The 72,089-nt window shown below is 37.6% G+C and overlaps 3 protein-coding genes across 4 annotated transcripts in view; all 3 read right to left on the reverse strand.

Moving 5' to 3' along the window:
* Positions 1 to 8,782: 8,782 nt before the first annotated feature.
* On the reverse strand, positions 8,783 to 18,068 carry LOC135770508 (P2Y purinoceptor 14-like). Its single transcript, XM_065280184.1, has 3 exons — positions 17,979 to 18,068; positions 14,623 to 15,023; positions 8,783 to 9,538 (listed from the first exon to the last, which is right to left on the reverse strand). Exons 2-3 carry the CDS (start codon positions 15,021 to 15,023, stop codon positions 8,926 to 8,928), a joined length of 1,014 nt encoding a protein of 337 aa, XP_065136256.1. The 5' UTR covers positions 17,979 to 18,068; the 3' UTR covers positions 8,783 to 8,925.
* A 12,661-nt stretch (positions 18,069 to 30,729) lies between these two features.
* Positions 30,730 to 35,316, reverse strand: LOC135770509 (P2Y purinoceptor 14-like). Its single transcript, XM_065280185.2, has 2 exons — positions 34,960 to 35,316; positions 30,730 to 32,219 (listed from the first exon to the last, which is right to left on the reverse strand). The coding sequence occupies exons 1-2, from the start codon at positions 35,187 to 35,189 to the stop codon at positions 31,604 to 31,606; spliced, it is 846 nt and encodes a 281-aa protein (XP_065136257.1). The 5' UTR covers positions 35,190 to 35,316; the 3' UTR covers positions 30,730 to 31,603.
* Positions 35,317 to 69,163: 33,847 nt separating this feature from the next.
* The window catches only part of LOC135771431 (P2Y purinoceptor 14), an 8,880-nt gene continuing 5,954 nt past the window's right edge, over positions 69,164 to 72,089 (reverse strand). For both annotated transcript variants that reach the window (XM_065281671.1, XM_065281670.1), the window contains exon 2: positions 69,164 to 72,089. This exon is cut by the window's right edge and continues 1,429 nt beyond it. The gene's annotated coding sequence lies outside the window, so the exon portion shown is untranslated.

Consider the following 72,089-nt stretch of genomic DNA (forward strand, 5'->3'; position numbering starts at 1 on the left):
TAAACAAAGCTGAGTGGCGTGATAAGCTGTTAGCAAGCTCTAGCATCTCCCGCTGACTGACGGCTGGGCGGGGTTTTCCGGGGGAAGTTTTCCGGCGGAAGCCCATATAAAGAAGTGATACGTATCGAAAACCCCTGAAACGTCAGTTAGAACCGTAATCGAAAAAAATTAGCCAAAACCTACGAACCCTGGCGAAGTGCGTTCGGCACAGAAATACTCTGAAACACGCCCAACTGCATTTTTGACACTTTGCCTACGTTTAGCATGAGGAAACAACTCTATAACTGTGTTAATAAGTCAGAATGCTTGAAATACCATTAAACCCCCCCTTTAAATAGAAGTATTAAAATACAAATGTGTTGTTCCATTGAGTTGGTATATTCTATATGTTAATACAGCTGGAAAAATACATGTAACATTCTGTAGTTTTGTGTCATATTCATCTTTTAATCTTTAGACATTTCTTGACTCCACATCGAACAGAGAAATTTGGCCTGTATTGTCCCATTACTCATAAAGGGCACGTATACAATATTCTATGGTATGTGTAAAATTGCAACATACACAAACAATACAGATTAACCCTCTGGGGTCCAAAAACGCAACACCGTGTTTTGACGTGTTTTCTCCTTATCATAGCATAATCAACTTACTCCATCATTAATAATCATACACTTACGTGTTTGACATCATTTGAAACTGTGAATGATCTTCTTTAATTTGTGTACAATTACAATAACAACATATCTTTGTGGGGGTTTTTTTCAAATAAAGAAAATAACAGGGTGCGCATTCAGACATTTCTGTCTCCGTCAGCTGTCTCGCAAAACACATTACAAAAATCAATTGAAACTCACACAAACATGATACACATATCTAAAGAAAGCCTGAAATGTTTATTTTTAAACAAGCTAATTATAATCGAAAACAAATATTGCCTCTGCATTGAAGTAAATAGAGTACAGTTTTTCCTCGCTGACTTCATTATCTTTAATGCGGTCACACCCACAGGCGGTACACACTGTTGACATGGTAATGAACGGATGAACAGTTCAAACAATGACAAACAAAGCGTAGAGTTTTATCAGATTTAAAGACTTACCGCATGTTTGGATGATAAACTTTATACACACACGTGAGGAAGATCTTCATTTAAGTCTTTAGACAAACACATAATAGACAAGCATTTCTATGAAATTAACTCAAGTCTCAATGTTGATGTATACAACTTATCTGAAATATTAGACAAATAAACTGACAGAGTTTTGCATTCACTAGTATGCATATTAAACTTAACAAAACTCAGAGAATCTCCTAAGATGGTCTGAAGACATTGACAGTGTACAGTTAAATGAAATACAAACTGATTTTAGACAAAACTCATGTATTCTCATGTTGTGAATCTCATGTCACATATGTGTTGTAAGAAGCACTTAGATCATACAGTACAGTATACAACAGCAGATGTCAATCATCAGTGGCTTTTCTTCATCTGTGCTACACGTTTAGGAGCTGATCACAGCAAATGCGTTTATGGTAGTTGCAGGCACCTTTTTTGAATGATATTCTATGGGCTGGGAGCGTATGCGCACTAAAGCCACCAGCCGCAGCAAGCACATTTGAAGGAGCGCTGAGAGTGAAAAAGTGCCTGACCTCATTCGTTTCTTTCCATTGTCCAATCGAATGAAGGGAGAGGCGGGCCTTTCATTGTGGTGACGGAGGTTTGCAGTTGTTTGGATCAACCGGACTCCACCCACTCACTCTCTCCTGCATGTTTGTGCACCTCTCACCCTCAAACAAGGTCAGAGCAAGCATCGTCTTTTTAAAGTTTGCCTAGAAGCAATATAAAAAGCTGCAACTTTTTAAAAAAAAGAAGTGCGTCGCACCCTGCGATTCTAAGCGTTTAATACACGCTTTACTGTGTCTGACGACGAAGAAGCAGCACGAATATTATGGCGGGTTTTTGTAAATAGAGATTCATAATATCCACGTCATACAGCACTGTTTATGTTCTGCCATTTAGCATACATTATCCTACGTACATTGGTAATAAATTTAACTTTAAGTTAAACGTGTGTTTAAACTAAACCTGGGGAAACTCACTTGACTCGGTCGCTCCAGTCGGCCACCGCTGCACTGCAGCAGACTCGCTGTGTGTGAGCTAGACTCGATGTGAATGCCGCTGGCACGTTTGAATCAGGGGCGTATGTGAAGGGATGGGGGCTAAGAATACATTTAAAATAAAAAATTGAATTGTTCACTTTTCGTAAATGTTTTGAGAAGTTTCTGGACATAGTGGCAGTTTGTTTGTTTTTACAAGTACAGTTCCGCCTCTGGTTCCAAAACTTTTGGCAATTAAGTGTATATACCAAAAAAACATAAACCTAGTGTTCAAACACATGTGAGCAACATAAATTGATCAATTTAAACCAGAAAGTGATGCCTAATTTTAACCCTTAATCACTGGACAACACAAAAGTGTTACCTTCATCTCAGAGGAATGAAACTCTGTGACTTTTGCTAAATCATCTATCTAAACATGCACAAAAAATTGGGCTTGATTTGGTTGTTCTAAAGGTGTGTAAAAAATACATGATATGATTTTTGTTTTTCATTTTGTTTGTCAAAAAAAAAGTAAATCTGTTATAAATCTGACAATTTCTACATTTAAACCAAGGTCCGGTCCTGGAGCATAAATAAAAAGTGGAACGAACTGGCACAAACTGCAAGATGAACTTCTGCATGGCTCATACTGTCAACATATGCCAGATGTGCATTGAATTTAGTTAAATTTAGTTTTGTTAAAGTGTTTCATAATATATTATGAAGAAGAGTTTCCTAAAAATAACGCATATTATCATTCAGGAAATTAAAAATGGAACACATAGATACGCAATATGAATGGTTTTAAACAAGCATTAAGTTGTGATTCATTCCGATGTATGAATAACAAACTAAAAATCTCTATTTGTCAGAGGTAATCTAGACTTAGTTAACACAATTTTCACATTAGCATACAAGTTATTTAAAAAGCAGTTTATAAAAGAGGGAACCAACATACATCACACATGCACAAATGTATTGACAGACAAGATCTGAAAGAGTTTGTCATATGGTCTCAAAGACATTCTCTGCAGGGCTATTCACACCTTATCACCTCTCTGTTGAGCTTCAAAGGGGTGTCGTAAAATGTCTCATTGAGATGATTGTGGCTGACTCTAGCCTCTTTGATGTAGAAATCCAGAAACTAGACAGAGAATGGGGGTTAACACATAATACCATATTTATAAGCTATTCTGCAATCCAAGTATCAGATATGATCCGGTTCTGGCAATCCAGCCAGATGCTACAGTACCCTTTACTCATGTTCATTACAGTTCTGCTACCTTAGATTTTCAATAAACATCATTCTGTTTGATTTATAATATGCACCATATCTATATGCACCAAGTTGAAGTTGAAGTGAAAATTAAATGAGTCCCTATGGACCTCTATTGGATATATGTGGTCATTGCACTTTCTTTCTTTTAAGGGGACATATTATGAAAATCTGACTTATTCCATGTTTAACTGCTATAATTGTGTCCCCAGTGCTTCTATCAACCTAGAAAATGTGGAAAAGATCAACCCAGTAACTTAGTTTTGGTAAACAATTTTCTGCAAGCATGTGAAAAAATAGGTCATTGTAATTTGGCTCCTATTGTGATGTCAGAATAAGGTAATACCGCCCCCTTTATCTGCACTATCCAACCACAGCACAACCATTTAGTACGGAGAGAAAGAGAGAGAGAAAAAACAAGTCACAGCACAATTGAGTTTCAATTGCTACAAATCACCATCATTGTGATCAGTGTTTGCACTTCATCCGCTCATTTGCATTTTAAATGACACACCCAAAACGGCACACTTTTGCTCAGACCTAGATTAAGACTTAGTTTACATCTTAAAAAAAATCTCATAATATGTCCCCTTTAATTATAATTTCTAAAGTTTTTCCACAAACCAGCAGATCTCGGTGTTCTATCCCTAACACATGGAGCAATGTCTAAAAACGATTTAGATTTAATTAAGATTGACATTTAAGTGATTTTTCATAAGACAATTTATGGCTTAGTTAAGTAATTGTCCAGTAAATAGGTAAAAAAAGTCTCAAATTTCCACAAAAACACAGCATAAATGTATAGTTGAGAAGTAAATAAAAAAATATATATATTTCCATATAAAAAAATTATATTTCCTTATGCAATCGCTCTTTATAAGTTTGGGGTCTGTCAGACCAGTTTGAAAACAAAGGAATATTTGCAGATTGATAAAGCCTCTATTTTAAGGGGTTTTGCAAACCACCCAACAAAATTAAAGCCCTGGGCCTGATAAAGTGAGTGGGAGAGTTCTGAGGAGTTGTGCTTATCAGCTCTGTGATATTAGTCATTTGATTTTTCAGACCACATTGAAATTACAGAAAGTACCCTCACTGTGGAAAAATCCATTATTGTACCCATTCCTAAAAAGACCAATGCAAGACAAATGAAAAACTTTAGACCAATTTCTTTAACATCGTTATTAATGAAGTGTTTTGAGAGAACTTATAGACCAATTTAGAGTAGATGTCACAGTTACGTCACTGCAAGCTGCGCGCGCAATGTGGTTGCAGAAAAACAGTGGAAATGAATTAGACACGAGTGAAAAGAGCAAGATAACTCACTAGAAAATGTCCGGTTGTGCTGTTAAGTGTCAGAATAAGAATGCCAAAAAAGATGGCTTTCATTTTTATAGAATACCATCGTCGAAGACATCATTTGAAGATAAACGTAGGTGTTTATGATAACAATAAGCCCTTAAACGGACAGAATGGAGCGAGGAAATCATCTGGAAATCTTTTAATAATTAGAATAGAAAATAAGTAGAGAAGATGTCCGGTGTTCTGTCGAAGTCTGTTCCCTCCATATGTTTCTTATAGCGTTTTTATCACGTTACAATTTATTAAGGAAGAAATAATAGAAAACAGGAAAATTATGAAATATTTAATAAACACTATTATATATAATACATGATAGTATTGCTTTTACATGTACTTTAGCGATTCAGACTGTAAAAATATTTGATTTAGCAAAAAAGAACAATACATATACATTATATACATGCATATAGCCAAGCCATTTAAACTTTTTATCTATCTAAAAAAATAAACGTAACGTGATTAAAACGCTATAAGAAACATTGCACTTAAGGGAAACATATAGGAATCAGACTTCGACAGAACACCGGATCCATAAAAATCACGGTTTAATGCTAAAACACTTCACAACCCTACTGCGGAGCAGTCACTTTCTGCAACCAGTTTGGCTCCGCCCACAAAAAACGTCATCTCTGTTTGCAAACACGAAATTGGTCTATTAAAACTTGGATTGTAGAACATACTAATCAGTTGATTGATCCTCTACAATTTACTTATAGGAGAAATAGAAGTGTGGAGGATGCAACCCTGACACTTTTAATTTTTCATTAGCGTTCACCACTATTCAACCACTTCTTTTAGCTGAACTTTGCTGTCCGAATTTGATGTTCCTAAGTGTTTGGTGGCCTGGATTTGAACATTCCCGGGAACTTTATTCCTCAGTGGGCTGCCCCCAAGGCTGTATTCTTTCACCTCTATTATTTATTTTATATACAGATATAGAAGTGCAGAAGCCACTTTTCAGACAGACATATTATTAAATATGCCGATGACACAGTGGTGCTAAATCTGTTAAAACAGGGTGACACAGAGCGGGCGCATCTTGAATTATGCAAACATTCATGGGTTTGAACCCAGGGAATGCACACTGATAAAAAATGTATACCTTGATATGCACTGCAAGTCGCTTTGGATAAAAGCATACATGTAAATGTAGTTCAGTGGTAGAGCATTGCACTGGCAGTGCCAAAAGACCATGGGGTTGAATTCAGGGAACACACATGATAAAAATGTATACCTTATAATGCATTGTAATTTTCTTTGGATAAAAGCATCTGTAAATGTAAAATTATTTCATTAAAAAGATATAAGATATAAGATTATAGTTTGCAGAAAAAAAAAAGATTTTCTAGAAGGCCTCAAGGTTAAGTGCATACATACACATACATATAATATAAAAATATTAACACTTAACACGGTAACACTTTACAATAAGGTTGTATTAGTAAACATAATTAAATGCATTAGCTAACATGAAAAAACAATGAAAAATTTAGTTTCACAGCATTTATTAATTCTTGTTAATGTCTATACAGTTATTCATGATAGTTCATGGTGCATGGTTATGTTACCAGATACAATGCTTGATTTTATAAACGTATTAGTTAATGCAGAAATGTACATGAATTAAGATAAATGTTGTAGAAGTATTCATGTTAGCTTATGCATTAACTTATTGTTAACAAATACAACCTTATTGTAAAGTGTTACAAAATATACTAAACTTCAATGCAACAATATTCATTGTAAAAAATACTATACAATAAAATTTGAATTGAACTGCTAGGGTCTCCAGTGAATGACACTGTCTCTTCTGTGGGCTTTGATGTTTGTACTGTTGATTTCTGACTTGTCTAGTTGTTGTTTTTCTTTCTGTCCCCATTGCCTTAAAATTGGGTCTGATTTTTTATGTCCCTTGGTCTTGAAGTAAAAGAAGTAAAATTTTATAATGAAATAATAAGAAGAACTATATTCATTTGGGCACCTTAAGCTTAATGTAGGGGATGTCATAACAACAATATATTCAAATAAGAAGTTTCTAATTTGTGGTTTAAATAACATAACTAAATTTCATATGAATTGAATAAAAAAAATAAACACATTCACATTTGTGCTTTGGCAGACACTTTTATCTAAAGTGACTTACAGTGTGTTTAAGCTATATTTTATGGAAATCAAACCTACAACCTGTTGGGCTGTTCACTTTAAAACAATGCTCTAGCACGTAAGCTACATGAACACTTTACCCCTTTATTATTTATCTAAAATAGCAAAATCTTATTAAAACAGCCAGAACTGCCACTGTTTCTGGTTCAAAAGTGGCTTGACCTGGGGAATGCGGCACTTGTAGCCCATTTCCTGCACATGCCTGTGCACGGTGGCTCTGGATGTTTCTACTCCAGACTCAGTCCACTGCTTCCGCAGGTCCCCCAAGGTCTGGAATCGGTCCTTCTCCACAATCTTCCTCAGTGTCCGGTCACCCCTTCTCGTTGTGCAGCGTTTTTTGCCACACTTTTTCCTTCCCACAGACTTCCCACTGAGGTGCCTTGATACAGCACTCTGGGAACAGCCTATTCGTGCAGAAATTTCTTTCTGTGTCTTACCCTCTTGCTTGAGGGTGCCAATGATGGCCTTCGGGACAGTAGTCAGGTCAGTAGTCTTACCCATAATTGGTTTTGAGTAATGAACCAAGCTGGGAAGTTTTAAAAGCCTCAGGAATCTTTTGCAGGTGTTTAGAGTTAATTAGTTGATTCAGATGATTAGGTTAATAGCTCGTTTAGAGAACCTTTTTATGATATGCTAATTTTTTGAGACAGGAATTTTGGGTTTTCATGAGCTGTATGCCAAAATCATCAGTATTAAAACATTAAAAGACCTGAAATATTTCAGTTGGTGTGCAATGAATCTAAAATATATGAAAGTTTAATTCTTATCATTACATTATGGAAAATAATGAACTGTATCACAATATGCTAATTTTTTGAGACGAACCTGTAGTAAATTGTAGTAAAATTCATAGATACATAGATTTATGTTGTTTGTTTTTTTACTTTACCATAGTGAATGTTAAAGTATCCTACAGGGTTTATTACAGATTATCAATTTCATTTTAGTTAATATACTACAGAACACTGCATTAAACATGAACAAATTGCAATATACTACAATATATTACAATTTACTAGTATTTACTGTAGTAAATAGTATAGTAAACGAAAGTATTTTTAATGTGAGATAGTGAACATACTTTTGAAAAATACTTCTGTTATTGTTTTTAAAATTGCATGAAATCATGATTATCTGCTGCTTTTATTTTGAAATGCCCTCTTCCTGACTGATGTCATCATCATGTGTTTTTTGATAGTGCTTAGTGATGATTTTTGATTTATCAGTCTTAGCTGATCACCGATACAGGCTGCCAATTTTCTTGAGCCGATATTTGAAGCCAATACTGCTTTTGCTCACTCAATTTACATCATAAAAATGAGACAATGATGATGTCAAATGTTACACTTCTCAATTTAAAAAAAGTAACATTTATTGAACTAAAAAAAACTATATTTAACAAATAGTAAAAACAGGTGAGGGTGCTATGGTTTCCAGGACAGGAATTATCTTAAACTAGGACTAGAGCTTAGATTAATTAGGAAATACAACTAGTTTTAACAAACATGCCTTACTAAAAACATAACTTGTCCATTTAGAGGCAAAACACAGGGCACTGATGTATTTAAAGATATGTTAAAAAGAGATGTTATTGGTTTGGACAGTTCTTACATTTATTTTAGTCTAGGACTAGTCTAATCCCTGTCTGGGAAACCGCCCCATAGAGATGAGAAATAAAAACCCGCTTTGTCCAGCTATGCGTTAGGGGTGCACCCCAGACACATAAACATGACACACACACAACAAACTCAGTTTTGATTTTTATTCATTTTTAATAAATGATAACATGACTAACAGTGAAATAGAACAACGAAACAATTTTATTTTATATTAATTTGCATTATATATTTTACTTTTTTGTAACATGTTAAAGTAGCTTTCTTCTCTGGACAACTTTAGGGGGGTGGCGCCCCAGTGCCCTCTATTGATGAGCTGCCACTGGTCAGGACAGAACTTAGAATTTATGTACAGCTAAGCAGGCATGATTACATGACGAAGATTTAATATTTGTGAATAGCACTGAATTAAGGTGTCAAATTGACAGCCCTTGACAATTCGTTCTTCTTTCCAAGGCCAAGCTGGGCTCTGAAGGTCTTGCAGAAAATAAAGTATATAAGTGGATCAAAACAGACATTTAGCACTGAAAGCAGAACAGTCAGCTCTTTTAGGATGCTAAATGCCTGAACCATTGTACAGTCACTGATGAAAACGTAAGGCAGCCTCACCAGATGATAGGGCACAAAACACACACAGAAAATCACCACTAGAATTAGCATGTTACGCTTAGACTTGTTAAAGGTTTGTATGTTTGATGTGGCCTGTGTAGAGAATTTAGCTTCTCTGATCTTTTGCAAAGTTTTACAATACAGAAAAACCAGAGAAAACAGCACAAACATGAAGAGCGCAATGGACGCACAATGGATGATTTTGTAGGCCAAGCTATGTTGAGCACTATGTAGAGACTGACAACTAATATCTTCAGAGCTTTGATAGTGATCCCAGGAAATCTGAAGGAATGGGATCAAGTAGATGGACCCCATGGTTACCAAGAAGAACCATGTTGCTGTGGATATCAGGTGGGCAGTACGAACCGTCTGAAAGGCATTTGTTTCCAGAGACCGGACAATTTTGAGGTACCTGTAGTAAAGTAAGCAAATGTTTTAATGCTTTTTTAACTTTTGGTGAGCATGTTATTTTTAAAGATTACAATGTTATTAGACTTTAAAAAAATCGTTATTCACAAAGGATGAGAAAGCTCTGTCCAATTCATTAATAAATCAGTTGTTTGAGTAAGATCTTAAAAAAAAACATTGAAATGTTTTAAACAATTTGACCTTCCAACTCCTCCAATAAAAGTTGATTTGGATGGGTGTCAAGTTTTTAACTTTAAAACAACACATTATTTCTGTCCTGCCTGTTTCTTGCACACTTTTGTAGGGGGAGAGCAGCGGTGAAATAACAATTTCTCAGAAAAACCTAATTATACAAGATAATGTTTTAGACAGAGATATATTTTTGCTATGGTCTATAACTTACAAGCAGTGTTCGAATTGAAGGGGGTCTGGGGGGGTCCCGGACCTCCTATAAGCCTTAAGGGACCCCCCATAAAGCACAAAAATATAAATTAGGGGGGTCCCCTGGTTTTTATTAAAATTAAAATACTACATAAATTTAAAATCCTCATTTTGCGTGTCACAAAGCGATACTGTCCATTATTTGTCCTAATTTCGCAATAAAATAATTCAAATGACTTCTGTCCGAAATAAAGAAACTCGCAAGTGCGCCTCATGCTGTTTTCTGGAGGAATTGACAGACGAGTTAATGTCTCTATCTGCGTGTGGAGTATTTTTTACCTCAGTTGCGGTAAGAATCTTTAGTAATCTTTAGGTTTAAGGTTTTTTTTAAAAATCTTCTCAAACAATTATTTCATAACAGTGGCAAAGCTATCCACTCAGACTGACGGCTGGTCAACCCAGTCACACAAAATATTTTATTAGGAAAGCAGAAGAAATCACGCTTAAATGATAATAAATGATAGTCTCTTTAATACTTAGCCTATCGCTCAACTATGCATCTTTCAGAAATAAATAATTATTTGTTGAAAGTATCTTTTGCATGTGTTTTTTTAAACCTTGGAAAAATGTAACATGCAGGGCCGAAGTGGGACTCATTTTCAGCCCTGGAGTTTCATGTCTTAGACCGGCCCACTTTAGTTCACCACTGACTATATTAAAATAATATAATTAAATCCTCAGTGCACTATTCTTTGCAGCCTTGCAATTAATATATTTTCCAAAAATATCGTTTCCAATTCAATGCAAATAGTCTAAAACAGTTACGATTTTGCCATAATCATGCAGCCCTACCATAAGGTATTTTAATATTATTCAATTAAACTTATTCAAAAACTGCTGAAAAGGATCAAATGTTTTCCCCTATATTTTTCCCCCTAGCGTTTTGCATGAAATAGATGAAGAATAACTATTAATATATTAATCATTGTTACATATAACTTACCGGTAGATATAAAAAATACGACATGTACCTTTTATCAAGTTATCAACTCCTGAAAAGGATCAAATGTTTTCCCCTATATTTTTCCCCTAGCGTTTGCATGAAATAGATGAAGAATAACTATTAATAGATTAATCATTGTTACATAACTTACTGGTAGATTTTTACCTTTTTTTTACATTTACATTTACCTTTTATCAAGGTATCAAGTTGCGCTCAAGTTTATTTTAAATCTAAACATGCAGCAAGTGCACTCAAATAGACGCGTCTAAAACAAATCTCGTGTTCACAGGCGACCGCTTTGAAAAGCAGAATTACGCGAATGGGGCTGCTGTGAGTGCTGGGGACAGCAACCTTCAACCTGGTGGCATGATAACTATCTTTAAAATTATGTATCTTTAAAAAGATTAATTATATGTAATTTATACAGTGAAGAAGACAGTGTTATTATTCATTTGATTCTATTTATGTACCTAAATACTACTGTTAGATCTTGCTTTATTTGTAACTTTGTTCTTTTCTATTTTTATATGCTCATCATTTCCAGTTTTGCTGATCCGAAAATTATTCAATCTATGACTCAAAAAACGCAATGTAATCATCCATTTAATCACTACTATATAGTAAAATTATGTAATTTAAGAATGAGTCCACCCTATTTCACCCCTATTCTGTTTAAAAGTTCTGCCCTTGCCAGTGTTTCACACTAATTTGAGGGGTAAACTTTTTTTAGAGTTTGAGTTAAGGGTAATTTGGGGTTTCTTTGATTAAAACCAGGATCAGATGATTGTTGATCAAGGACGATCACATCTTACATTGTGAAATCACAGCGACCCTATAATCAGGGGGGTGGAGCTTGGCCGGGGTGTGGGGCTTAGCTAGGGGACCCCCCATAAGCTTTGACATAATTCGAACACTGCTTACAAGTGTGGTCTATCAATACCAGGTGGAATTTAAAAAAAATTTAAAACGACTTCAGTATAATTTCACTTTAAAAATATAGCGCATTGATACTTTCGACTGGGATGAAAGTAACACACAGGTGGGTCAAAAGTAACACAACAGAACAAGATAGATTTTTGTGTTACACTTGTTTTTAGTAAATATACATGACTATGGCCTTGTTAATTTGTAATATTTTGTCGTTATCTTTGCAAAAAATCTAATTTTCCAAAGCAACCCAACAGTACACTCTTAAAACGAATGTGTTAAAACGACACATGTTGTGTCTAGTTTAGAGGTCAACCGATATGTGTTTTCAGAGACGATGCCGATACCGATTATTACTGATCAAGTAGACTGATAACTGATATTTTGAACCGATATGTCTGGTGTAAAAATGAAACTTAATGTCAAAATTAATACTATAATTCTGACTCTAAGAACTTTTAATTATAACAATCATATTAATAATAACAAAAAAGAGCAGGAAGCACCAATAAACTATATATGCATAAAAATGTATTGAATTAAATATATTAATTATTTTGTGATGATTTTATTATAGGCACAATTAGTTGGTTCAATAGCCTATTCCTTAAGTATATACATCACCAAGACAGGCATTTAAGCATACCCGTGTGTATATGAACATTTATGTGTAATAAATAAGTTGCAAAAAATAACTTAATCTGTTTATTGTTACTTGAGCAGCTTGAGACGAAGCGGCTGTGTTCGCTTTCATGAGAGCGCACCGACTGAAGACCGAAGTGCTCAAGTTCTTTATGGTTTAAAATGGCTTGTATTTTTAAAATGACATGACTTACAATGACGTGCAAATGCCAGCTCGGACAACTGCCTGAAACGTGTGTTAAACTCTTGTATTGCAGAGTCAACTTGCAGAGCGAAATCATTGCAAAGCAGCTCGAGTTAGCAAGTGCTCTCCCAACAAATCAGATAGGCGGTAGGCGGGCATTGCTGTAGGCAACTGAATAGAGTTCCGTGTTCCGAAGACTCAAACTAAATCCATGGCTGCGTCAGAGCCAAAATAGCACATTTCAAAATTACATAACTTTATTGGCAAATCAGCTTTTAAAATGGCCGATGTCGATGATGGGCAAAATGCTTAATATCGACGTCGATTATTTTATTTGAACACAAAATCAACATGAAATGACACATAATGTGTTAAATAGGATAACACAAAAAATGTGTTAAAAATTAGCACATCCTTTACAAACGTTTGAATTGTTGAGAATAAAACATTTTTTCAACAGTGTAAACAATAGGAAAATGAAATGTTGTTCCGACATTTAAATCCGATTTACTTTTATTTTGAAAAACTTTGAGAAGGCAAACATCAGGATGTGTTACAGCACTAAATAACCTGTAGATTGATCAGTAACGCGTTATAAGTAAAAAATTACCGCTTCAGGAATTTACTTATCATGCTCGAAAACAGCTTTCTGGACCTACACGCATGAAACAATGACGAAATAATGTTATATTTGTCAGCTCTGTCAAGGGTTGTGTGATAAAGATGCTGTCATAGTTTGGAATGCAAATGTAGTTAGGGCTCTGAGAAAATCACTTTAGCCCTTTTCACACAGACATTCCTTAAGATATACGGGAAAGGCATCCTGTATTTTTCCGGAATCGTTCGATTTTTTTGTTCATTCACACTGACATGATTAGCCGGCATCTGATGGTCCCGGGAAGACACGTGACCTGTTGAAAGTCCTGCCCTCTCTTCTACACAGTGTCTGAAGTTTGCATATTATTTATTATTTCTCTCTCCAGAAACAACTCGTGTGCATTTTTGTTTATGATAAGACTATAAAGGAGCGCGTGAACGCACAGTTCTATGCTGGTGAATGATCTCCAGTTCGGAATGGATATTTGACGAGCTCCCTGATCTCTGCTTTAATACAGTTTTCAGACATTTCTCATCGTGATTGTTTATATGCATTTAAAACCCGCATTTTGAGGAGCTGAATGATATATCTTGTTGGGATGACGTGCAGGCATCTTCGTTTATTATAAGCTGAAATGAGCACGTGACGCGATATTCGTTTATATTAATTTCACTTTACGACTTCAAATAGTCTAGAACCTTTCTTAGAAAAATATAAGACACATTTACGAGTTAACAGTTCAGATGTGATGTTTTTAAGTGGATTAATATTTTGGTGGGGCACCAACCCACCTGCAACCACATTAATTCCATGGTTCCAGGTAAGGATGGGGACGAGACCACCTATGCCAAGTCTGAGTTGAGACAGAGTCCGTTGGTTTTCAAATAGAGTCGAGACCGAATAAAGACCAAGACCATAAAAACATGTCAGTTTTCATATTCATGATTCAATATCACCCCATAATCAACAGTTATTCAACAGTTAGGATGTCATTTTCAAATAATGCCCGTCAACATTGCATTTTATTATTATTGTTGTTATGTGTTGTGTGGTTTTTTTTACTGTATGAACATAAAAAAATTTCGTTGGTCTCGAGGACTGAAATTACGAGTCCTTCTCCTCCCACTCTGGTCCGAGGCTGAGTCAAGACAGAGTCTTTGAAGGAACAAGACCGAGACGAGTCCGAGAAAGCAGAAATCGGTCTTGAGACCGGACTCGAGTACTACATCACTAGTTCCAGGTTTACATTTCAAGTCACATAAATAACAAAGCAGTAAAATATAAATTATAACAGGAAATTAATTGATTTTATAAATAGAAAAAGCAAATATTTAGTTAACATTAGATGGTTACCTGTTTGCAGCAATAAAGTCCATGAAGAGAATACTTGCATACATGTTTAAATAGAAGGCCGTTGCTCCAAAGCTGCAGTATATGATCCGCAGGGTCATTGAAAAGTTGAAATTGTTGGCGATCCGCAAAGGTAAGGAAAGGCAAAGGAAGAAGTCAGCCGCAGCTAGGTTCTTCAGGTAGATGGTGACACTGGACTGGACACGCTGTTTGGTGCAGAAATAAACTTTCATTGTGATGCAGTTCAGCACCAGACTGATAAGAAACACCAATGAGTATGCAAATATGAAAGCAGGGTGGTTTGAGACCAAAACCTCTCTAAATTCACACATGATAGTTATGTTAATCTTGTTGGGATTAATGGTGTTGTTTAGAGAAGTGGTTGAAGGGACTGTTGATTCCATCTAGATAAGAAAGAGAGAAACATTTAATTCAGATATTTTTGGACCCCAGGAATTAACCGTATCCAAATGCTGCCAAAGAACTCAATCCAGCAGTTCTGATGCAAGACTCATTCAAACTCTTTTTAGAGTTAACCAATTAACAGGTTATTACCATGGCATTTATTAAATGTTCTGTTAAAATTATAAACATGTTTTGCCAACTGCTTTGCGAAGCACATCAACCAGCCATCAACACCTCATCCCACACACATCACACATTTATGCATCACAAAAAAACCTACACAAAAATCTCAGACGTTTTTTATAGACCCTTTTTAACAGTTTGTAAGCATTGTGACTTGTTTTGTGGGTGGAGTTTAGGTGGAGGCAGAAAGACAGCTAAGCGCTTCACTAACAGTAGCTAGAAAAGTTTTGTTAGTTTGTTTGGTGACACTTACAATAAGGTTGTATTTGTTAACTTTAGGAAATGCATTAGCTAACATGAAATAACAATAATCAATATAGTTTTTCATCAGTTATAAATTTTTGTAAATTTTTGTTAATGCCAATACAGTTATTGATGTTAGTTCATGGTGAATTAACTAATGTTAACATATAGGGCCCTATCTTGCACCCAGCGCAATTGACTTTGTCAGTGACGCATGTATCATTCGTATTTTGCACTGGTGCACAGCGGGTTTTTCCCTCCACAAACGCACGTCGGGAAACTAGGGAATGAACTTGCGCTCCCTGGGCGGTTCAGCGCAAAAAATGAGGCATGTTCCGGCGCAAACCATCCCTGATGCTATTTTGCAGTTTCAAAAAACAATTGCGCCACTGACCAAAAAAAACTAGTCTAAAGTCAGTTGCGTGTTGCGTGTTGTTCATTATGCTATTTTAAGGGCGCATGCTTGACCATAATGTATAGTGTGCACAACGCGCACACACTTTTCTCATCTAATCTACACAGATGCAAGAGTTATTTTTGCAAATCATAAATTGTTACAATAAAAAATATTAACAATTGAGATAAGGGGAATCATAGTGGTGAGCATTGTGGTGATAGTTTTTATTTATTGTGTGGCTGCGTTAAAAAATTCTCATGCAAATAATGATTAAAATATTTTCTGTTTTATGTGTGGCTGTACTTAGTTACATTGTGTTTGTCTATTGTTTTGACCTAGATGAGGATCAGATCACATTTAATGGCAAATCACTATAGAAAAACAAATGCTGATATTAACATAAAATAAGATTAATAAATGCTGTGGAAGTATTGTTCATTGTTACTTAATGTTAACTAATGCTTTAACTTATGTGAACAAATACCAGTCTTCTGCAAATACAACCTTACTGTAAAGTCATGGCCATAGCCAGCATCTGTAATTTTTTTCTCTGAATTAGTAATTTAAAGTGACTCATATTGGCATCTAATTAAGTTTGGACAATGATGGAGATTGACAGATTTAAAGCTGGTGGCTGCAGCATTCGCAGTGTTGCCAAATCCCATTGTGAAAAATCCTCTTTAGCCATAGTGTTATTGTTTTAGCAATTAATGTGACACTTTGGGAAATTTTTAAGAATGTGCAGATTAGTGTTTGCGATGTAACTGAAATACCCCAAATACATTTTTAATTTTGAATAACTTAATTTTATGGTCTATTTTGTTTGTTTTTGTACTTATAACTGGCAACACGGGTGACCAGCACCTAAATCTTAATCAAATGGCACATCATTCAGCGTGGGCAGGTTATTGCTGACATAATCAGTAAGACACACGCAATGATCATCATGATTATGTATATAAGAAACATTTAAAACTAAAAATCTGTAGAAAATAGCACATGTACAGAGATGTAGAACAATTTGGTTTAAATTAAATATGTAAATTTTGGGTATAAAGAAAGCTTTATTTCATTCAGTTTAGGAGCATTTAATAAAGTCATGCTAAAAACATTCATAAGAGCACTAAACAAAGTTCTTGTTTACCGTATATTGCCTAACATTGCTTATAATAACAATTATTATAAAGAAATAATAAGCATTGTTGCATGAAAATTTATAAAATATCCAAGTCGACAGTTAATATTAACAAATTGCGATCTAATAAATATAATTTAACAATGTCCACCCCCAAAACGTACAAACAGAGTGTGTATCCAAAGTGTAAAAAGGTTACGACAGAATACATTAGATCCAATGTAAAAAAAAAAGTACACTTTAATGTACTAAAAGTTATGCACTACAAATAGTAAAAAAGCATAAAAGACTGGCGGGAATGAGTTAATGTTTTTTACATATTGTAGACATTTAGCAATGTTTCTTTTTGAATTGTAGGACTATTGTCATGTACCAACTAATTCAAGATATGAATTACTTTGGTTTATTTGTATAAAATGTATCTTTTAATGTTCAGAAAATTATTTGATAGAAATCTTTAAAAAACTGTTGGCCTATTACCTCAGCATGTTTGATTACAGTAAAAGTGCACTATATGTAAAAAAAGAAAAAAAATATCTATACCACGTTTTTTACTGGCAGCATAAATTTCTCACCTTAACATTAACCAGACACTAGTAACCAGGTTTCAGACAGAAATATTATTAGCAGCATTAATTTGAAGTAATAATGCATCAAAAGTTAATGTTTTGGTACTATCACAGTATGTTGTGTAATGCTTTACTTTTAATAGCAAGAGAGCCAATACAAATAACAAGAAATGTATAAAGACGGCATAATTGCCATTTGTGGTTTTACAGATATTAGAGGCCCCTCTTACAAGGACACTAAGATTAACAGATTAAAGTTCACTCCTACTTCAAAGGTTTAAAAAAACTTTCATAGACATTTAGGAGGATATGTCAATATTTTAATAATTGTTTTAAAATATTATTAAAATGTATTTATTAGAATATATTTATATATTTATTATTATTTATTATGATTCAAACAATATGGCTATTTATATTTACTTACTTGAAATTGTCTGGTAACCAAGCTGCCCTTGGCGCTTTGATCTAGCTGCTGGTCCTTTTTATTCACCACTTCCTTTTGTATACTCACGCAAAGAGGAAATTGTGTTTCTTATGTGACTGTCAGAGGTAAGACATATAAAAGTATGAGAAGGAAATGTAAGTGGTGGTGTTATTGGTGGGCTGAGGCTTGACAACTGTTAATGTTTTTTAAAAAAAAACAGGTTGATTCTTTAAGCTTTACTAAGATGCATTTTCTGGGGTGGGGTATTCTTGCCACACATTTAACTACAAAACACAATCTGAGTGAGCAAATGTAACCTTAAAAATTTAAATAAATAATTGCTGAAACAAGAGTCTAATGTAGAAGTAAATGATGACCACTAACACCTACACTGTAAAAAATTGTTGTAATTATGCAGCTGGTTGCCAGTAACTAACTGTAGAAGATAAAGAGTGAAAATGTTTCATGTTCATTTAACTTTGAAAAACTGTTGCCAGTACATTACATAAATGTAAAATCTACAGTAAGTTACTGGCAGCTAGTTGCCAGTAATACTGTAATTTCTACAGAAGTTTTTTACAGTGTAGCCCTGTGTCTGACAGTGGCGCCCCCAGGAAATTTTAATTGGGGTGGCCAGAGGAGGCCATAGAAAATCATGGAGTGGCACCAAAAATTAATTCAGTGAAATATGTGTTGTATTTATTTACTTTTGTTTCTGGTTAATGTTACATTACACTTTTAATGAGCAATTTATTGCTCTCTTAATGGTGTAGTCCTTTGCAAATTGACAAAGGTGGGTATGTCAGCTGCCTTTCTCTTTATTTAGATTTTTATAACCCTACATTTGAGTTTAAATATAGTGTCAGTGTTTAATCCACATGCTCTATACACGGCAAGTTACTTCCCTAACTGTTCTACATATGTGACTTTAAAAAACAATGTGGCCACATAAAATCACAACGCGGGGTCAGGCAATGCAAAGCCAGACAGTGCGCAGAAGTCAATCAATTACTAAAGTCAAATTATACAGACCTCCAAACTTCATGTTGCCTTCAGATTAGCTCAAGAACAGTGAGTAGAGAGCTTCATGGAATTTGTTTCTATAGCCGAGCAGCTGCATCCAAGCCTTACATAACCAAGTTCAATGCAAAGCGCCGGATGCAGTGGTGTAAAACACTGGACTCTAGAGCAATGGAGATGTGTTCTCTAGAGGGACGAATCTCGTTTCTCTGGCAATTTGATGGACAAGTCTGGGCTTGGCGGTTGCCAGGAGAACAGTACTTGCCTGACTGCATTGTGCCAAGTGTAAAATTTGGTGGAGGGGGGTTTATAATGTGGGGTTGTTTTTCAGGGGTTTGGCTTGGCCCCTTAGTTTCAGTGAAATGAACTTTTAATGCTTCATCATACCAAGATATTTTGGACAATTTCATGCTCTCAACTCTTTGGGGACAGCTCCTTCCTGTTCCAACATGACAAAGCAAGGTCCATAAAGACATAGATGAGCGAGTTTGGTTTGAAGGAACTTGACTGGCCTGCACAGAGTCCTGACCTTAACCCAATGAAACATCTTTAGGAAGAAATAAAGCGGAGACTACGAGCGAGGCTTTCTCGTCCAACATCAGTGCCAACTCCATATTAAACCCTATGGATTATGAATGAAATGTCATTCAGGTTCATGTGCATATTCAGGTTCATGTGCATATAAAGGAAGTTGTCCCAAAACCTTTGGCAATATTGTGTATATATATATAAAAAAAAAACATAAACCTAGTGTTCTATCCACATGTGAGCAACAGAAATAGTTCAATTTAAACCAGAAAGTGATGTCTAATCTTAAACATAAATTTAAAAGCCAAACAGTTGTGTATTATGTGAGTGTGATACAAAAACAATGTTTTATATAACATACGAAAAACTAACTTTGCAGGGCTCCACAATAACCATGGCCGATGCTCGGGCCAGCTGACAGAACTGATCAAAGACACGAAACAGTTCTTTCCTCACATGTTTTATAAGGCTTGTGTGCACCTCCAAGCAATGTGCGCAAACGGTAGAGACAGCGCCCAAAATGATCTCAAAATGCTGTAATTATTCTAAATCTTACTCTTAAGCAGTGTCGGCCGGTGACTTTTCTTACTAGGAATGTGAATTCAAAATAGGTGTCATGAGTAGCGTTGCCACCCGTCCTGGTTTTCCCAGGATTGTTCTCTTTTTTGAGTCACTGTCCCGGAAAATGTATATTCTTTCCCAGGACACGAATTGTCCCGTTTTTTTGTGAAAATGATCTTTTAAAGCAGAATTTCCTGGTTTCAAATTAAAGCGTTTCCTTCCACTGTTTCTGTGTTCATCCAATCCTGTGTCTGTAACCGGGTAAAATAGAACAGGTAACACAGTGGATTGGCCAGGCGTTTACTTTTATTTGATTGGAAGCTCAATTTATCGCCTAGCAACTACCTATGCTGTCGGTTGGTCGCACTGCGTCGCATCCATAGATATGTATATAAAGGCTAGATGGCTCGTCCGCGCTGATGGCCAATTGAGTGGAACGTCCGCATTTTGGCGGCCATCTTAGGACAGGGCGCTCGCTCACTCGTAGCATTGAGTTTTAATGATGCAGGTACTTTTAAATGACCATAACTTGCTTAATTTTTTACCGATTTTCAAACGGATTGGTTTGTTATAAACGTCAAAGATGTACCTATGACACTGAATACGTATACTAAAAATAAATAAAAAATTCATGAAACATGTTAAAGCATCCAGAATTATAGCCACGTTAATAACGTTTGTAAAAAAACAAACCGTTTGTAAATCCGTCAAGAATTCAGCAAGTTACGAGCATTTTAGTTGGCGTATGTCACTCACCTTCCGTCCACAGCAGCAGGGAGCAGCACTATGGCAGCACTGACCTAAGATGGCCGCCAAGTGACGACACAGCTGACTCCGCCTTGAGCCATCTAGCCTTTATATACATATCTATGGTCGCATCCACAGATTCCACACACACATCCTGGATGAAATAGTTTGAGTTAAGTTGCTAGTCAGCTTTTAAAACGATCAATGGGGTTGGTCAAAGCTGAACTTCAAGTTAGATTAAACTTAAAGGGGCGGTTTCCCGGACAGGGATTAGCTTAATCCAGGACTAGGCTTTAGTTTAATTAGGAAATATAATTAGTTTTAACAAACATGCCTTACTAAAAACATTACCTGTGTGCAAAACAAAGGGAACTGGTGTATTTTAAGATGTGTCAGTTCAAGTTGTTTTCAGTTTGGACAGCTCTTAAAAATGTTTTAGTCTAGGACTAGTCTAATCCCTGTCCTGGAAACCGCCCCTAAATGATCATGCTTGGAGTTTAAAGCATTCATTGAGGGACAGCCAAGACTTTTGCAGGCAGCAAAAAGGGATGAGAAATACACATGGAAAAAGAGGTGAGAAATGTCAGTTTTAGGTTGCCCAAATTTACTAAGTTAACAAAAACAAAAAGTTGTTTATAATCTATTATAATACATGTAATCATGTTTTAATTGCTAAAGAATATATATATATATATATATATCCTATATTTGTACAAATGATTATATTTTATAATAGAATATAATTATGCAGTATATGTTTACACAATATTTATACAAAAATGTATTTAATGTATGTATTTAAAGTCGGAGTCCACGATGTTTGAAAAAAGCTTTGGAAAAGGAGTTGGGCCGACTACCAAAACACACTTATAGCCAATCAGCAGTAAGGAGCGTGTCTACTAACCGACGTACTTGCCGGGTTGCGTATGTGTGGGGCGGGTCTATCAACAGAAGGTCCAGATTCTATTGGGGTAGGGGCGTGTTTGTTTATGTAATTTCAAATATCAACATTGGCTTTCAAACATCATGGACTTCGCCTTTAATGTAGAAAGGAGTCCAGAGTAAGTGCATCTACATCAGGGAGTGCATCTACTTCAGGGAAAGCATCTACGTCAGGACAAATATAGGTTAGAGAGGGAATAGAGTCCTACAACTGTTAACATAGTATATTTGCAAATATTAGTTGATCCCCCCCCCTCCAAAAAACAAAACAAAAATAAATTTCATCTGAGTGTCCCGGTTTTTCACAAATCAAAGGTGGCAACCCTAGTCATGAGCATGTGTTGCTCGTCATGTCAAATATGTGTACATGTGAACCATGTGCATTATATGTCTGGTCAAAGTATGTGCCTGCTGCACACCCGTAAAAGGGTTTAAAAACATGAAACCCACTGTTTATTTACTTTTCACATTTTTTTATTGTATGATTTTGTGCTATTGCTCATACCCTTATGAAAATTAACCATGGTTTTTTTTTGTGGTAAAAGTAAAGTAACTACTATCAGCAAAACCATGGTTTTCCTACAGTAACCATGGTGTAACTATGGTTTTTGAAAACCATGGTTGTCAAAACCGTGGTTATTTTGTGGTAACCATGGTTTTACTACACCATGTTTTTTGGTTTTAACTGTAGTAAAACCATGGTTAATTTTTGTAAAGGTAAAATCTTTAGCACTGAGCCAGCTGCTTAGTAAGTATTCCGCTTTGCTTCCCTCATACTTGACTATGTGGGGCTGCTTGTGTGTGCTGTGCACGTAGACACAGCAACGTGGGTCAAGAGATGGAGGGTTTTCCGAGCATATTCTACAGTACACATCATGCAAGTTTATTACATTTATTTTTAATATAATCTTTTGTCCATCTCCATGTAAATGTAAAAACTAAAGTTGTTTTTTCAAGTCACTCTTTCTGGTTGGGAGCGCCACTGGCATTGATCAGTATTTAAATGTTCAGATATAAAGCACTGGACTGTTTAGTAGCTTTATTTTAATATTACTTTATTTGTCAATTTACACTCTAAAAAAAAGATGTGTTAATTTAAACACATTGTTTTGTGTTATCCTATTTAACACATTATGTGTTATTATAACACATTATTTGTCATTTCTTGATGATTTTGTGTTCAAATAAATAACAGGGACAACACAAGATCTGTTAAAACAACACAAAGTGTGTTGTTCCAAAAATAAAACAGATGTGTTAAGTCAAAGATAACACATTAGATGTGTTGTCCTTAACAGTCACAAGATGTGTTATTTTAACACATTCGTTTTAAGAATGTACAACTACCACAGTGATTGTCACTATTGTCACTAAAATACTGAAAGACTTGTCAAAAGTGTATTTTTTTAGTTTGTTATTGTAAATTTTCCAATTGGGACAAATATTCTGCCATTTTCAAAGAGTAATTGCTTTCGAAGAAGTATTGGATGTATTGGTTTGATGTATTGGTATGGGCGATATGATATTGCATCGTAATGAACTGTCCAATTTACACCCCTAGTTGCTAAATCGTGTCTTGTTATTAATTTGTCGACCATGTGGTTGTGTTTTGACGGCTTGCCACATGCTCGGTTGTCCCCGTGTTCCCGCCCCTCCCTCATTGTTTCCCCATTAATTCTTTTTTGGGGGTTCTCACCTGTTCTTCCTTATCTACTTTTTTAAGTGCTTTCTCTTGTTCTTTGTCAGTTAATTGTATGTTGTTACACATTTTGATCACAGATTCATAGTCACATCTTGCCAAGTAAATTGCCATAGTTAACTTTAGAAATATTAATTATTTAAAGCCCTACCTGTCACAGCATCTTGTCTTTTCAGGCTCCAGCTTTGCTGCACTGCTTCGTGGCTCAGTTGTTTTCTCAGTTGTTGTCATTGTCAATAAACTGTGATTAATTTGCATTCCCTGCATCTTAGTCCGTTCTTGTTGTCATGACAGAAGGAATCAGCCAACACAGAACCTAGCAGACTGATATGGACACTTCTCTGTCCACCTGGTGGGCCCATGTCCTATTAAGGACTTTGTTATAGACTTTCTGAAGGCAGAAATGAGCTGTGGCTTTGATGAAGCAGAGCTGAATCTCATATTTAACAGCTTCCTTGATAAGCCCCTCAACACCCTCCAAACAGAGGATGCTGAGGCATCTGGGCTTCACTGACATGGTAAACTACCTAATGAACTGTGAGCCAGAGGTTCCAACTGGAGTTAACTGGTCCGCTCAGCTTCACCCCATCCCAGAGGGCCAGGTTGTGGAGGTTGTCATGTGGAAGAATTGGGCTGTCTCACCACCTTCATCCCCGAGAGCCCCGCCCCACCTACCAACCTCCAAGGGAAGCATGGGCTGTCTCGGCTCCATTGGCAGCTGCAGCGCTGCTTCCCTTTTGTTCCCCTGCCACTTCTGTCTCAGCCTTTCCTCAGTTTACTCCCCCACAGAACTGTCCATCATGTGTCCTCACCCAAGCCTGTTATCTTGAAGACCCTTACTAAACCTGCACGGACCTCTTGCCCCTTTGACTCTCCATCACCACTCAGCTTAAAGATTCCTTTCCCACCGAGTTCTACCCCGTCGGGACCTCCTCCTGTGAACTCTGTTGTTCCCCCCTTCCATATTTGTTTTCTTTATTGTGTTTCCCCAACCTTGTTGTACTGTATTTTGTCTGCCTTTGTTATTATTTGTCTTGTTTCATTGGATGCTGTCAATGTTACAGTTTGGCAGGAATATGACAGGCCCACGTGTTTTGTGTGGAAGCACATGGCCTTAGTTTGCTTTCACCAGGCCATGTGCTTCCCTGTCTTGTCTCCTGTCACCGCCTCCTCGTTTCCTTGTTACTCACCTTGTTATTGTTTCATTCATGTCAGTGAAGTCCTTCAGAAACGCATCACAAAAATAACTGTAACTTAACAAATACTTAGACAGACAAAATATAAAATGTCTACATAATGCTTGGAATGCCTACTTTTTAAATGATAAATTGACTTTCTCCTGATACTTCATTATCTGAAATGAGCTAAGATCGCCACAGGTGTGATCAGCCCCTAATGGCGTCTGTAAACAAAAATGAAGTATTGATAAGTTGACCACGCTATCCCTTGTTGTGTTTGTACTATAGGCCTAATGATTACAAAAACACAAATAAGAGTCAGGAGTCAGGACAACAATGGGCAGTTATTTTGTGCTTTTCACTACAAAAAAGTAAAACTTTGTAACACTGTTACTTGTTTCTCTTAGATAATGAACTGGCCAACCAAACTCTAACTCTGTGATCATTTTCACAATGGCCAAACAGTACTTTTATCAGAGTTCAATAACAACTCAATACATTACACCCCTTACTAAATTTACAATGATTTACTATAGTATTTGTAGCCAAAAACATGGTTGCACTTTTTTGTAGTATATTTCAATAGAATGGATAATATTCTACAGGAAAATGCCACTGGATATTGAGGGCATAGCAAAGGGTTCCTGAATTAGTTTTCACCACGAGCCAAATTTAGCTAACAATACAAAGCCAAGGGCCACTGACCAAAATGATTGCTCTGCTATTCTTGTTGTTGTTGTTTGTGATGCTGGAAATTCTGGTTGTGTTATTTGGTCTGTGTCTTCTTGTTTAAGGTAGTGATGGTGAAATGAAGCTTTGTGAAGCACCAATGCTTTCCCTTCAAGGGTATTGTAAAAGGTTCATAACTTGAAGCTTTTCAACACGGTGCACACTATCGACATCTTGTGGGAAAAAGGTGGAAAAGCTGCCTTGTGAAAGGTGAAAGTGCTTGTGTGTACTAAAGAAGTGACATTTTATTTTGTGGGCAAAAAAGCACTTTAAAGATTTTTACTTTCTTTTCAGTGGCATTCTTCACGTATTGGTTACTCAACTGTTTTGTCCTATTTTCTTACCATTGTCGCTTCGGTATAGGGTTAGATTTACATAAAATGACATCCCAACCCCAAACCAACTCTAACCTCAATGCCAGGCGACAATTGTTTAAAGTTTAGAAAATATAAAAGAATACATTAGAAAAAAAGTATAAACCAATACTTAAAGTGACATACTAACGCAAACACCAAATCTAAACCGAAGCGTCAATGGTTTGAAAATAGGTATTTTGAGGGTATTTGAGAGGATGTGTATGGGGTGTTTTGTGAATCTCATATTATTGAAGCACATTCTGCTGTAAGGTTTCTCACAGTCATCTGTGCATTTGACTGGCTGCAAAAGCCTATAGTTTTAAACCGAGGGTCAAAAAGAGTTGCCAAAGTCATAATGCTCATAGTTTCATATGCAGACATCCTCTCAGAAAGTAGTCGTAGGAGGTTGTTACACAATATCAAAGCAATCTCATCATGAACCTGTGAGCTTATTGAGGTGATTGCATGCCTCAGCTTTTGTATAAGAGGAATCACCTTTGACCCTGACACTCTCTTCTCCTCTGACATTCATTTATCGTGTGGTATTCTTCAGAAGTTAAAGGAGTGATTTGGGCTTGAGAGAGACCAAAGCAGCACCTACTTGCTCCCTCTGAACAAAGACGCGCTCTATCATGGCATACATGTATGGACAAGAATGATGAGTTCTAATGAGTATCCTTCTCCTGAATCAATTTGTGATTTGGTTTGCCCATCTGATTTTGTGGCACCAATCTTTCTTTTACTGTTGTGACTTAAAATAAGCCACAATCTTTCATTCTTTTCCTCTAATGTCCTCAAGTCCTGTTTTTTGTTTAATGGCTTTTTTAACCACAAAGTTTAAGGCACGTGCTATGCAGTTTGTGTGGCAGAGTTTCAGGATGCTGGCACATGCTACCATATTGGCTGCAACATCAGTTACAAGGCATGTTGTTTTGAATGCCCCACTGCTCCATCAAAGCTGTTCTCAATTCTGAGTTTTTGAAAAATGTTCTACCCCCAGTAACAATATGGACAGGCGATCATTTTCATTTACAAAATAACATGTTTCTGCAAGATATGTCTCCATATGGAGAGATGTCCACATGTCAGATGTGAAGCTTACAGCTCTGGCCTTTTTCACCTCTTTCTTGGCCTCCTTGTATTTTTCCTCAACCAAGTTTTTTAATGCCTGGCGGGATGGATGGAAGAATGTATGTTTGGTCTAACACCCCTACGAATTTCCTAAAGCCAGCATCTTCAACTACTGAAAATGGCTGACAATCTTTTACTATCATGTTGACCAAGGCCCCATCAATCAGTTGGTTTCTGATTCCTGCAATACATAATGTATTTTTTTAATACCACTAAAGTAATACACTCTTTAGCTATGCACTGTTTAAAATACCTTATTATAAAGACAGAAGTCACATACCTTGGTTGCTAGTAGCTGCTGCTCCACTTCCAGATGTTTTCTCATGTTTAGCTCTAAAATGTTTCAACATTGATGATGTGTTGTTATTATAAGAAAGGAGTTGAGAATCTATCTATCTATCTATCTATCTATCTATCTATCTATCTAATACCTTATTATAAAGACAGAAGTCACATACCTTGGTTGCTAGTAGCTGCTGCTCCACTTCCAGATGTTTTCTCATGTTTAGCTCTAAAATGTTTCAACATTGATGATGTGTTGTTATTATAAGAAAGGAGTTGAGAATCTATCTATCTATCTATCTATCTATCTATCTATCTATCTATCTATCTATCTATCTATCTATCTATCTATCTATCTATAATAATAATAATAATGAGCTATCTATCTATCTATCTATCTATAAGCTAACTTTATTTGCCGCCACAAGCTGAAAATGCTGCCAGATCTCTGAACGGCCTCTTTTTTAGCTGGTTCAATGCTTACAATTCATAAGAGTTGACCCTCTGATTCAGTCTTAAAACATAAATGACATCGAAATCTGCGCAAGAGGTTGGTGCTTTTTTTTAATCTGCCAACAAAGCAGTCACGTGATTGTTTTAGGTTTGCTTCATTTCCACATACAATCTAAAAAGTCCAATATGTCCATAACTTAAGATACAAGGTAATGGAGACTTTTAAAAATTTTCGTGTTTCTTTAGAAATAATAATGGACAAATGGAGAATAATGGACAAACGCCTCAGATGTAAAGTTATTCATTGTCAAAGTGACACCAAAATGAATGGGAGTCAATGGAATGCTAACAGCAGGTGGGGGTCCGCTAATCAATGGCGGCGCCCAGGGAAGCTTCAATAAAATATGAAAACCTGCCCCCCTGGTTTTTTTACAGTGTGCTCAGGGGACAGGCAGCTAGCAGATAGTGAGTGAATGTTTGCTGTTTGTAAAAAAAAAATGTTATGGCCTAAAACACGTAAATTCACTTAGAGCGGGCTTAGGGCGCCTTTAAATAAAATAAATTAAAAAAGGAATAAAAATGAATTTAATTTAAATAATTGTAATTATAATGTACACCTGCTTATGAATTTAAAAAATATATATATTTTATTTCATCTTGCCCAGCTGAAAATGAGAGAAAATAAGAAATGTCAGAAAGTTCATCAGTTTGTTAAGTAAACGTTTCAAACATTCTGGAAGGAGCCTGATTAGTGGAATTAGGTGTTTCAGTTAAGGCATTGATTCTCAACTCCAGTCCTCAGCCCCCCTCCCAGAAAGTTTTAGATGTCTCCATATATGAAACACCTGAATCCACTCATAAGGCTCCTGCCAGAATGTTTGAAACATTTCCTTAATTAACACACTAACCAGCTGATGAACTGAATCAGGTGTTTTATGGATATCTAAAATGTGACCAGTCACTGAAAGTAGGGACACAAGTCGGATCTGGCCCATTTTGAGTTATTCACAGATTCTGAAAGTGCAGTTTCTAAGCTTTCTAATCTGATAAGATTTGGAGAAGTTGTGGCCATTTGAACATAGGAACTCAAAAACACTCAAACCGAGAAAATCAAGATGAAAGGGACTATTTTTTCCAGCTGGGGGAGACAATTGGGCTCATTAACATCTCATTTACAGATGTGGCCTTTAAAAATGCGCGTCTCTGAGAGCAGAATGCCGCGAGCACTTCAGAAATTCTGCGAGATCCTGCAGAAGGGGGGTTCGGTGGGGGACGCAGGAAATACAAAAACCTGTAGAGGGCAGTCGTGTTTCATGTAGGCCATACAGACGACAATGTGTGTGCTCGACTTCATGCTGAGATACTGTATGATATTGGAGTAACATGACATGGATAATCGATGTTTAGGCGATAGACTTTGATGTCATACAAATGCATGCTTTTTGGCAAACATTTCGTTGGCGAAGTTTTCTTTTGCCAGTTACATAAACAGTCACGTATTCTTCATAAAAATCCAACTCAAACGCGCATCATTTGTCTTATTTTTTTCCGTGTACTTACAGTAGAAGAGACGTGATGTATGATGTAATATCATTAACTAGTTTAGCTAATTTTACATTTAGTTCATTTTTGCATCTGAACGTTTTAATAGCTTTAACATGGTTGTGTTGCACTTTTCTGCATTACTGAACAGTAGGCTACTTTTTATACATAAATCGCCTACTTGTTTAACCAATGCTTGCGCAAGTCCGCCTGTTCAAGAAGGAAGGACTGCACAGTGCCTTCAGGACCTTGGATAGATCCCAAGACGGGATTGTGTGCGGCTACATCCGGTTCAGTCTGCGGGCGCAACTGAGAAACGTAATGACAAGTTTGTGTTTCACAATGGCAGGCTATATGAGTGTGGTTCGCTGTTATCGCCACCATATAGACTTTATTTGTAGAGGGTGTGCAGCCGCCGACTATCAGCTCTTTTAAGAAGGAGAGAATGTGCTCCACACCGCAGTTCATGGGGATCTAGGCTCTTCACCATAAACCAATCAGCGATAGACCATTTCTGTGCGTAAAAGCACCTCATGGAAGGGGCCCTGGGCATTGTTAAGTTTTAACACTCGTCATGTGATAGATATGTAACTGAGACAGATGAGCGTTCCACAAATCGAAGCCTGGTTGCCGTCACAATACATGTCTACCCCGTCGTAGATGCATTCTTTGGTCACCACTTTCCCTATGCACAACGAGCCGAGCTCCGTGCCTGAGAGGAAAAGGCAAGGAGATAATCATATCGATAGCACTTTCATGGAGCTATGTGTAAGCATTAAGCATCGCGACCGCCAGCTTGGGGTGGGACTCTCGCTACCAGCCAAAACCAAAGCGGTCTCATGAACAGCATGCATGCCCAGAGGAATTAGTGGGGATGCCACTGCCACGAGATTCATCATTCTTTGAATTCGTTTGGGGGGTGCGTGAGCTCGCTTCTAATGAGATCACCACGCGTCTGATTGAACGCTCTGGTGTTAATCACGCTAACGTCCTTGAGCGTCCTGAGTAAAAAACAAAAGCCGTTGCGTCGGGGTAAGCAAACTCCTTTGGAGTTCTAAGAGTGCACTGAATTTGTTCCAATTACTTTCATGGTGGATAAATGTACTTTTTGGTGCTTTTGAGTTTTAATATATTTTATAATTTATGATTTAAATAAATCCTAATATACTTTAAAGGTCAAGTTCATTTTTCAAACTTTAGTTAGTGTGTAATGTTGCTGTTAGAACATAAATAATAATGCAAAATGATAAAGCTCAAAGTTCACTGCCAGGCGTGTTCTTTAACAGAATTCCCCTTTCAAAGCCTACAGCGAACGGACGATTTGGACTACAGCATTATTTATATGTGAAAAAAGAACACATGTTATATTGCACACTGTAAACGCAATCAAAGCTTCAAAAACATAGAAAGAACAGGACCTTTAAGGTTTAAACGAAAGTGTACTTTGACAAGGCTTATAATACTAACCAGCTGCAAACTAACTTATAAAATTAAACTTACAAAACTAAACACAAAACTAAAACATCATGTTATTCAAACATCAAAGTAGTTCAATGAGTAGCAGACCTTTTATAGTGCACAGTCATTTTTATTTCTACAATGGTATTAACAAAACATGTTTTATATTACCAACACAGAACATTATGTTTTAATTTTATAATAAAGCCCCAAAAGGGGGAGCCATCTTCCTAGGATTATGAGATACAGTATGTGAAAATGACAAAAGTTGTCTAGCTATAACAGTACAGTATGTTTATTTCTGTATTTCTATAGCGCTTTTTAAAATGTAGATTGTTGTAAAGCTGCTTTAATGTAAATATTTTAGCACAGAATCAGGTAAATCAATGAGGACAACACACAAATATCATCAAACAAACAAAGACGTAACTAAAACTGAAATAATAAACATTATAAGAATGATGTGTTCATGCATATTCTGCTTTCATGAATACATATAAGAAACTGACTTTGAGCTCAAATGTTATTCTTGTCACCAGATTAAACCACTGTAGTCACATTAACTATTTTAACAATGTCTTCACTTCCTCTTCTGGGCATATGGGGCTCAGAAAGATAAACAAAGCTCTTACGGGTGTATATGAGGGTTAAATGAGTAATTAATGCAAAATTTTCATTCTTGAGTGAATTAACACTTTAAGTGTCTATGTTAAAAACAGTTCTTTATTAATGCAATTTACCAGTAGTACTAGTAATGCCTTGATAAATTTATCTCTGTCAATATATATTATTCAAGTGGTGCACACTTCATCCATTTTGTTTGATGTGTGGCGATGAGGTTCAGGTTAATAATATTTAGTTAGTAAACACTTGAGTTGTATAACACATAAACTTTCCTTCTGGTCAGGACAGAACTTATGTACTTAGAATTTATGTACAACTAAGCAGGAATGATTACATTACAAAGATTTAACTTTTTTTGTGATAAATAGCACTGAATTAAGGTGTCAAACTGACAGTCCTTGGCAATAATTTCTTCTTCTTTCCAAAGCCAAGCTGGGCTCTGAAGGTCTTGCAGAAAATAAAGTATATAAGTGGATCAAAACAGACATTTAGCACTGAAAGCAGAACAGTCAGCTCCTTTAGGATGCTAAATGCCTGAACCATTGTACAGTCGCTGATGAAAACGTAAGGGAGCCTCACCAGATGATAGGGCACAAAACACACACAGAAAATCACCACTAGAATGAGCATGTTACGCTTAGACTTGTTAAAGGTTTGGCTGTTTGATGTGGCCTGTGTAGAGAATTGAGCTTTTCTGATCTTTCGCAAAGTTTTCCAATACAGAAAAACCAGAGAAAACAGCACAAACATGAAGAGCGCAATGGACGCACAATGGATGATTTTGTAGGCCAAGCTATGTTGAGTACTATGTAGGGACTCACAACTAATATCTTCAGAGCTTTGGTTGTGATCCCAGGAAATCTGAAGGAATGGGATCAAGTAGATGGACCCGATGGTTACCAAGGAGGACCATGTAGCTATGGATATCAGGTGGGCAGTACGAACCGTCTGAAGGGCATTTGTTTCCAATGGCCGGACAATTTTGAGGTACCTGTAGTAAAGTAAGCAAATGTTTTAATGCTTTTATAACTTTTGTTGAGCTGAAATTTTAAAGATTACGATGTTATTAGACTGAAGCTTTAAAAAAACATTATTCACATTACTGTATAAGAAGTAGCTCTGGCCAATTCATTAATAAATCAGTTGTTTGAGTCAGATCTTTAAAAAAACATTGACTGAAATGGTTTAAACAATTTGACTTCCTACTTCTTACACAACTCCTCCAATAAAAGTTGATTTGGATGGGTGTCAAGATTTTAAATTTAAAACATATATTTCTGTCCTACCTGTTTCTGTTACCTGTTTGGAGCAAGGGTGAAAGTACAGTACCATTTCTCAGAAAAACGTGAGGTAACTTTACTTGAAGGGGTTTTCATAAGACTGACATGACACCTTCATAATCATGTCATGACACGTGTCATGAACATGAAGGAGATGTTATGACAACTGTTATTAAGTGTTATTCGTTCATGTCATTTTTAATGCAAAGATGACATTGTTTGAGATGTCTTTGTTATGACAATTTGACATTAACCAATACACTATAACTTGTCATGACAAATTGACATTACCAAGACAACATAACTGACTACTTTCTACCAGTGATACAAATTGAATTTGTCATTAAGTGTTAATACTCTGTCATATAGTTTTATAACAACGTCATGAATATTATTCTTGACCTCAACTACAGTGGTACAAATATAATTTAAATCACTAGTCACTTTTTGCAAGGGTTCTGTATGTCTTGTGGTACTGAATTAATCTCTTTTATTTTAAGTTGTGTTTTGAGTTCATTTGAATTGGAGATTGTAGTATTGTCTTGTTTCCCTACCCTAATTGTCTCCAGGTGTTACTTGTTACTAGGGATGTTCTAATCGATCTGCCGTAGATCAGTATAGTTTGAACACTGCATTAAATGACTTGATCGGTACTCGCTAAATTTGCAGATCTCATGGACCTATATTTTATTTACTTTTGTCGCCAATTTTTCGCAGTGAAAGCATTTTACAACCTGTTGCTCATGTGTTCAAATTTTGCATCCCAATTTAGGAGTTGGATCCTTCTAAGAATGCAGACTTTGAAGGCGAGGCTCGGTCATTGAAGGCAGCAGCCTCTGAAGTCCATGAAGCAAACTGAAATGAAACCGTAGATTCTACAGGGAGAGTTGCATAACTTGTTTCAGACTTTTAAAAATAACCCTAACCCTAACCCTAGACCTTACAAACATCACATCATGCAACAGCTTTATTTAATTTCAAAACTCAACAATGGCACGAAAGAAGAAGAAAGTCAGAAACAATGGATATAGTTTATTATCCGGGGTGGCAGCAGAGTTTTGCGTGTGTGTTTGATGCGCTGGATTTCATTGAAAAGTCCCAACCGGGTCATGAGTTGCATGCGGTAAGTTAGACTTCTGTCCTATGTTGGAAATAGGTGTGTGCATATTATATAAATGACACAAACATGTAGTGAATCATAAGTTAAACAGTGTTGTATAGTGTTGCATGACTCGTACTCGCTCCTTCCGCGGTAGTAGCTCCTCCTTCTTAATTTTTCCTACGTTATCGGAAAGAATCTGTAAAGCTAATCTTTCTTTTATAAATCTGATTAAACTAAAGACTCTTTGGAGATATGAAGGATGTAATACTACTCTATAGACCGTTTCATCGGGCGCATGTGCGGTGATGCGATAAGCGTCTGGTCCGAACTTTACTTTCGGTTTCTGTTTGTTTAATGGTCTGAATAGTTGGTGAAACTGAACTTTTTAACGAATACCTTGTCGAAAAATAACAAATGTTTTGGGTTCCTATGTAATACGTGTTGTTAATTTTGCTTGTTATATAAATAAACTACTTTTAAAGGACTTTGTTGTTATATATTCTTCACAGAGTTTACCGGAAGTTACGTGATGACCACGAAAGCTGCGTGTTTATGTTGTTACTGCTGAAACTGTCTATAGGTTTTCCTGATTAACATCAGAAATGCAGAAACAGCTTGTGTTATGTTAGCTTTAACAGACATAAACCTTTTTAAAGGCATATTAAATTATTCTTTTTATAATGAATATTGTTGTCCAGGAATCGCACCAAGGACTTTGTTAGCCTTGCACCCTACACTGACTACCCACACAATTTGCTTATGATATTCTATTGTCTCAGCCTTAGTGAACCCCTCAGAACTCAACTATTTACTTTTGTTGTTCGGAGTTGTTTGATGTATATTTTCTCATTAACTGCTTACGCTGATTAATATATCATTGTTTACTGTTTACGTAATGTAAAAGTTAAAGGGTCAGATTCAAATCTGCCTATATGGTTCACAGTTAGGACTTGCTACAATGCCATTTTTCACCACAGATTTACTTTGGGGACAATGTTAGGTGCTGTTTTCAGCTCGCTCATTAAATATAGTAGCCAAGCAAGCCATGCACGCATTTACCAAACATATTATAATTTCACTTTAAGACATCAAATAGTCTAGAACCTTTATTAGAAAAAAAGAAAAATATTAGACACATGTACGAGTTAACAGTTTAGATTTGATTAAGTTTATAGAGTTCTAAGTTTTCAAGTGGATTAATTTGGTGGGGCACTGAACCACATTAATCCCATGGTTCTAGGTTTACATGTCAAGTCAAATAAATAAAAAAGGTAAAATATAAAGTATAACAAAAGAAAAAGCAAATATTTTGAACCTATAAAATATAGAAGTTAACATTAGATGGTTACCTGTTTGCCGCAATAAAGTCCATGAAGAGAATACTTGCATACGTGTTTAAATAAAAGGCTGTTGCTCCAAAGCTGCAGTATATGATCCGCAGTGTCATTGAAAAGGTCACATTGTTAGCAATCCGCAAAGGTAAGGAAAGGCAAAGGAAGAAGTCAGCCGCAGCTAGGTTCTTCAGGTAGATGGTGACACTGGACTGGACACGCTGTTTGGTGCAGAAATAAACTCTCATCGTGATGCAGTTCAGCACCAGACTGATAAGAAACACCAATGAGTATGCAAATATGAAAGCAGGGTGGGTTGAGACCCAAACTTCTCTAAATTCACACGGAGCTCCAGTTATGTAAGTCTTGTTTGGATTAATGGTGTTGTTTAGAGAAGTGGTTGAAGGGACTGGTGATTCCATCTAGATAAGAAAATGAGAAACATTTAATTCAGATCTTTTTTAAACCTGGCTTAATTATGAAATATTTTAAAACATATAAACTTAAGGGCGTGCATGACAAAAAGACTGTCGAAAGTTATACTCGAGTAACAGTATTTATACCCAAATAAAAAATGACTCCAGTAAAAGTAGAAAGCTCTCCAATCAAACATCACTTGAGTAAAAGTACAAATGTATCCAATTTAAAACGTACTTAAGTACCAAAAGTAAAAAGTAAATATTATAAATATCTGTATAGCAATAATAAGGCAGATCAATTGTTTTGGCAACATGCAGGGAGAACCAGTTGTGCTTCCATGCAAACACATAACGTTCCCCTGATGTTCAAATATGGTTCCCATTTGGTTACATTTTTGGTAACCAAACAAAAACATTCTGGGAACGTTTCCTGCGGGTTAATTTTAGGTTTAATTTTATAACCTAGAGAGAATGCTCCCAGAACGTTCTCTGCAGGTTATTTTTATTTTTTATAACCTAGAGAGAACGTTCCCTGTATTGCTATTTTTAGTTTTTAGTTTTATAACCTAGAGAGAAGTCCCACTGCTCCGTCTGTATTCACTACTACCCATCAATTTTTTGGGAAATTAAGTGAAAACATCATTAAATCCATTGTATTCTTTATTAGTGCCTAAGTCGTGCGCGCTCCACTGCTCCAGCTCGCGCTTCTCTACTCTGTTCCTCCAGCATTCGCTTGCGAACTAAGTTTAATTTTACCCTTGAAACAAACATTATTTTAATGATTTCTTTCTTTTGTCATTTAGTAACTTAAATATGAGAGAGCAAATATATATTTTAGTGGTTTTCGATGAGGAGAATATGATGTTAAAAGAAGCTTTTGATTGATGTGAAACAGAGATAGCTAACAATAGGCAGATAAACTGTGGTAAGATTTGTTAAAGTGAATGAAATCTTTTAATCTCAGAGACTACATTATTTTAGCAAATTCTTTTATCTTTTTCTTCATTTAGTAACGTTAACTTAAATATATGTGGACAAAAATATATTTTAATGATTTCCAATGGATTTGACATGTCTTATAAAGAGAATATAATGTAAACTTTGAATATTTTATTTAAAATTGGATTGGCGACTAACTGCAGTGGTAAGATCTGTAGTGTTTATTTATCTGTCAATAAATATTTGTTTAAGTCCTCTATATAGTGATGAACTCATTATTTATATATTGTATAAAATACAATGTAATTTAAAAACAATACACTGTTAGACTTAACTGTAATTTCTACAGTTACTTACCACAAAATGCCCAGTAAAATACCATCATTTTCTTTTCCAGTTCATTACTGTATGCATTGCATTATGGGTATTAACATTTAATTTACAGTGATTTACTGTATGTTTTGAATTTGCGGTAGACTGCTGTAAAACAACATCAGTAATGCTACTGTACTTGAATAAAATAGTGTTATAAAAGCATATAAAATGGAAAAATAAAATATATCTATGAATTGAAATACATTTTATTTGTTATGCTTTTAGCAGTGAAGCAAATTTTAAAATGTAAATTGTTTTTCAGCAGTTTAAATATTTTTTTGAGAATTGTAGATAGAAACAAGAAAGGGATTATGGATAAATGCTTGACCGTCAGATTTTAATTTGACCTCAAGACTTCAAAACACTAGTGACGCCAAGATTTCGCTCCTCTGAGTGTCGGGAGAGTGACAGAAAAGGCTACTTGAGGAGTGTAGTGAGTATCTTTCCTCAAGTGGCACTGTGGTAGTGTTATGGACCTACGAAATGGGCGACCTGGGTTTGATTCCCCTTCAAGGCATAATTTTTTTTCAAAACTAGGTAACAGTAAGGGTATTATACTGTAAAATGGAACTGCGGTAAAGGCATCATACTGTAAAAAACAGTTATGGTACTGTAATGGGGCAGTAGCCAGTGTGTTACCGCATATATACAATAAAAAGTCTAACAGTGTATGTGATGCTGAGGTTTTTTTATTATTAAAAATAAGCTCCAGTTCATGTTCTCTTTGATCAATAAACACATTTTAACACATGATTTTTACTCTAATTATTTGCATTAAGGCATATCACAATATAAAGGTTAGGGGAACGGCAGCGAGAGCTGAACCTTCACCTGTTTCTGCGGTCATCTTCCACTTCGCAATGCGAGCCGAAATGACTGCTGAGCATATGCTGGCAAAGAGCTCGCGCGCGTTCTTTTTTTCCAAAAGAAAACCCAGTTTTTCATTGGTTTGGAAAGCCAGTGTAATAAATACGTAGATGCAAATAAAACATACTCAAGTAAAGTACAGATCCCCGAAAAAAATACTTAAGTAAAATAACGAAGTATTTTTACTTCGTTACTTACCACCACTGTGTCTAGTTAAAAGGAGTCCTTTAAAAGCTGTATTGGATCACAGGAATTGACCGAATCTACCAAAGAACTTAATACAGAAGTTCTGATGCAAGATTCATTCCAACAAGGTTTTTAGACTTGACCAATTAACAGGTTTACCATGGCATTTTTACATTTTTCTTTTAAAATTATGAACATGTTTTACAGTGTACAAGTCCTCACCAACTAAAAACACCATCCTCCATTAAGACAAGACCCAACAATTGCTTTAAGGAGCACATTAACCAGCAACACCTCTGCCCCACATACATCAACATCTCTGCCCCACATCACACATTTATGCATCACAAAAAAAATCTCTGGCCTTTTTTAGACACATCTGAGGCTGACAAATCTCAGGCTGAGACAGACACATTTCGTTCACACCAGGGCCTGTATTGACAAAACATTTTATCTTACCACTAAGGGTTCTCCTTACTCTAACAGTAAAAGTTCTTAGTTAAGATTTTACTCCCAAAATCTTTTCACAAAGCTGGTGAAAGGATCTTTTTACTAAAGAATTGGTACAAAACTTAAGCTAAGAGAAAAGGCAGGGTTAGACTCGTTGCTATGGGGTCATCAAGATTATCATCTATTACTTACTTTAGCATAGATCTTCAAATCACAAGGGATAAGTGATATTGGTCTGTAGCTAGAGCAATCTAAATGGTATTTTTCCTTTTTTTAATAACAAAGAGATCCGCAATGTGCTTTGATTCCTGTGAAACGGGCCATGCTCAATCACATGGTTAAATGAGTCAAGCACAAGTGGTCCTACCAAACCCCAAAGTTCCAAGTAGCCCATTAGTTTAGGAGGAAGACCATCTAGGCCCAGAGACTAGCCTTTTTGAAGATCTTTAAGTGATTCATAGAGCTCCTCTAGTCTTACCGGGGAATTAAAAGATTTCTTATACACTTGTGAAATCTGGGGCAGCTGTAATTTGTTTAAATATTCTATGCAATTTGCTCAGCTAAATGATTATTAGGAACACAATACTAATACTGTGTTTGACCTCCTTTCGCTTTCAGAACTGCCTTAATTCTACATGGCATTGATTCAACAAGGTGCTGAAAGCATTCTTTTGAAATGTTGGCCCATATTGATAGGATAGCATCTTGCAGTTGATGGAGATTTGTGGGATGCACATCTAGGGCATGAACCACATCCACCACATCCCAAAGATGCTCTATTGGGTTGATATCTGGTGACTGTGGGGGCCATTTTAGTACAGTAAACTCATTGTCATGTTCAAGAAACCAATTTGAAATGATTCGAGCTTTGTGACATGGTGCATTATCCTGCTGGACATAGCCATCAGAGGATGGGAACATGGTGGTCATAAAGGGACGGACATGGTCAGGCCGTGGCATTTAAACAATGCCCAATTGGCACTGAGTGGCCTAAAGGGTGCCAAGAAAACATCCCCCACACCATTACACCACCACCACCAGCCTGCACAGTGCTAACTAGGCATGATGGATCCATGTTCTCATTCTGTTTACGCCAAATTCTAACTCTAATGTCTGAATGTCTCAACAGAAATCGAGACTCATCAGACGAGGCAACATTTTTCCAGTATTCAACTGTCTAAATTTTGGTGAGCTTGTGTAAATTGTAGCCTCTTTTTCTTATTTGTAGTGGAGATGAGTGGAACCTGGTGGGGTCTTCTGCTGTTATAGCTCATCCGCCTCAAGGTTGTGCGTGTTGTGGCTTCACAAATGCTTTGCTGCATACCTCAGTTGTAACGAGTGGTTATTTCAGTCAAAGTTGCTCTTCCATCAGCTTGAATCAGTCGGCCCATTCTCCTCTGACCTCTAGCATCAACAAGGCATTTTCACCCACAGGACTGCCGCATACTGGATGTTTTTCCCTTTTCACATCATTCTTTGTAAACCCTAGAAATGATTGTGCGTGAAAATCTCAGTAACTGAGCAGACTGTGAAATACTCAGACAGGCCCGTCTGGCACAAACAACCATGCCATGCTCAAAATTGCTTAAATCACCTTTCTTTCCCATTCTGACATTCAGTTTGGTTTCCCATAGTATTTGAGTATTTGTCCAAGTAAGACATTGGAAATATTTGCAATTTTTTCTATCTGTCTGGTTTGGGCAATAAATGAAAACCAATGCTTATCTGTCATTATATATTTCTACCCTCATTGTCATCTCCATTGTGTTCAATGGTTAAATTGAGTTTTATTAGTTTAGTTTTATTAAGGGTGCAGGCTGAGGCCACCAACTTGTAATGTTTATTTTTAAAGCGTGCTACTGCTTTAAATGTGTTTCCTGTATGAGGCACAGGATACATAATTGCGATGTAGATATTCTAGTACAGAGGTACGCTTGACAGCAGAATTTAGGCCATTTACATTCAGTGACAATATATTCAGAGCCAGCATTGTATATTTATAAAGAGAAAACAGTAAAGTGACATTGTCCTTTGAGAATTTTACCTGGTGCGCCTGTCGAGCTCCCTTTAGGATCGCTGATCTATCATGCCACCTCAAGAGAAGGAAAATCAGAGTATGCAGGTGTCCGGAGTTATCTTCTCTACCACCATAGACGCAATGAGCTCGATCAATCTCAATATCTCTGCCCTTCAGTGATGGGATCCATTTGAAGAGATTAGCTCTTAGGAAGCCAGCTACATCAGAACCCTCCACTCTTTCTGGCAACCCTACCAGTCAAACATTGTTTTGCTTCTGCTTCTGTCCTCGATGTCTGTCATCTTATCCGTGGGTTGTTCTAGTTGCTTTTTCAAGTTTGTGACAGATTGTCTATCGTTACGTGCAGCCGCCTGAATCGAGTCTACCTGATCCGTGTCTGTTTTTCAGTGCTAGCTAACTTTCCAAGTTTTTCTCTCAGCACTTTCAGATTCATTTGTCGAAGGTATCTCCACATTTAAATCACGTAATGCAGGGATTAAGATCGAGTCTATCGCGTCTTTTACCGCTGAGGCCACAATTGAATCCAGCGTACGCTGTTGCTTCTCCAGCGCTTGAAATGAAAAATGGAAATTCTGTCATAATTTTCTTACTCTCATGTTGTTACAAACCTGTATAAATTTCTTTATTCTTATGAACCCGAAGGGCGATATTTTGAGGAATGTTTGTATCCAAACCATTTGTGAGCCCCATTCACTTCCATAATATTATTTTTTCCTTTGTCACAGGTCGGGGCGGACTGTAGACGTAACAAGCCACGCCCCTTCCCAGTTTCCACCTCGAGGAGGTCCCAAAGCCACCCCAATGACCAGACACACAGAGTAGGAGAATATAATTAAAACAAGCTTTATTAAGTTACTTAAAATAGTTTGCAGGGAAGGGGGAAGTTTAAAACATTATTCTTTCTCTCCTCCAGGTAGGCTTCCTCGTGGGGAGAGGGGGACGGGGCTCCTCCAATGTGGGTTCTTGATCCCGTGGCGCCCTCCGCTTTCCTGGAGGCAGAATTAAAAAGAGAGACACAGTCAACACTCCGTGCGATAGGGATTGACTGCCCTGACTTGGGGTGGATACGTCCACTGTGGTATGTTATATACGACTGACACTGTTGGGGCTCCGGCTGTACGCTTCCCCAGCCGACGGGGGTGATCCGACAGAGCGGCTCTTCACTAGGACCAGTGGTAAGTATTTCACGGATGACCGAAGCTTTTACTTCCTTCCTCAGGTTGGAAGCTGTAAGCAGAGGTAAGGGTTTACACAGGTAACTGAGACTTTAACTTCCTTCCTCAGGTCTGGAGCTGTAAGCAGAGGTAAGGGTTTACACAGGTAACTGCAACTTTAACTGTCTTCTCAGGTTTGGAGCTGTGAGCAAAGGTAAGAGTTTACACAGGTTACTGCCGCTTTAACCTTCTTTTCAGGTTTGGAGCTGTAAGCAGAGGTAAGAGTTAACACAGGTAACTGAGACTTTAACTTCCTTCCTCAGGTCTGGAGCTGGAAGCAGAGGTAAGGGTTTACACAGGTAACTGCAACTCTAACTTTCTTCTCAGGTTTGGAGCTGTAAGCAGAGGTAAGAGTTTACACAAATAACTGCAACTTTAACTTTCTTCTCCCTGCAGCCTTCGTCCAAGGGTAACAACTACCAGATGGTCTACTCACTCTAGTTCGTAGGTATACTTCACCACTGCCCTTCTTCACAGTCAGAAAGGATCTGTCACTTTACACTCAGGAGGTCCATTAAATATCTGCGTTAAGCCCACGCTCCTCTAGCCTCAACGGGCTGTTCTCTCCTCACGACTCCTCTGGTTTGTAGTGGTTCCTGTCGACACAAGCACAGCACTCCTCTGCAAGCTTAAGTGTACACACACACACAATAAAGGCAATGACTCACCCACAGCACTCCTCACACTTTTCGTGACTAAGGACGGAGCCAAAACTTGACCCGGGTTCGTCGTGTGGCTTGGCTGGGCGTTGTTCTTAGCGGAGGGGGAAAAGGTGCTTAAAGGATGAACGCCGAACCTCCCGTGTTTACTCCTGATTATACTCCTCGGCTCGCCCACGCTTCTCTCCACAGTGGGGCCGCAAATCTGCATGCTAAACTTCACAACACACTTCAGGTAATATACCCTCTTCAATATCACTGGCTATAATGTACGATGTTACTCGCGTGAGCGAAACAATCCTCCACAATGCTGGCTTCCTACGTTGTTTTCCAGTCTTACTCCCCGGCACGCCCACGTTTCTCTCTACAGTGGGGCCGCTACGTCGTGTGCTAGACTCTCAATATAATTCAAGAGGTATATTCCCCATTCCACTCTACGTATTATGATGTATGATGGTACTCACATGCATGCCCCAATACTCCACGACACAGTGACCTCCCAGTACTATTTCCCAGCTCACCCACGCTTCTCTCCACAGTGGGGCCGCACACTGAGTAGTAAACTCACAACACACGTCAAGTAAAGAAATCTCCTTAATACTTTATAAACAACATCTGGGTACTCACACTATAGATGACACTCTGTTACTCTGCTTTCCCGTTTAGCTTACCCACTGCTGTAACTCGTCTTCGACAAGGCCTTTACCGAAGACTCTTCAATATGGCTGCTCCAACAACGTCAACACATGACAGCACATCCACATCACAACGGTAAGTATTCGTTACGTACTCAGCCCCTGTCGATCGTATCTTTGATTCGTCCTTCACTCAGTCACGAGCGAACTCTTGTTTCTTCCAAGAAGATTTTCCTCAGGCCTTCACTGGACCAGTTTCCGTGGTCGCACACAATGCAGCGATCCAGATGAAGCACAGCACAACAACAGCACACTAACAGCACCCCAACAGCACTCACTTGTATTTTGAGTGCTCCTTTTATACTCCCTCTCTTCCTTTCCTTAGCCAATCTCCTACCGCTGTGTTGATTGTTGATTGGGTAGTTTGGCCTGATTTGCCTCTCGGAACACAACTGGAAGTTCCGGTGTTTGCGGTGAATTAAAGTAAATTTGAAGTAAGAAGAGCGAAAAACTATGCATGCATTGCCATCGAAGGGTCACGTGACCTCTGATTTGAACTCTTTCCCAGCCATTAACGAGTTATCTCATCAATAAAGACAAAACATTTCCCTGCCAATGACGCTTCCCGGACGAGTTTTTATGGTAATCAATAATTCCGCTATTATCCACTAGATGGCGCTCTTACCAATTTATAAAAAAAATAAAGCTTCAACTAATTCTACAATATTGTAAACTCTGTGTATGTCTGAATCTGTTTTTGCAATTATTTTAGCTTTTTGTTCAAAATTTGGTACTTTTGAAAAAACTTACCCATATTTGAAAGGTTATAAAAAGAGAACAAATGAAGATTTGAAGGTTTTATTTGTTTGTTTGTTTCAGACAGAAATATTAATTTAACAGTAATAATGCGTCAAAAGTTAATGTTTTGGTACTATCACAGTATGTTGTATAATGCTTTACTTTTCTCATGTCTTAAAGCAATAGAAACAGAGATAAAATGCCAAATTGATGAGACTTAACATTTTAATAAAAAGATAATACTAACAAGAAATGTATAAAGACAACATAATTGCCATCTGTGGTTTTACAGATATTAGAGACCCTTCTTTAATAAATACAAGGACACAAAGTCTAATAAATAAAACTTCACTCTTTCGCAGGTTTAAAAAAAAACTTGCATAGACATGTAAGACGATATGTCAATATTTCAGTAATTGTTTTAAAATATTATTAGAATATATTCATTAGAAGTAAAATATGGCTATTTATATTTAACTTACTTGAAATTGTCTGGTAACCAAGCTGCCCTTGGCGCTTTGATCTAGCTGCTTATCTTTTTTGTTCAACACTTCCTTGTCCAACTCATGCAAAGAGGAAATTGTGTTTCATATGTGATTCTCAGAGGTAAGACGTATGAAAGTATTAGAAGGAAATTTAAGAGTTTGGTGGTGTTATTGGTGGGTTGATTCTAAGCTTTACTAAGATCATTTTTTCCGGGGTGGGGTATTCGTGCCACACATTTAACTATAAAACACAATCTGAGTGAGCAAATGTTGCCTTAAAAATGTAAATAAATAGTGGCTGAAACAAGATTCAAGTTTCACTTGATTTGGGATGATGGAGAATGTTTAAAATATTAATAATTATTATAATTAATTACTAACTTATTCTCCGCCAGCCTTTTTTTTTTTAAAGTTGCCTTCCAGCATTTTTTGTGAGAGGACTGAACGTAAGTTTAAACGACTTTGTTTAGATAACTCCCAATGAGTTCCTCTCCCCAGTGCCTAAGCCATGGCCAACCAATTGCTCACAAACTTGAAAGAGAGTGACGATGTAGAGGCATTCCTCCACACATTCAAGGTGGTGGCCAAACGAGAGGGGTGGGATGAGTCTGAGTGGACCAGCATAATTGCCCCTCTTTTAACAGGGGAAGCATAGCATGCCTACTTTACACTATCCCCTGCATCAGCCACTAATTATGCAGCCCCTATTGCTTGGAGATATTAGCATGGGTGGAGCTATCACCTGTGTGTGCAAGCCAGCGATTGTTTGAATGGACATATTATCTGCGGGCCTCAGTCCAAGTGCAGACGTCCCAGATCTCTAGGTTAGCCCATTTGTGGCTTATTATTGGCCAATCTACGGTGCTACAAGTTGCTGAGAATAGGATAATAGATAAACTGCTTCGATCCCTGCCCCAATTACACCGGAAGGCAGTGGGGATGCGTAGTCCAGAGTCACTTGGTAAGTTGGTGCAGCGGTGGAGTTGGCAGAGGAGGCTCGAGCACGGGAGATCAGAGAGAGAGTTTGAGGGTTTCCCTGAAGGATGCCGATTGACCGACATCCACTGGAGGTCACCACTAGGCTACTAAGCAGAGCAGCCACACCTGGCCCACATGATGAGCCCATGCCCACTGACCCCACCCACCAGAAGTATGGGCATGACTGTCAAGCTGTATTGTGCATAGGGCCATTCCCACTGGGGCACCGGAAAGAAGAGTGAGGATTGATGGGCACCCAGTGAAAGCTTTATTCGATTCTGGCAGTTCAGTATTCCTGGCCTGTCCTGATGTCATATCGACGAGAAATGGAAGTAAAATGATGATTTCCATTACCTGTGTGCATAGGGATACACAATATTTCGCACAATTACTATCAGCGCAAATCCAGGAAGCTTGAAGGTGGAAGTAGGGATAGTACAGGATCTGCAGTACCCCTCTTACTTTGTTGTGACTGGCCTGGATTTTTCTGTCTTCTGTCAACCACTATACAGCCAAAGCAGGAAGGAAGTGAGGTGTCCCCCAGGATGCTTGTCACAGACAGCAAATTAGAAGGTGAGCCACCGGTCTCTAAGTTAAATGTGTACTGTGATCTGTTTTAGCAGGTAACAGCTGGGAGTTCGTTTGGCAAAGCACAAAGAGAAGATTAGCACCTTAAAAACTGCTGGAATCAGGTCAGATTGAATAACCCCCATCCAACACTGCATATTATTGTGGTAAATGGTTTGCTATACTGTTTGGCAATCAGAAGAGGAGAAGAAAAGTGGGTGTTGGTGGTGCCCCATACCAAAACGGAAATGGTCCTTACCCTGGCCCATTCTCAACCGATGGCAGGGCATCTGGGCCCTGAAAACACTCTCCAAAGGATCAGGGATCGGTTCCACTGGCAGGGAGTAAATGCAGAGGTAAAACTTTTCTGTAGAAGTTACGATGTTTGTCAGTGTACTGCCCTACAAAAACCTGCTCCCAGCCCGCTGATCCCACTGCCTATTATAGAGGTACCTTTTGAGCACATTGGAATGGACCTTGTGGGACCTCTGCCACGATCAGCTCAGGGTTGTAACAGATGGCTCGAAGTCAGATCGGGGCCATTTGGCATCTGGATCGTAACCGCCCTAAAATTGTGATAATTAGATAACCCTGTCTCCTTTTGTGACAATCGTCGAGATCTCTATCATCTATGAAGGTTGTAAAATGGGCGACAATTAAAACAAATGCAGTCGTCAAAGGAGGTTCAAAGGAATTCCCCCATAGAAACCTGATAGCCGATCGAACGACAATCTCCAGAGGCACAGCAGGGGGCACAGACTATAGGTCTCTGATGAAACCACGTTTAAAGATCACAATGAGCTGTTTAAATGTATATATATTTTATATCCCTTTACTGCATGATGGTGTATATGTGATGTAACTGTGTGTTAACACTTTAGTTAGATTTTTTTCACTGTAGCATGGTTCATATCTTAGGTATGAAATTATTATTCAACGTGATCTTAAACCCATGTCTTGTCTAGTATCAAATTAATCTACTTTTTATTTCCTAGTCATTGCTATGTATCATATTACCATAAGCCGCATCAATGTCATTTAATATCGATTTGAAGAGTTATGGAAACAAACTTTTATCATTATGCAATTACGCAAATGTGATGTCTGAAAGAACAAAGGCTTGTTTCCCGCGCGATCGAACACTTCGCACATTGGTCATTCACCTAAAATGGGCTGGGTGCGTGAAAGGTCAAAACGGCCTATCGCCCAAGCCATCCTTGCTCAGTAGCTGAGACCGCTCAGTTCGCTCAGTCGCTCGGTTACTCAGGTAACCCGTCAGTGCAGTTTGGAAACTCGCTGAGACTCACCCAGAGTCCCTCGGATTCATCATCTTTTCTCTGAGCCCTGTCTCCTCTTCGGGACAGTCTTCCTGGCTTGCACTTTGCACTTCGAGTTCGGACAATTTACGCGGAACAATCCGCCATACGGAACAACCAAACAGACTTACGAACACACCTGGATTCTCTCTCTCTCTCTCTCTCTGCTCGCACCCGCGCGCACCAGAAACTTCGTACTACATCACAAAGAGCCAAATGCAAGTATTAACCTTGTTCTACTCGCTGATGTTTAAGCTTTACCCCTTATGAGAATTAAGGCGATCCTTAGAGATTTTCCGATGGTTTGTGCAGATGTTAAGCAATAGTGCTATTGCCAATCTTTTACTCTCTCTCTAGCTTTTCAGTCTTTTCTTTCTCATCTACGTTTTATGTTATTGTATGTGTGTATGTTTAGTTAGTCGTTGTGTGTACTTAGTTTTGTAGTTAATAAACCGGTTTTGCATTTCACAATTGAATTGTTTCTGTGTTCAATGCTCATAAAATTAAAGTCACTATTTCTGCCTTTTTGATCCAGCTAACATTAACATTTCTTAGACGTTAATATACGATTATGGATATATGTCTTCGGTGGATGAACATATAAATTAATTGTTATTATTAATTCTGCTACTCCAGGTAAAACCTGATAAACTTGTATAGTTAATTACAGTTAATTATACATAATATTCCCTTTTAAGCTGGGAATCCCCGTAGTATTTCGATCAGAGGTTTATAGTGTTTTAAATAACGCCATTCTCCTCCTCCCGCTGATACGCTACAGGGTCATGAACACATCTTGGTCATTGTGGATTACGCCACTCAGTATCCTGAGGCTGTGCCTGCGAAAAGCCACTTCCCAGAACACTGCCAAGGAGATGTTCCTTCTCTTTAGCCAGGTAGGCCTTCCCAGAGAAATACTGATGGACCAGGGAACTTCGTCTTCCGGGTTATGGCAGACTTGAGCAAATTATTGAAGGTAAAGCAGCTCTGTACTTCTACCAGACAGATGGGTTAGTGAATGCTGAAAAGGGTGGTAGCTGAAGATGGGCATGATTGGGACATCATGATTCCTTATGGTGAATGGACTGCATTTATATAGTGCTTTTAACAGACCTATGGCCATCCAATGCGCTTTACAAGTTGCCTCACATTCACTCATTCATACACCAACGGGGGTGTCAGCCATACAAGGCACCATCCATCTTGTCGGGAGCAGCTGGGGTTAGGTGTCTTGTGTTGGAGAAAGTGGGGCCGGTAAATTATTGTGTCTGCCAGGCGACGGAGGGAACGGATCTACCACGTTAACAGCTCTGCTACCCCTTTGGACACTTGCACTAATCCATACCTTTTTCGCTAAATAAAGGCCCCTACGGGGTATTTTCACTGCAAGTTGTATCTGAACCTCATTTCTCTAGCCACAATATATAAACATACAAATACATCAAATGAAAGAACAGGCCCTCTGCTTTCAAACAATAAACAAACAAACAAAACTGAAAAAAAAACTTTTCATCCTATCTATATTTTTTTCATCCTATCTATATCCTTAAATATGGATATTTATCTTTAAAAATATTTCTTAGCAAAAAACTGAAATAATTGCATTTTTGTGAAGGAATTTTTTTAGAGATCAGAATTAGAATGATTATTAAACATACATAGAGTTTAACATTAGTAATAAATGTTTTGGCTTCAGTTTTTTCATAAATTTGTTAAGTTTGACATCTAGTGGATAATCACGGTTTTGCACATTAACATAAAAATTCTTCAGAAACATGTTTTTCATGCAATTGTTTTCTCTTAATTGATGGGACAACTCGTCAATGGCAGGGAAAGATTTAATTGGGGGGCCAGAGGAGGCCTTAGCAAATCATGGGGTCGCACCCCATACTAAAAAATAATTCCGTATAATGTGTGTAATAATTATTTATTTTTTTCCTTGTTAATGTATTTAATTTTGTTTCTTGTTAATGTTACATTATGCTTTTAATGAGCAATTTATTGTGGTGAGCTTTTCTCTCTCCTAGTCGACGTCGACTGGGTTTATCTGCCTCTTTGACGTACGCCTGGCAGTTTGCTGCATGTCAGCGGAAGGAGTGTTCCTCTTCCAGCCAATGCCGGGCTGGTTCCTCTGACTCGCTCTTGCTCAGTGCCCACTGAAGGACAATTTTGTGTTTTTCCTGGCCGTTGTCAATAGACTCTGAGTGATTTGCATTCCCCGCATCTGAGTCTGTTCTTGTCATCATGACAGAACAAATCAGCCAACACAGACCTCAGCAGATTGATATAGACACTTGTCCACCTGGCGGGCCCACCAGGCCAATGTCCTATTCGGCCTCAGGCAGAAGGAGTCCGACATTAAGGACTTTTTTATTAACTTAATGAAGTCAAAAAGGAGCTCTGTCTTTGACGAGGCGTTGCCTTGATGAGCCCCTCAAACTCTCCAAACAGAAGATCCAGAGGCCCCTTGTGCAACGAGATCTTGTAAGATTAAATATGTATCACAAATTTAAATACTATTATAATTAGTTTATTGCGAATTGTTGTAATATGCTGTACAGCGCACCCTGTTTTCAGTTCATTTAAGTCTGCATTGGGGTTTTGTCTTGAAAATCCATGAAAGATTTGTTTTTGGCCCTACTATGTATTCACTGAATACATAGCACACTCTCTGTGCTGCTATGTGTTTACTTGTGTTTTTTAACTGCAGATAATATCTCTGCAATTTTTCCCTTCAGTTTAGTAGTTCAGTTTCAGGTTCTCTGATATTATGTTGCTCGGTCATGAACAACAGCATGAATTTTAACATTTACTACAAAAATGAAAATACCAATCAAAATTCAGATTATGTACGTTCGAAGATCATTCTATTTCATGTTTTCAAACACAACACTGATGCTGGAGCCTTTTAAAGGAAACCACTTACTGACATCAGAGTTTACCAGTATTGTGGTACTAATGCGTAAGATATGGTATAAGCTCTCCATGTAATGAAAAGGTCTCAGACAAGAGGTCACATTTATATTAACGTTAAGTCATTTAACAGACGCCTTTTTTAAAATGGATTTGCAAATGAGGTAAAGAATAGAAGCACTAGAACAACACAAGAACAGCAATACATAAGTGCATTAAAATCTTTTCGCAACAGGCAGATCATTCCACAGATGTGGAACAAATCCAAAGACGTTATGTGATATCAATTTTAGCATCCCTTTTTAGGATGGCACCACAAGATGTTGCACGTTGGCAGAGAGCAGAGATCTTGAGGGTATGATTGACCCCATATTCCTTTTGTGGGCCTTCATTTCCAATAATGTTCATCTAAGACGCGTTGTGTTGTCTGTTGATCAGTGTCAGATATGAAGTGTCTCAGCAGATTAAACCCTCACTCAAGAGTTTACACGAATTTATCTTTGCATGTTCTTGATCATTAGGCAGTTATTTCATGACTTTTATCACACTCAATGGGAATTTCATGGTGGGCACAAGCCTGCGTGAGAAAATAGATGTGTTGCGTAAGAATCGGGTCAATTGCACGTGTCTCAAGGTGAATGCGTGAGAGTTGGCAGCCCTGTATTTAGATATACTATTCTTTAATGAATATATTTGTTTGACAGGGAAGCTGTGCGCAAACAGAAACAGGAATATATATTATTTTTCAAAAATAAAAAAGCACACCAGGGTACTTTCTTTCCAGGAATAAAAAGGGCTGGTGCTCAAGGCCCCTTTGATGTCTATGTGTGCATGTGCCTGACAGTGATTGTATCACTTCTATTGTAAAGAATTGGACAAATAAATATTAAAGAATTAAATGGATTTAAACGTTGCTTGGCTAAAAGTATGCATCTAAGTAACAGAAGCGGGTCTGTTAGCGCCCCCTGCAGGCATTTGTTATAATACATAATTTTTATTACAATGGCTGCATATTATTGTAATGTGTTTACTTGTTTTGATACATTATTTGAACCAATTATTATTGCATCATCATTAGTATGTAATTTTAAAGGTTATTGCTCACTTGGGTGTATTTTTATTACCAAAAAAATATGAAATTACTTCATTATCAATTAGCAAAATAATTCTTAGGGACAGTCAGACTCCTAGATTAGTTAAAAAATAATGTGATTTCAGTTTCCCATTAATTTCTTTACCCCCAGAAAAGCACGCCTGCCCTTCATGTCAAGTGAGAGTCACTGGTATCACTGCACAGCACACGACAAATTTGTTTAATCAAGATGGTTCGACAAAAGAAGTGTGTTTTTGGATGTAAGGAGAAGAAAACCTTATTTAGCTTTCTTAAGACAAGACTGGATGCAGTTAGTTTTTCCCGGACGACAACAACGTAATTGCGAATGGGTTTATGCGAATGGAACCATGGCTGCATTTTGGAGAGGATTCCTTTACAAACAAGGCTTTATTTACACCCATCATTGCTGGACTGCTCAAATTATACACAACAAGTTGCTATTTCTTCTTCGTTTGTGGGTTAACTTGCCAAGCTGCTTCTTCTCTGACGGTCGCGCTGCTACTGTGGTTACAGGCGTGGATACTGCCTACCAGCGGTTTGAGGGTGTGTTTGCACGTCGACGCGGAGGACGACGCAAAAGTATAAATGAAAACCGACGCGGAACCTACGCCGTCGCGGCTACGCCGTAGGACCTACGCACTACTATAACGAGCCCTTAAGGCTGTATCTAATTGTAAGCCATTAAATGCTGCGTGTACTCGTAACTCTTCAGCTTGGCCCACCGTACGCCTTCAAGTGTTCGAGTTTTTCCGGCAAAATCCGGAATGGCCGTTCTGTCTTTTAATAATCTAAAAAAAAGAATAGAGCCCTGCTTAAAACAACAGAAATTATCAAAGAAATTCTAATGGATTTATTGGGAATTGTATTGGTTTTAAAGGAAAGTATAATAGTGTCTGATGGTCTCTACTGGTAATGTGTTGTGGGGGGATGTTATCTGGTGGATGGGAACCAACAAAGTTCAACCAAAAAGTCTGGGCGTATTAGATGTGCCTTGTGATTTGGGTACATTTTGTAGAAATATAGCCTGTAAATTATTTATAGGCATTGATAGAAATGTTACATCCTGGATATTGTTTGGTTTGTCATTATGCATTTAAATTTCAGGGTAGCTTCATTGTTGTTATGGAAAAAGAAAAACCAAGTCCCAGAAAAAATTCTGTAATGAAATTGCTTATTAGAAAAGCAGAATGTCTGTCAGTCTAAACTTACTGCTAAATGAATTCCCAGATGGTCTACTGCACGGGTCTTCAACTGGGGGTCTGCAGGGGGTCTGCCAAATTATGTTTAATCACAAACTATAAAAAAAAGTAAAACATATGTACAAAACGTTAGAACCATGTTCCCATGTCCGTGCGACTTGATAAAAGGTCCCGCATGCAGTGCAATTTTAGCCTGTGGACATAAACAAATATCTTAAACCAAGCACCCACTCGGTAAGCAGCAGTAGCGACAGAAAAGCATCATAAAACAGGTAACTCATATATGCACGTTTGTCTTTCTTTCAGAATGTTATTTTAAAATCAGTGCGACTCATCTATTTTTCTGAACTTTGACGGCTGTTTCAAACTGTTCAGATTTGTTATTGCTGAAGCCCTAATTCAACAGGCAAATGACACCACACCAGGTCTGCATTATAAACTGTGATGAAAACTATTGCTCACATTTCAAATCCATGAAACGCGCGCCATAAATGTGCAAGATTCATAGTCAGATATGTACGCCGTGTGAAAAGTTATGCAATACATATGCCAAGTTCCAATTTTGCGTGCAAATGGTACGCCCGTCCATCCTGTTACTGTACAGCTTTTTATGTTGTTTTATGTATTGGTTTCTCAATTTTTTTTCAATTTTTGTTAAACCATTTTTGCTTGGGTTTGGGGTTAGATTTGGGATTTGCTTTAGGATGTCATTTAGTGTAGGTTTCTCCATGTTTTGGTCTGTTTTTAAACCATGGTCACTTGGAGTTGGGGTTAGAATTGTTGTTTGGGTTAGGATGTCATTTTATGTTACAAAAAGTTGTTCTAACCTCAAACCCAAGCGACAATGGTAAAAAAACACTTACCTCTCTTCTGTCAGCAGTGGCACAGGTGTTGAAATTTAAAATGCACTGAATCAATTAGTTGAACTACAGAGTAAAAATGACATGACAAATAATAAATGAAGAAATGTGTCACAGGTTGGAGCGGACCGCAGGTGTCGTGAGTCACGCCCCCTCCTAGGTTCCACCTCGAGGAGGTCCCAAGACTACCCCAATGACCAGACAAGACAAGGACAGGTAAGTACTGTTAAAACAAACTATTTAATTTAATTAAACGGTAAGTTGGGGACGGGGAGGGGAAAGGTAAAATCCAAACTCTCAGTCCGGAGAGTATCGGGTCCGGGATGCCGAGACCCTGTCACATGAGCACACTGGTGAGTCTTTCCTGCAAACTTTTCTTCTTGGTCGTGACATGATTCCCGGGTCTTAACTTGTCACTTTTTCCGTGTTGCAGGACTGTCCGTAGCCGTTTCTTGGCCACCTGGAGCAAGAGAGAGAGAGTGAGATGAGTGTCGCAGGGGCAGAGGTAAGTACCTTACGCGAGCCTGACTGGGTATGGCCGCTAGAATATCCCACGGCGAACAGGCTTCCTCCTAGGCACAGGGATCGTTACCGGCCCTTCCACAGAAGGTGTCCCAGGGAGGCGGATACTCTATCGTCGTAGAAGGTACTACTCAGTGCCCCAGGCGGACGACGGTGATTCTACTGTGGACACACACACAGGGTTATTCACCAGAAAGTGAGTCTTGCTTACAGGCTGCGTTCCCGGACAGCGACTCGCCGCTACGGACATACAGGTAGATATCAGCAGGTAAGTGTTTCTCCGCTGTTGGCTGCACAACATACAAGGAGGTATCAACAGGTAAGTGGCTCTCCGTACGTAATACACAAAGGGCGTGTTCAGGTGGACGACTCTCTATAGCGTGGACTTACAGATTACCATCAACAGGTAATTGACTCTCCGTACTTAATACACAAAGGGCGTGTTCCGGTAGACGACTCTCTATGGCCGGGGCTTACAGGTAGGTATCCCCAGGTAAGTTGCTCTCGGTACGTAGTACACAGGGGACGTGTTCAGGTGGACAGCTTTCTATGGTGGAGGCTTACAGGTAAGTATCGACAGGTAAGTGGCTCTTAGTAAATAATACACAGGGGACGTATTCAGGTGGACAGCTTTCTATGGTGGAGGCTTACAGGTAAGAATCGACAGGTAAGTGGCTCTTAGTACATAATACACAGGGGACGTATTCAGGTGGACGACTTTCTACGGTGGGGGCTTACAGGTAGGTATCAGCAGGTAAGTGGCTCTTAGTACGTAATACACAGGGGACGTATTCAGGTGGACGACTTTCTACGGTGGGGTCTTACAGATAGGTATCAGCAAGTAAGTGGCTCTCGGTACGTAGTACACAGGGGACATATTCAGGTGGATGACTTTCTATGGTGGGGGCTTGCAGGTAGATATCAGCAGGTAAGTGGCTCTCGGTACGTAGTACACAGGGGACGTTTCAGGTGGACGACTTTCTATGGTGGGGGCTTACAGGTAGGTATCCACAGGTAAGTGTCTCTTAGTACGTAGTACACAGGGGACATATTCAAGTGGACGACTTTCTATGGTGGGGGCTTACAGGTAGATATCAGCAGGTAGGTGGCTCTTAGTACATAACACACAGGCTGCTTCCAACTTACTGATTTTTCTGAAGATGGATAGCATTTTCTTAGCTTCATTCGAAGTGGGCGACTGGCGAAGAGACGATACCCGCCGAAGGCGTCTTCCTTTCCAGAGTCTACTTCCCACGCCGATGTGAAGACCTTCAACACCACTCTGCAAGGCTAGCAGTCAATGGTTACTCAACGATACTTACGGCCAAGCCATCGCCACCTCTCCAGGCAACCCAGTCTCACCCCATTTCGTCAATATTTGATGACACTTGACCATTCGTCAATATGTGACGCGGAGGGTATACCTTTCGCGTCATTTTTTGACGAACTGGGGACTTCAATACTATTACGTCCGTTGCATTCTCTTCTCCTATTTTCTTACCAATTTCGCGTCGGTTTAGGGTTAGATTTACATAATGACATCCCTACCCAAACCTAACTCTAACCCCAACGCCAGGTGACAATTTCGCGTACACGGTTTAATTTTGCGTAATCTAACCCTAAACCGACGCGAAATTGGTAAGAAAATAGGAGAAGAGAATGCAACGGACGTAATAGTATTGAAGTCCCCAGTTCGTCAAAAAATGACGCGAAAGGTATACCCTCCGCGTCACATATTGACGAATGGTCAAGTGTCGTCAAATATTGACGAAATGGGGTGAGACTGTGTTACTCCAGGTGGGTTCAGGTCAGCAGCACGTACCACCGGTCTGTATGCTGACGATACTGGGGTCATGACGCTTCCCTCTCCTCTCCTCCAATCCACAGGGCAAGAGATCTAGACAGGGGCGCACTTTCCAGAAGAACTCCACAGCAGTCAATGCACACACAATAATCACTTGGAATCACAGGCTTTCCTTCTTCACACTATTCGATGTATTTTACAGGTTCTTCTCACCTCATTGCTTGCAGCTGGTGAGGGGGTCAGAAGTTGAGAGCTGGCGTATATGAAAAGGTGGTTTCTTCTGACGTAGCATCCATCTTTCCCCTCAGGATCTCCCTCCTCGGCCTAACGGAGTATGTGCAGACAACAGGGACACGGCACAGCACTGCAATCCTCCAGTGTACACACTTCAAAACAAGACTCTCACAAAGCACTTTACTCACTTAATGTTTTTAGGGTCCGCACCGTACTTCTAAGACCGAAGGCTCCTTCCAAGGGGGGACTTCAGAACACTACACAGCTGATAGACCACAGCTGGCGTCACGTCCGCTACAGAACAGCTACTTCCCCAATCTGGTTGTGCTTGGCTCGCCCACCAGTCCTTCCTACAGTGGGGCTGCTTCCGCACTGCTCCACAAACTCAAAGAAATGTCTGATTCTCCATATACAAGTAAGGAATATAGATGTAAATTGGCCGTTCAATGTACTCACAATTTTGTTGAACTTAACTCACTCTTCTCTATCCGTGGCAGCTACTTATAGATATGTATTTATATACTCCTCTTTCCGGCTTGATTGTCCAATCGTAGATCGCCACGTTACGAACACACCTGTGATTAATCCTGCCCAAATTTTGGTCTCGCTGGGTTCTCGGAAGTGGCGGGTGTTTGAAGAATAGCGTCCGGGCGGAACTAATCTTTGCCCACTTTTCGTTCCGCCCTTTCAGAGACAAATGCTTGAATGCAAATATGCATGTTTTTGATGTTTGAATTTCTTAAGGATCACAACAACGTCCAGGCAACAGTCATCACTTCCATTACGTGTTAGTATGTCCCAGTGTGTGCATACTGTTGTTCTGCACTTAACAGTATGTACTTTCCCAAAAAAACAGTACCTACTATTAGGGCATAGAATAAGTAGGTAAATTGGGATGCAGATATGGAGAACATGCAAACTTCAAACAGAAAGGCTACCTTGACCTAGCCTGGCTCCGCCCTCCTACGTGCTTCCGCTTATTTTTCATTTCGCTTCAGCAGTACGTCTGGGATGGCTCTATAGAGTTTCGTTTTCTCCTGCAAAAATCTGCAGGACCAATCAGCGAACAGAGGTGGGTGGCTAAGAACGATGACGTTGAGGTCGTGCGTCAGTTTGAGTTGTAGTTCAGTAATGGCAGCGGAGAAAGACGTGAGAAAAGCTATTCGGTCCGTTGTTGCAAAACTGCCGAATATACAGAAGTTAAAGCCGGAGCAAGAACCAGGTTTGCTAACTTTTGTTTGTCTGATTATTCTGACTTGTTGTTTCCGGACGGTTTCGGTGCATGATATACGTCACGACCACATGTTAGCGATTGGCTTTGGCAGATCCTGAATGACTCTGGGCAGATCAAATAGTTTTAAACTTCAACAATGGACCCTCCTTAACGCCAAAGCTCAAAAAAGGAGCCTTCTTGCTGTAAGGCAACAGTGCTGAGCCACTGTGTACGTTTGCCACCTGTCCCGGTTTTACCGGGATTTTCCTTCTTTTTAATAACCTGTCCCAGGATTTAGTGTGTGTGTGGGTGGGTGCCTTATTTAGCGCATGTAAGACAGCGAGCATCCTTATTGGCCTATTTCGGTAAATCAACCAATCAATTGTCAGTGTGGATGGGCTTTTATCTCTTTTTAAATCAGTGTATCTAGAAACAGGAGCGCCATGTCAGAGGGAGAATGCCCCAAAAAGCAAAAATATAAGACCCATTTTATGCCAGACAACTCGAAAGTGTACCCCTGAGAGTTACAAATAAATAAATAAATAAATCTGGCATGGTGTACAGTTTGTAACAGTGACTTCAGCATTGCCCGTGGGGGGTTAAATGATTGTAAATACATGTTGAGGTGAGTTGAACAAGTTTAATTTCATGTGCATATTTTTCAGGCCGGCTAGTTGCTATTTAGACCTGTTTAAATGAAATATAAACAAAAACAGTTTACATAAATAGTATAAGCAGCTTATATAAATTGTAAAAGTGATCTACATATTTGAATATAATTAACAAATAATTGGGTAACACTTTACAATAAGGTTCATTAGTTAACATAGTTTACTACATTAGATAACATGAATAAACAATGAATGCACTTTTTATCTGTCCGTGAACTAACTTGAATAAACCATGAACAGCTGTATTTTTATTAACTAAAGTCAACAAATATTAACCAATACATTAACAAATGTACTGCTCACAGTTAGTTCATGTTAGTTAATACATTACAATTGTCACAAATGAGAATTGTAAAGTGTTGCTTATAATTGCAAAGGCCTATAGAAATATTATGCTTCTCTGGGGTTAGGGGGCTTCGCGATACCTCCATGAAATGACTTTGCAGGATGGGATGTCTGCACTTGTGAGCAAACCAATTGGTTGGGTCATTGATAGGTCCAGGTTTTTTATCAGACATGGGTGGACCCTTCCACTGTGCCATACCCAATGTGTGCACGTGTACCTACATAACTATATTTTGTGACGAATTTGTACCCACAAGTGAGCAAAACCTGACAAACTTGAGCAAAACCTCCCTTTGGGGATGTCCCACTGATCTATATAAATGACTGGATTGCGCATAGAACGCTTAACGTAACAGTGTGAGGGCGTCATTGACTTACATTCAAAATCATGATCTCAATTTACGCGGTTTACAGCGTATCAGTCACACAAGATTAATTTTAAGGAAATGTGTATTTCAATTATTTGTTAAGTCTAGTGTTATTTGCAATGTTTGTGTTTTTATCGGGCAGGATAATGGATTTATAAAAAAAAAAAAAACGTTAAGGTGTGTATTTCAATTATTTGTTAAGTCTGGTGTTATTTGCAATGTTTGTGTTTTGATCGGGCAGGATAATGGATTTATATAAAAAAAAAAACGTTAAGGTGAGCGTTTTTTTTACATTCCGCTACACGGTCAGTGTTATTTCTCTGAATAAGTACTTTAAGTAACTTGGAAGTTTAGATAACATAATTACAAAGCCAGCAAATTATTGAATGCACATACGGTACAAAGCATGATTTTTTATTTAGATTTCAGAATGAGCACGTTTGTCATTAATACAAAATTTGCTGCGGTCTGTCTGCTGATCTGATACTGTAATGAAGATGAATGTATATTAATGGATTAAAAAGCAAAATGTACCACTTTCAGTAAATAACTATGTAAATGCTTAGGACGTTTGCATTGTAATAATGTACAGGGTAACTTCAGATATAAAAACGGAGACCAGTAAAGTGATGTCTAATCATTAAAATCTGATAATGTCCATTGACTTAATAGAATGTTCGGGCAACATGGCGGCACTGTGGCTTCACAATTGTGACGTCAGGCGCAATCCAGTCATTTATATAGATCAGTGACCACTTATAAGCTGGTGTGTGGTGGGCGTTCTGGCGCAATATGGCTGCCATCATCCAGGTGGATGCTGCACGTTGGTGGTGGTTGAGGAGAATCCCCCTTTCATAAGTAAAGCACTTTGAGTGCCGCAGAAAAGCGCTATATAAAATGTAACGTATATCAGTGGGATGTCCTCATTTGTAAAAACAAAATAAAAATATAGGATTTTTTTTTTGTGAAAATGCAGAAAAACTGTAGGGTGTGGGCCCTTATTTAGGTAGTTAAAGGCGCTCTAAGCGAATAATGTGCGACGTCACTTCCTGTTGATGTTTGAACTGTTTTCAAACAGACAGAGCGTAGCTAACTCCTCCCCCTCCCTTCCGTGCTTTCATGAACGCGCCCAACCCCCACCCCCAAATCCTTCTTGTCGTTTATTGGCTGGAATACTTTGTTTTGTTTTGTGATGCTAGGTTTGGCCATTTGTTGATATTGCCGTTTGTGAAGCCTGGGCTGTCTACAGAGATCGCGTTTTTTACAATTTGATCAGCGGACAGGCAGCAAGCAGATAGTGAGGAGATGTTTCCGGTATGTAACAAAAATGTTTTATGGTCTAAAACGCTTCAATTCGCTTAGAGCACCTTTAAGTAAACCATTCCTGCGTACATGTGTGTGCATGCATGCATGCTTGATGTAAATATTTTATGTATGTAAGGCATGTAAATCAGGAAAATTATAATTAAAATCATGAAACAATATTAGGATATTTCCCTATGTGCCATGCATTATATCACAATATAAAAAGGTTTTGTGAGCACTTGTCAACTCCATCAGCTACATAAAATCTGATGTCTGATGGATTTGGAAAAATAGCATTGAACGTGTGGCATGTTGTGTCTGGAAGAATTCAAAATTGTTAGTTAAAAAAGTAAAAATATAGTTAAAACTTACAGACCATGTGTCCTAATGTGGCAAACACAATCTTCCCCACTTCCTTCCAGATCTGACACATAATACACTCTTAAAACAAATGTGTTAAAAACAACACAACATGTGTTATTTTTACACATGTTCTGAGTGTGCGCAGGGACAACACATGTTGAGTTAAATTTAACACAGAATATGTGTTATAAAATGCAACACAAAAATGTGTTGCTTCAGTAAACACATTAATGTGTAACTTTCTATTAATCTAACACAACTGTGTGTTACAGAGTAATTGTTTAGTTTTAATATTAAAGAGAAAAAAACATATGATTTGTAAACTTTAAATTATGAAATCAAGCAGACAACTATTGAATATTGTTCACAAACTATTTATTTGTAAAATAACAAATATTTGACAATTAATGCTTGCATGAAAATATGCTAGTACTTTATGTTGCTAGATGTATGCTAATTTAAATAAATGTAAGTGCAAGTATAATTACTTCAAACATACATTACATTGATACATTTTAAAACACTATTTATAAAATAATTCATTGAATTTAAAAGCAACTGTGTTAAACATGTTGAATAGAACAATGTCTGAAATCGTTTCCAACATGCAAGTTATCAAAAATTTTTAACTTGTCCTGAAACATTAACATGTTATCTTACATTTAGAAAAATACTTAAAATGAACTTGACAAGTGTATTCAAAGAAATTTCCGTCACAAAACATTTAGGGGCGGTTTCCCGGACAGAAGATTAGCTTAATCCAGGACTAGGCCTTAGTTTAATTAGGAAATATAACTGGTTTCAACAAAAAACATTACTGGTGTGCATTTTGAGGCAAAACAAAGGGCACTGATATATTTTAAGATATGTCAGTGCAAGTTGTTTTCAGTACCGCACAGGTCAGATTGTCAACATCAGGTGGAGGCAAAAGAATTGTTAATTGCAACAGTTACGTAGTGGCCTCCATGTCCTGAAGAACCGTTGAAAACCAACTGTGGCTGAGCTGATTTCAGACACCCTTTGATCATTTAGTAAGCAAAGACGTCACACTGGTACCAGCCTACACAAATGAAACAATGAACATCATTAGAAAATGTTGTTGCATGAAAATTACTTATTTTATATAAAGTTAAGAGTCACAAAGCATACCGGCATCAAGTCCCACAGGACTGACACAGCAGAATTCACACAGCAGAAGATGAAGGAGTATCCATAACATTGTATAACACAGCTCTCATCTGGGTGTAGTAAACATGCAGGTCACATGCAAAATATAAATTACGAGAAAAAGTTCTTAAAAAAGGATTACTTTTATATCGTACTTTGAATGTTACATTTTAAACATTTGGAACAGAGATAGGAAATCATACCATTATGTTGACTGTCAGCTTTCTTCAATAAATGTATGATGTCCATTTTCTTCTCTAAAGATGCTTTTTCCCTGAGTTTCTCAATAATTGTCACATTCCCATTTCTTCTTTCCCATCGGTAAGTCTGGAAAACTTGATGTCCCCCTTCAGTGAATTTAAAAAGAAATATTAATATTGGAATTATGAAACACTTTGTGTAAAGTTATCTCCAGTTAAAGGTGGAGTGCACAATGTTTGAAAAACGCTTTGGAAAAGGAGACGGGCCAACTACCAAAACACATTTATAGCCAATCAGCAGTAAGGAGCGTGTCTACTAACCGACATCCTTGCCAGGTTGCGTATTTGTGGGGCGGGTCTTTTAAAAGAAGGTCCAGATTCTATTGGGGTAGGGGCGTGTTTGTTTAGGTGATTTCAAATATCAACATTGGCTTTCAAACATTGTGCACTCCACCTTTAAGTATATTACAAACACTGGCATGTCCAGAAATTGGGGATATTCCTTAAAGATTTCACCAATAATTGGTGATTTTGTCATTACCTGTATCCATCTTCTTTGATGACTGAAGGTTTGGCCAATGGCATTCTTTATTGATGATGTCCTCCCACTTCAACTCTGTTGAAGCTACCGTCTGATGTTCTGTAATCTCATTTTTATAAATCCACTGTGTGATGGCCCATCAAAAAAAAGCTCCTATCATGATCAATGCAAAAATAGCACTTAGTTAGAGTCAAGTACAGTTTTATACACATTGTCAAGTAAGTAATTTCATACACATAAATGAAGTATGTAAAAGCATCCTTACGGTAGGTACATGTCCCTCTTTTTGACCAAATGAGACCATAAACCAACAACACAATCTCCTTTGAGAGTGCCAGCTTTTCTTTTTCAGATGGATAGCTGAAAAAGATTACAAACAAACATTGACACAAGAATTGTGATTTACATCTAGTTAAGTATTACTGGGCAGTACTCAATAGTGCAAAAACTCAATAGTGCAAAAACACTTTACAGCTCGTAGCACAAAACTACACCCATCTTATTCACGTAGCACTTTAGCCTTACTGCAAGCAGTGAAAGGTTCATGAAGTTCGACTCTTACCTAGGGCTGCAACAACAAATAGATTAAATCGATAAAAATCGATTACTAAAAGGGTTGGCAACGAATTTCATAATCGATTCGTTGTGTCGCGTGACGCAGAGACGTTTAATAAATAAAAAAAGGAAAAACTTCAGTTAAGCGCGGAGCGGAGTGAACACACTCGCATTGCGTCCCAAACCGCCCATTTCCATACTATATAGTAGGCAAAGAGTACGAGAAGTAGTGCTTTTCGCCTACTATATAGTATGGAAGTATGCGGTTTGGGACGGAGCGTCGGTCTCTCTCGCGCACTGTTGCTTTCAGAGTTCGGCGCTTGACAGGGCGGAGAACAGGGCGGCGGAGAAAAGACAAAAAAACAGCAAAGGTAGAGGAAAACCACATGTCAGTGTTTTACTCCTCCCAAACGTAAGCACGTCACCTGGAAGTTATAGCCGGCAAAGAGGTAAACAAACAAAGACGACACGCTTATGCTTTATGGAGCGACGACAGCGAGTAAAAAAAGTTTCTAGAACGAATAAAAAACTCCAATGATATTAAACAAAGAAATAAAACGTTGAGAGAGAGTTGTATGAACGCTTTTCCCCGTCATGGACCTGTATGTTAAATCATCGCGCCGTCACTCTCCTGCTGTTCTGTACTGCGCGCTCCAGCTCATGACGAGCAAGGAGCAGGGGCACGGGAAGTGGGGTGCTGCAGCACCCCCTGGTGGCAGAGATTTAAAACTGCGATGACAGTAAAATTATATCTCATAAATATCTCTTGATTTTGGTTTGTTTCTGTACAAAGACATTTTGTATGCCATGTTGGGTGTGTGATGAAGAGAGGGATAATTTTAGTAATTTTAAAATGATTTAATTTATTTCAGTGTGTATTAGCCAGATTCGATCAGATTCTGTCTTGACGACGTGATTGCATTCAGCCGATATGCTGTAATAGGCATAAGCATAACACACAAGCATGCACACTCACAGCCACATACTGAACGCCGAATGAGTTTATCTATCAGCTTCGCAATGTCTCAAAAGAGAATTTTGGATTTTTTTCAATCACACAACGCAAAATTCCCGAGGACTAGTTATTAAGGTATGTATTGCTAATATATTTTTACAATGATTCGCATTGATTTACAATGGTCGCACTATATAAATAGCATTTTAGTTTGCATGCGTAAAAAGTGCATGCAACAATGAAACACATATAAAACGAACAAGAATGAACTGTGGAGTGTGGTTGGCCTATATTAGAAGGTCTACTACTCTTAAAATAATTTAACATGGTTTTAGAATATATTTTAATCAAAATATGTTGGCCCATTTTGATATTTTAAACATATTCCGATGGAAAATGCGTCCAAGCTAAGCTAGGTTCAGTAAACGATTTTCTAGTTCGTCATCTTTTCAAAAATATTTAAAAATATAGCCAAATTGTTTTGCGGTGTTTAACGCACTTGTAAATGTTACAGAACATGTGCTTTATTGAATGAAAGGATAAACGGTTGAATTAAATTATTAAAACAACGTAAAAGGAACTAAATTATATATGTACAATAAGGAACATGCATGCGACATTTAAAAGGTATTTCAAAAAAATTATATAAATTATTCCCATGCATCGATTTTAATGTTAAACGTCTATAAAATCAAATGAATCCATTTGGAATATATTCCGACAATTTAGGACATGATTTTGGAATTTTAAAGTCGAAAAATATCTTATTTTTACACCGCAGGAGGCATGGCAAAGTGAAACAAAACGTAAAGACACAAATATTACATTTACGTGTAAAATAGAATTAAATGAAACCCGTGAATTGAAAGAACCACTATAATCGCCTTAACTCGAGTAATGTCAATAAAGTTTTTATGTTAGAGTTTAGAAATATTAAAAACTTAACCAAAGGACAACAAAAAGGCGTACTAATGGGACCAGTGAGAATGCATATGTGTACATAAACTGGTTCCATACCTCCGACTTTCCTCCAAACTTGCTCAAAGTTAATTCTCCTGTTTTTCTTTTTTCTTTACATCTTCAAACTCCATGTTGCACTTAAGCTCCACCATACCGCATAGCATGCCTGGTGCGTGATGCGTGCCAGAGGAGACTCCGCACCTAACTCGCGTTGCAGTAACTTTTACAAATCATTTTGTAATTTATGTAACTTTTTGGAGACATTTGTTTCTTTGGCCTAAATATAGTCATAATATTTCTGATTATGGCATAGCTTTCTCCCCAATTGGGCTAATGAAGTAATGATTCAAAATATGCTTATATCGGCCCGGCCCGAGGATTGTAGCGGAAAATAACGTCCTGGGCAGAGAATCTCTACTATGTTGCAATAGGCTATATAGTTTGTATGCCCCGTCAGCTCAGCTGTAGGCTACTTTATGGATGGGAGGGGCGAGTGATTTTTTTAAAAGAAGACATAGGTAGAGTGGTCTGCAGAATACAGAGCTTGTGAACAACATTAGAATTCTATAACTCTTTTCTATAACCCCCCCGCACCCCGCACCCCCTACCGAAAATATCTTCCCGCGCCTCTGGCAAGGAGATGCTCGTGCCCGGCCCAACATACAGTACATCATACAGTAAGTGCCGCCTGTTGTTGCATAAACATCGTCTTACATTTTTTAAGGCAAAGTAATGAATGGTGTATTTGCATTATGCGCGGGAGTAGAAGACGCATCTTCCGTTTTCACAAGACGCATTTATGTGGCCAAATGTAAATGTTTTAACAAATGAGATAGCTATCCGATCAGAGAAAACACATAAAGTCAAATATAAGGTACAAAGCTGTCACTGGGGCAGTACCCTTTATAAAAGGTCCTAATATGTACCATTTAGGTACAAATATGTATCTTTGAACTGCCAATATGTACTTTTGAAGTACTAATATGCACTTTTTGGTAAAGGTGTACCTTTTTGAAAGGGTACTGTCCAGTGACAACTTTTGTACTTTTATTTCTGAGAGTGTACTCATATCTTTTTGATCCCATCAAGAAGCCTCTCTTGCATCATAAAAAGTCTATATATTTGGCAGATGTAAAGCATACATGTGTATTGTTTTTGTGTTAGTCCATTTTTATTTTATTTTATTATTATTGTAACAGCTCAGGTGTGTTCAAGGAGCAACATGTTTGTGCAATTTCTTCTCTTTTAGTTCTGTTTTGAATAAGGGGTTGGAAATGAATGCTTTTCTTGTTTTTCGTTTTTTTATCCGATTCATCGATTAATCGAACAAATAATCGACAGATTAATCGATTATTAAAGTAATCGTTAGTTGCAGCCCTACTCTTACCATTAGACCCCTACTCTCCCAGTAATTAATTGCGTCTTGTCTAACTTTATATTGAACGCGAGCGGCGCGACACGAAAATAAAAAACAGTATTATAAAATGTGGCTGTGCATCATCCAAAATGTGACCCGTCACGGAAACCAGGGACTCAAGTCGGCAGCACAAGTTTCGAGAAAATGAGAAACAAAGTTTTTTTTTTCCGAAATTTGTGATTTTCGTTTTATTGCAGAATCTGTTAGTTGAGATCACGAAGAAGCCTCTCCATGTTTGAGATAGCAGTTTTTGTATATTTAAAAGCGTACATTTTGCGGTTAAAATAGGCTTGTTTTTCCGGAGATTCTAGCATGCAGCGGGGGGCGTCATTATCTGTGTGTATATTTACATACTGTATAAGCTTTTGTTTTCGCCTCCGCCCCCAAAGGGAACAGCGTGACTACTAAATAAGGATAGTTCGCCCAAAAATGAAAATAATGTAAGTAATGACTCACCCTTATGTCGTTCTAAACTCGGAAGACCTCCGTTCATCTTCGGAACACAGTTTAAGATGTTTTATCGTTAGATTTAGTCCGAGAGCTTTCCCCTTCATTGAAAATCTATGTATGGTTTCCATGTCCAGAAAGTTAATAAAAACATCATCAAAGTAGTCCATGTGACATCAGTGGGTCAGGAAGATTGTGTTGATGCATCGAAAATACAGTTTGGTCCAAAAATAGCAGAATTACGACTTTATTCAGCATTGTCTTCTCTTCCGGCTCGAGCGTGAAGTCACGTGACTGTAGTGACGCGCTGCCCTGTTCCTCAGACATGTTTGCTAAGTTTTTTTTTTTTTTCAAACTTATAGCCTGCGTCTCCCCAGACTGTAAAGCTCGGGCGCACAAAACAAAAGAAAAATAAAAGAAGCTGGGGCGGAACAAATAACAGTCAGCCGCATCGTACGTCAGCCGCGTCACTGACTTTATGCGGCGCCGCAGTCGGATGACGTCAAAGTACCGCGAGAGCTCTTCAAGAAATCTTACGGAGTAGTTTAATTTCGACTCGCTCTCGCGGTACTTTGACGTCATCTGTATGTCAGTTCTTGCAGCGCAGCATGAGTCCAAACACACAGAAGTTACACAGATATAGTTGTATTCTTCATATAATTGGCTACATGTTTTGTCTATCAATATTTTCCATGAAGTCATTGGCTGATGGAGAAACGAGCGAGCCATTGGTAACATCTCTAAAGGATGTCACGTTTTCGACGGCGCTGTTTGGATGATCTATTATACTACTTCCCTATTTTAAATACAAACTTTGAAGGCGGGTTCATGTGTTTAACGGAGGTGTAAGCTCATATACCCTTACATGTTACGATTTAAATAGTCTTCAGATTATATATTATATTGTATTACCAGACATTCATGCGAAATCTGATGTAAACAATCTATATTTCACGGATTATACGCATTTGTGGACAAATATGGTCATTGGATAATCTGAAACAGACTGGATTCGACTTGTGATCCCCACAAAGGTAAAAGAGTCATGTTTATTTTTGCGGGTTGTCATTTGGTCATAAAATACTACATATGATGCTAGAACATCTCAAAAAGGGTTTTACAGGGGGCATGGCTTAGCTAAATGAGATGTAAATGAGCCCTATTTTCTCCCCCAGCTGAAAAGAAGAGTCCCTTTCGTCTCGATTTTCTCGGTTTGAGTATTTCTGAGTTCCTATATTCAAATGGCCACAACTTCTCCAAATCTTATCAGATTTCCATGTGTTACACATCGTTGGAAAGCTTAGAAACTGCACTTTCAGAATCTGTGAATAACTCAAAATGCCCAGATCCGACTTGTGTCCCTACTTTCCGTGACTGGTCACAAATGTACAGCAGCACCGATTAATAATGAGTTTTACCGTCTTTTGTCTCGTCATGCCGCTCACAAGTGTACGGTACAGTGATGTGCATACTGTTCCACCATGTGCTTAACCAAACGCGACGAGGCGTTGCGATAATCGAAAGGCATAATTTATAATGACCCGTCCTATAACGTAAGGACATAAACTGAAAAGAAACCTGTTACCGCGTGTCACGTCTATTTAGGACACAGTGTTTAAGATTTACGTTAAAGTCTTGCAAGTGTCACACATACTAACCCGTAGTCCAATGTGCCTTTCATTAAACAATGAGTGACTGTTAACATGAATCTCCAAACGTAACTTTGCAAAACGAGCGAGCATTTTACATTACCATAATAAAGTTTAAATTAACAGTCTCCTGCACAATTAATACGAAAGTTTCTTACACTATATGAAAAATAGATATCATATTATAAATGTAATTTTTAATTTAATTTCTTACCTGATGCAGACAGGAACATTCTTGACCTCTTGACTGGAAAGGCGGTTGGAAAAAAACGTCACTGCGCAGGCGCAACCCAATATGCGTTGTGTGTTTGTTTTTTCAATAAAACAAATTCAAAACAGACTGCCAGCCAAGGCTCAATAATAATGATCATGATTTTCATAATAATGAAATAAAAATAACACACGCAAAAAATACAATTAAAAATGCAATAATGTGTAGATGTCTGTCCATGTGAAACGTCATCAGCAGATTCGTGTGAACTTACGACAGCCACCAATGGAAGAGAACGCCTGCATAATGTTTGAAATATTACTCTTATTGTGTCACAAAGTGTATGTTCAAAAGCTTTTTAGGCGAGAATGTATGTAAAAAAAGTTGAAATTTGCGGTCGGTTTATAAAGAGAGCGTTTATTAAAAAATCTGCCCCGACTTTTTCGGAGTTCTGATCCAGACAACCAAGGGGTACTTAGCGCTCATGTACCCCGCCCAACGCAGCTTGATCTCGGCAAGTCCTTCTGAAAATCACCGCTGTTTGCTGGGTGTTATGTGTTAGTAGTGGTTAACAGTGTTATATATGTTTTATTTTCGGTACTGTCTTATGGATAATCTTTGGTCTCATAAATATATTATCTGTTCCTGGGCAAATCGTTTTGACTAAGGACAAAGTTGCATTGTAAAACTTTATATTTTTTATTTATCTTTGTGGTGAGGTGCAGACTTATTTGTGCTTTTGACTGAACTTGCTTGTATATTTCCTGTTGCACAAACATCTTATACTTGATGAAGGAATGTGTTATATATGATATTTGGTTTTTATAACAAACAAAAGTACAGGATAATCAGTGTCAGTGCACGCCATTAAAACTACAATAATTATGCATTTCATTTTATTGTATACTGGTTAATGTGTTTTACACATTCATTGTGTAAGCAGTTAAGCATAATATTTACACATTATGTGTCAGTTCCAACACAAAAATGTGTTAGAATCCTTTTACACATATTTTGTGTAAATTTTTAACACATCAATTTTAAGAGTGTAAAACACAAATTTGATTGCTCAATTTTTGTATAATATAATTTAAGATTTGTAATGTTTATTATTTTACACATTTCTGTCTTTTAGTTTGTGTAGATTTTTTAATTTGTTGTATTTTTAAATCATGCAAAAGTCATTCAGACTAAAACCATCTCTGGAACTCAGAGGACTTGATGGGATTAAATTGTAAATGAATAAAACAAATCACAACACAGACTGAATAGATAGCTCGCTTACAAAAAGTTTATTTTCAGTGGAAAGTGCAACTACATAACAAATTATTGACAAATTAAAGAAACCAGTATACACTCTCAAAAAGAAAGATACAAAAGTTGTCACTCGGACGGTACCTTTAAAAAGGTCCAAATATGTACTATTTATCCTCCCCACTTCCCTGCTCGTCTGCACCCACACTACACTTTATGATCAAAGTTGTATAGTACTAAAGTATTTTTACTTTCTACATAAAAGTAAATTTTCAAGTATTCATATTGTATTAGTGTTTTTCTTTGGAAAGCATACATTCCAAAACACATTATTTTGGTTTATATTTAATATTTAAGTACATTAAACATCTAGTCATTTTTTGTACTTTTACTTAAGTAAAAATTATCTGCGTACTTTTACTCAAGAAAGTAAGTACACATTTTTTAGTTAATTTAATTAGGCATTAAATCAATTTTAATATGCAATATATAATGAATCACAGTATGATTCTATGCTTTAGAATATAGTGAAAATTTTTTAGTAAAGAAAATAATTTTTTTCCCAAGACAAACACTCTGATAAAGCACAGATGCTTGGAAAATGTAACCAAAATACTTAAGTATTATACACCTCTGTTTATGATCCATACCCAAGTTTACAGTGACAGCTGAAGTTTTGCATTCAGTTCCACGTCCCGCCCCAGAATCAAAGCAAAGTGTACCTGAGACCACCTGCGCAAAACGTACAAAGGTACGCTTTACTCTTTCCCTGCCAGCGTTAATAAAAGTTGCCAGCATTTTAATGATTTTCACAAAAGTTTAATGGCTTCCAGAAAATGTTCTTCTTTAAATTTATAAAAACATATCATATGAAAGAACAGAGCCTCTTTAAAAAAAAAAAACCTTTTATCCTCATCCTCATTTGCTCTTTTTTATATCATCTTAAATATGGGTAGGTTTCTTCAGAGATAATTCAATTTTTGTGAAGGACTTTTGTTAGAAATCAGATTAAGTGCCCTGATCAAAACTTACACAAAGTTTAAACTGTTTACTCTAAGGGGATACTTCCAGGTTTAATAAGTTGGGTAAGAGCACCACCTGGTTAACTCGTCAATGGCGGGGAAAGAGTTAAGCGTACCGCACCCAGTACAAAGCGGTCACACTAGCCAAACTAACCGCTCTTTGGGGTCAGATGTACTCAGGTATGGTACAGTTCACATAATGTGAGTACACCCTAAGGGACCAATGCCTATGAGGTACCAATATGCACCTTTTAGGTACAAAAGTATATTTTGTACCTTCTTGTACCCTTTATTCTGAGAGTGTTCACAATATAATTACATAAAACTTGATCTGAAATTTTGCCGTTATGTTATAAATCGTTACGTTGCAAAATGATTGAAAGATGATGTATTTTTTTCTATCCATTGTACATTTATACTGTAAGCTATAAACTAGAAAACAAACAATACAAAAATAAAATTGAACATTATCAAAAAGCTCTCAATATGCATGGTTGGGTCAAATATTGACAAACCTAACCACTAATTTAAATGAACCCAGAAAATGTCCATATTTCACCCAGTCATGGGATGAAACAGACCAAAATAGGCTTATTTAAACAAAATTATTGTGTTTATCCATATTTTACATAGCCATGGGTTGAAACAACCCCACATTTGTTTGAGTCCAATTATTAGTATAAATAAACAAATGATGTTTATATGTTACAGTAAATTGCATGTGCTAACAAAGTTAATTTCAAGATTAAGCCACAATAAGGATGTTCCTGATGTTTTTATTGTTAATATAAGTAATATTGTTTTATTAAGAGAGCGATACTCCTATAGTTTATAGCCTCTGTTATGTTGGGTCATGATTAAATCTTGGCAGGAAGCACATGGAGTTTTTGGAGATGCGGTTTTTGTGAGATGTGAGTTACGGTCTAAACAGTAACCATATAAACAAACAAAACAACAGTAACCCTGCCATCAGTATCAACACAGCTGATACTCTGTTTACTTGAATGCAAGTTTATTTCAATACTGTTTACAAAGCATCTTTAGATGCTGTTGGAAAAAAATGTCAAGAGTAGGCTACATTTCTGCCTGTTTTAGGCAAAATATGACTACTACTCTTGAGATCATAAAGTACAACAGGTTTTAGTAATAACATAATTCTCATAATTTCATGTGTGTTATTTTATAATTTCAAGTTTGTCATAAATAATTAAGTGATCCTAAACTTTTAAAACAGTTTAAACTTTTTACAGTTATCTACAGTTTGTCCCTCATTTTTCTCAAACTGTTGTACTGTGAAATGTAAAGCCTTATGGTAATAGTTATATCTTTCTTATATCATATCAGAAGGGTTTTTTTTAAGCTCAAAGCCCCTTGGACTGGCATTTACCCAATCAGTCTTACAGCTAATCTAAGTCTGCAATTAAAATAACATTTTGTGATTTCTTTAGATACACACAAAAGTGCCTAAAAGTGGCTTGTAATCATAGAGGAACCATTTTAAATAATATATAGCACCTATGTAGAACCATAAGTGATGCTATAGCAGGACTAGAGCACAACTTATGGTGCAAAAAATGACTTACTTTGTATTTTTGTCTTGTTTTAAGTACAAGTAAAATTCTTCAATCAAGATGTGTTTTCTTGATGAGCAAAATTATCTAAGAAAATAAGTTTCCTAAGGAAATCATTTATAGTGAAATTGTGCTTAAAATAGCAACAAAAAAATCTGCCAATGGCGTGAAATTTTTTTTCTTGAATTAAGTGTTTCACAAATTCACCTAAATTGTATATTTTTTGTCTAAAAACTAGACTTATTTTCTTGGGTGCTTATCAAGAAAATGCATCTTGATTTAAGAATATTTTTGATATTTGTACTGAAAAAACAAAACTAAAACAGTAAGTAAAATCCAAACTAAAGTAAAATTAGACTTCA

The sequence above is a fragment of the Paramisgurnus dabryanus genome, chromosome 8 (genome assembly GCF_030506205.2).
Source record: "Paramisgurnus dabryanus chromosome 8, PD_genome_1.1, whole genome shotgun sequence".
Taxonomy (NCBI): domain Eukaryota; kingdom Metazoa; phylum Chordata; class Actinopteri; order Cypriniformes; family Cobitidae; genus Paramisgurnus; species Paramisgurnus dabryanus.

What these genes read in the sequence shown, in the direction of transcription:
- LOC135770509 (XM_065280185.2), bottom strand. Translation starts at nt 35,189, where the DNA reads ATGAGAGTTTATTTCTGCACCAAACAGCGTGTCCAGTCCAGTGTCACC. An exon ending in GACTTTATTGCGGCAAACAG is followed by an intron (nt 32,220 to 34,959) that starts GTAACCATCTAA and finishes ACTTTACTACAG; the next exon opens with GTACCTCAAAATTGTCCGGC.
- LOC135770508 (XM_065280184.1), bottom strand. Translation starts at nt 15,023, where the DNA reads ATGGAATCAACAGTCCCTTCAACCACTTCTCTAAACAACACCATTAAT. An exon ending in GACTTTATTGCTGCAAACAG is followed by an intron (nt 9,539 to 14,622) that starts GTAACCATCTAA and finishes ACTTTACTACAG; the next exon opens with GTACCTCAAAATTGTCCGGT.